Genomic DNA, 70,376 nt, shown 5'->3' with positions numbered 1-70,376 from the left:
GGCATGCCTGTTATTCTAATACTTGGAAGGCTAAGCAAGGAGGATCTGGAGTTCAAAACCAGCGTGGACTACATAGTGAGTTACTGGCCAGGAGGTGCTAAATAGTGACCCTTTCTCAAAGAAATTTAAAGAGAAAAGATATTAAATAAATAAGTAAAAGCTATCACTGGAGTTATCCAGGATATTCAAATCAGCTAGTACAGCTGCTCTGATTGCACCTGTGAACCCTGCTGTTGTGGAGTGACATTGCCAGTCATCTGCAGAGGTGAACCTTATCACAGGTCAGTTATGCCTTCAGCACATTACATTAGAATTGGGGCTCCTCAGAGCTTGTGTCCTCATCTTGGTCCTCATCTCTTAAGAAACATTAAAGTCAACCCCAAAGAGTTGTGATAGCTTCTCCACAGAGACTCAGTCAGTGCTGCCCTTTTGAATATTAGTTTTGATTAGATTAAAGTTTATGAAATTCAGGCTGGCAATATGGCTGTCAGTAAGGGCACTTGCTGCCAAGCCCGATGACCTGAGTTTGATCCCCAGAACCAAGTATATAAATAAACCTTTTTAAAAAGGTATGGATGGGGCTGGAGTGATGGCTCAGCAGTTAAGAACACTGGCTGCTCTTGTAGAGGACCTGGGTTTGATTCACAGCACCCACATGGTGGCTAACAACCATCCATAACTCCAGTGCCAGGAGATCTGATGCCCTCTTCTGACCTCCCCAGGCGTTATATGACACAGGTGCGCCTGCCTACATGCAAGCAATACACTCATACACATAAAAAATAAAAATAACGAAAAAAAAATTTTATTATTTTTTGAGACATGGTCTCCCTGTAGGCCGCGCTGGCCTGGAACTATGAGAGCCCACCTGCCTCTGCCTCCCGAGTGCTGGGATTAAAGGCATACATCACCACACCTGACCATAAAATAGTCTTTAAATTAAAAAAGGTATGGAACTTAAGGTCATCTGCTTGATCAAATCAAAGCATTATTTGCCTTTATTTTTTTTAGAACTTAATAGCTCTAGAAATAAATTTGTACATACCTGTACCTCATTTTAATTAAGAATATTGCAAGCTAAGGGGCTGGAAAAATGGCTCAGGGGTTAAGAACACTGGCTGTTCTTGCAGAAGGCCCGGATTTGAATCCCAGCACCCACATGGCAGCTAACAACTGTCTGTAATTCCAGTTCCAGGGGATCTGATGCCCTGTTCTGACCTCCGAGGGCATTGCATGACACGGGTGCACTTACACGCATGCAGGCAATACACATACACATAAAGTAAAAATAAGTAAAATATTAAAATATTACAAGCTGGTTATGGTGATGCATGCCTGTAAATTCTAGCCTTTGAAAAGGTAAAAGTTTGAAGCCAGGGGCTAGAAAAATGTTCCAATGAGTAAGAGCCCTTCCAGAGGACCTGAGTTCATCTCCCAGCATCCACATCTGGTGACTCACAACTGCTTTCAACTCTTAACTACTGGGGGATCTGATGCCTTTGACTTCCTTCCACAGGCACCTGCATTCACACGCACATGCCCATATGCAGACATACACATATAATTTAAAAAACAAAACTAAATCTTTAAGAAAAATATTAACAGAAAAAAGAATTGAAAGCCAGTTTGGGCTATATAGTAGTAAATTCATGACCAGGTTGGGTATATAGCAAATCAGTTTCAAAAAATGAAACAAGTAGGGACTGGAGAGACAGCTCAGGGGTTAAGAGCACTGACTGCTCTTGCAGAGGTGCTCTTGCAGAGTTCCCAGCACCTGTATGTTATGGCTAACCATTCATAGCTCTAGCTCCAGGGGATCCGACACCTTCTTCTGGCCTCTTTGGGCATTGCACTCACATGTGCACTTACATGCAGGCAAAACAGTCATACACATATAAATAATTTTTTTTTGAAAAACAAAACAAGTAAACAAAAACAAGACCATTAAACTGGGTGTGGTAGTGTACATACTTGTAATGCCAGCAACTCAGAAGGCTAGGCAGGTGGATTGCCACAAGTTGGAGGCCAGCTTGGGTTACTTAGTACCAGGCCACCCAGAGTTACATGGTATAAGAAAACACACTTGAGAAAACAAAGACAGCAATAAAATAATAAACCCCAGACTATTGGGGAATCCACATAATGAAGTATATTAAAAGTAAAAATGTTAGTTCTACTATTTAGACTTAATTTTCCCTCTAACTTAACCTGTAAGAAATTAGTATGTAAACCATAGAATTAAACTTCCCTGAAAAGAAGGAGGCCGAGGCATGCGGGTCTCCATGAGTTTTAAGGACAGTGTGCTCTGCATAGTAAGTTCCAAGCCAGCCAGAGCTACATAGTGAGACCATATTTCCAAAAGAAAGAAAAAAAAGACTGTTCTCTACTATTGTTAATATGTGTCACATTTGTGTTTCACTTAAGGTGTTACATTAAAATAGGCTTCCAGGGAAAGTTATAAATGAGGCTTGACCTGTTGAAAAAGAGAAGTAGCCAGGTGTGGTGGCCCATGCTTTTAATCACAACACTAGGGAAGCAGAGGCAGAGTTCAAGGCCAGTCTGGTCTACATAGTGAATTCCTGGCCAGCTAGGGCTACAGGGAGATCTTGTCTCAAAAAGACACCGCCCCCCCCCCCCCAAAAAAAAAAGGGGGGTGGGAAAAAAGTTTCACGCGGAAAGGACATTTACAGCAAACACAAATGCACCGTATGCACGTGCCACCACGCCTGGCCCACTTTGTTTTTTAAAGTGGGCTCTTAGCTAGGTGTGGTGGCACATGCCTTTAGTCCCAGCACTCAGCAGGCAGAGACAGGCGGATATCTGTGACCTAAAGGTCAGCCTGGTCTACATTAGTGAGTTCTAGACTAGCTGGGGCTACAGGGAGATCCTGTCTCAAAAAAAAAAACCCCCCCCCCCCCCCCAAAAAAAAAAAAGTGGAGTTGGCAAAATGATTCAGCAGGTAAAGGCACTTGTCACCAAGTCTAATGACCTGAGTTCAGTCCCTGGGACCCATATGGTAGAAGGAGAGAACTGACTCTAAAATTTGTCTTCTGACATCCACAAGCACACTGTGACATGTATGTGCATGTGCAACACACAGGAATAAGTAAATAAATAAATGTAATTAGAAAGAAAAAGAGCACTCTAGAGGCAAAGGCAGGTGGATCTCTGTGTAATGGAGGCCAGTTGGGGCTACAGGGAGTCCCTGTCTCAAAGAAAACAGCAACAAAAGAAAAGTAGGAAGCTTCACACAGTGACTACCTTGTCCCGTGTTTTAACCAAGGAAGCTGTGTTTTCAGTGCTGAAGATTGTACCCTAGTAACAGGACTAAGAAATATTTTGGCAATACACCTAACCTAGATTTATTATAATAATACTTCCATATAGTGTGTATCAGTATCTGAAATTGGAAACAAACTGAGTACTAGTTTAGTCTCTAGTTGAAAAAGCTTACTTTGGGTGGTCTGAAAGATTGTATATAATTAAAAAGATGTAGAAACACAACTGAGGCTAAAGACCCCATGGGTCATGTGCAGTAATGCTCCTCTTGGAGTGGTGATAAGTTGGTGAGCTTTGAGTATCAGGGGTGTTTTTACTGAAGCTCTAGCACTTGAGCTAGTTCAAGAAAGGTGATGTTTATTTATAATGCTTTGCAAAAAGGAGAGATGTTTCTTAGACCACCATGCTGGGTTTGTAAGAGGTACTAACCAGTGCCCTAGGAGCCAAGTAATTCTTGAAACAAATTCATATAGATAATGAGTTACTTCCAGTATTTATCCAGTTGTCAGGTTTCCAGGCCCCATGTTACATACCTGTAACCTCAGCACTGGAGAGGCAAAGAAATCAGGAGTTCAAGGTCATTTTGGGTATACAGCATTGCTAGTACAAGACCAGCCTATGCTACATGACACTCTGTCATATACACCCCCATCATATAAAGAATTATATTACTTTAACATTTCAACTTGTAACTGAACCTTAGTATTTTGATTTCTATTGAATCTTAACAAAATTCAGTTTTATTTTCAGCATAGCCTATTTTTGAATTGCTAGACCCATAAACTCCCCAGGTATTATGCTGAAAATGGTTTTCGATCTTATTTTCTTTTTGTTGTTTGCTTTTTTTTATTTTAAGACAGGGTCTCCCTGTAGCACCAGCTGGCCTGGAACTCACTAGGTAGACCAGGCCAGCCTGAATCTCCTAGAAATACACCTGCCTCTGCTTACCCAGTGCTGGGATTAGAGTCGTATGCCACCTCACCTGGCTCCAATCTTGATTTTCCTTTGCTTTTTAAAATTTTATTTTTATTTATATTTTATATGTATGAGTGTGATGCCTGCATGTGTGTAAGCGTACCTGTCATGCAGTACCCGAGGAGGTCAGGAGAAGGTGTCAGAATCCCTGGAACTGGAGTTACAGAAGGTTGTTAGCCAGCATGTGGATGCTGGGAATCAAACCCTGGTTGTCTGCAAGAGCAACTGCTCAGCCATCTCTCTAGCCCCCATCTGATTTTATTAAGAATATATATACTTGCCTGGCCACAGGTTCAGTCTATTGTGCTACTAAAAAAAAAGGTGAGATTCTATTTTGTGTTAATTTCTTTCCCATCACAGTCTGTGCAGGTCAGAAAAGAATGAAAGATGCTCAGGGAGGAGGAAGCTCATCAAAAAAGCAGAAAAGAAGCCATAAAGCTACGGTGGTGAACAACAAAAAGAAGGGGAAAGGCAGTAAGTGTGAAAGCTCCATAAAGATGTAACAGTCATAGTTGGTACATTTTTCCCATTATAAAAAGATCATTTAGTTAAGGGATAATTTTACATTTTGATTTTTTTTTTCCCCTGTGTGCCTTCAAAACAGTCACACAGGCTGGACATGGTGGCACACACTCAGGAGGTTGAGGCAGGGGGATCAGGAGTTCACAGTCACTCTCAGCTATATAGCCAGTTCGAAGTCGGTCTGGGCTACTTGAGACCCTGTATCAAATAACAAAGTCACACAGGAGTTTCCTCATCCTAGGTAAATTCTAGAACTGAGCTGATTAATACTGTTCGTGGTATGAATAGCTGGTGGAATGAGCATCCTTTTAGGTTAATAGCCAGCACTGCAGAGGCAGCAACATTGTCATTACCTTTATGTTCACAGTTTTTACTGTGCTGTGAAACTCTTCAATTAGGTGTTATTTTTGTTAACAGTGAAATTGTTTTGTAGTTCTTTAAGATGCCAGCATAGAACTGAGCAGTCAAAATGGCTTCTGAGGCATTCTTGACTCCAGTGAACCTGAGAGCAGCTGGTACTTTGGCTGAGTGCTCGTCTGAAGACTGGCAACACGGTTCATCGGCCTCCAGTGCACACAGTGCAGTGTACAGTGCTTTGCTTCTCCCAAGGGCTGTGCATTTGATCTTTTTGTAGACAAAGAAGTGGAAAATATGTAAAGAATTTTTTTCTCATGTCCCACACTGATCCCTGCTGCTCTTCCAGGATCTCCTGCCACCTCCACTGCCTGACCTTTGTTAGCAGTGGGCTTGGCTGCACTGCAGTGCACAATAGGGTTACTTGGTCAGCTCCCCGAAGTTCTGCTGAGCCCACTTCCAGGCGGTGAATATGGCATCCTTTGGGGCCCCGGGTGGCTGTGCTCAGCAAAGCCATGACAGGCAGGCTGAGGCAGGCCACTGCAGAGAATGGGGCCAAGCCTTAAGTGGCTTAGCTAAGAATTGCTGGGGTTCTAGAGTAGCAGTAGGAGCCTTGGGGAGGATGTGTGTAAAGGAGTGGTAGAGGTTAATGACCCTTAAACTCCACAGTGGGAGGAGGTACTATGCACCTTTACTCTTTGGAACAGTTTTGACACCTTCAGAACCTGTTTTTTTTTGTTTTTTATTTTGTTTAGATGGTTGCTATTAAAGAAGAATCAATAACTGTATGCCAAATTGGTTATCATTTACTTGGCAAAACTGTTCGACTATTTAAAGTGTGTTTTTCTTACATGTGATGTTTTTGTCTTCAAGATGTTACCATTTAAATGACAGTTCCAGAAAGGATCATCTTCAGAGAGTCAATTCATATTTCCATCTAGAGATAAAGCAGTTGATTGTAGTCTCCCATTAATTATTGGGCTTCTGTCCTGCTGAATCAGGTGCATTAGCCACTCTCTTAGTAAAGTACACCAACTCTAACAGAATCTAACATGATACTTGATATCCAGAAAGAGGAACTGCACATCAAAACAGATCCTATCCCTCTTCATGGCAACTTGTCAGGACCAAGTGTGTCTGTTCCAGGACTGAAGCTTCATTAGGAAAGGCAGACTTCTGAATTCCTGAGTAGGTTACCACAGAGAACATGATTTCTTTTAGGAACAAACTATAGTGCAGAAGTGACTTAAGAAATTTGTTGGGGCTGGAGAGGTGGCTCAATGGTAAGAGCCCTAGCTGTTCTTGCAGAGGACATAGGTTTGAACCCCAGCACCCACATGGTTTGAAACTCCAGTTCCAGGAGATCCGATGCCCTCTTCTGTCCTCCATGGGCACTGCATGACACAGGTGCACTTATACACATGCAGGCAACACACTCATACACAAAAAAGAAAATTCATTATGAAAAGAATTTCATCATACATGTCAGTGGAGTTCTTTCCCAAGAAATTCTTTATTGACTGTGATGATTATGCATCATTGTTTGTGAACAGAGGAACTGTACACCACCTAAAGTATTAAAGGGAAGAGGTTTCTACAGTGAGTCAGTTTAAGAGATGCCATATTGTAACAAAATAAGAAGCCAGTTAGCCAGGGAAGGACAACATCCATTGTGTGTGTTTGGAGGTGGCAAGCAAGCATTTAGATAATTACTGTGGAGTAGAAGACTATTGTGAGCAAGTCTGAAAGAATATGTGCTGGTTTTTGAAGTGGGAAGAGCTCTGCTTTTGCTTTTCCTTAACTGAGATACTTGGGCATTTGCATATGACTTTTCTAGTTTTCTTGGTGTGTGTTTTTTTGTTTGTTTGTTTGTTTCCTTGATTTTTCTCCCCCAGTGCTCGGGGCTGAACAAGCACAAATCCACATTCTGATTTTGTAGGTCTTGTAGGCAGGTTATTTACTGTAGTATAAATTCAAGTAGTGAATTTTCAGTTATTTGCTGAGTTGATGACATTCACTGTTACCTTTTTGTTTGTTAACATCTTTTCTTTTCCTCTCAGCAAACAGTAGTGATAGTGAAGAACTTTCAGCTGGTGAAAGTGTGACTAAGACTCAGCCGGTCAAGTCAATCTCCACTGGAGTAAAGTCCCACAGTTCCAAGTCTCCGGCAAGGACACAGTCTCCAGGAAAGTGTGGCAAGAATGGGGATAAGGACCCTGACCTCAAGGAGCCCAGTAATCGGCTTCCCAAGGTTTACAAGTGGAGTTTTCAGATGTGTAAGTGACATACTTGGCTGATTTAGACAGTAGGCACTTCCATCTTACTGCTGATGCCAGTGCTCTGCAAAAGAACCTCTACTGGGCGTCAGAGACCTGCTGAGCATTGGATTACTATACCTGAGTAGGGTCTTGATTGGAATAGTCAAATTGCTTAAAGAAAAATTCTAAAGTAGAGGCTAGATTCAGCACTAAGGATGTAAGGCTGGGAGTATGCATTGAAACAGTATAGGGACTAGGTCCCAGAGCACAGGAGCCTCAGGCAAGAAGATCCAGAGTTTGAGCTACAAGTGAGACCCTTGTCTCAAAAAATCAAGAAGGATACAGTTTTAACATTTTGGTATCTTTCCATCTCATTTCTGAATGTGAATTTGTTGGCTTTTTAGGTTTTCTTTTATTCTTTTTCTTTTTTTGAGACAGGGTCTCCCTGTAGCCCAGCTGGCCTAGAACTATGTAGACCAGGCTGGCATTGAACTCATAGTGATCAGCTTGCCTTTGCCTCCTGAGTGCTGGGATTAAACCACTACTACTCCAAATGTATTTGGCTTTTTGAGACAGGATCTTGCTATATATCTTCTGCTGTCCTGACGTTCACGGTGGAGCACAGGTCGATCTCAAACTTGAGGCAATCCTCTTGCCTTAGTCTCCTGGGTGGTAGAGTTTCAGGCCTTTACCACCACATCTGGCTCATTTTTAAATGATACACTATGGTGTATGGCTCAGAAATTGAGCATAGCTGGGTATGGTGGCAGATGCCTGTGTCCCAGCACTCAGGAGGCAGCGCCAAGAAGAATGGGGGACCAGGTCAGCCTGGGCTCCATAGAAAGACCCCGTCTCCCCAAAAGAAAAGTCTTAGCATCTATGTATCTATGGGTCATCAGGTCCTTTGATTCTGTACATATTCCATCAACAAGTGCTGCTTTGTGTATTTCTTATGTGCCACATATTATTCTAGCCTAGAGGGAAAAAACCTTAGGAAACAAATATTTAGTTACCTTTGGTTTTGTTGTTTAATTGGTATTACAAATGTGCACTATCACACCCAGACAACTTTGTGTTTTGTGGTTTATCTGTCTTGTCCTTATTTTTCAACCATAATCTGTTTTCTGGTTTCATGAACTTTTTAAAAAAAATACATATTAATAAGGGATTTTCAATTGACAGCGGATCTGGAAAATATGACAAGTGCTGAACGCATTACAGTTCTTCAAGAAAAGCTGCAGGAAATCAGAAAGCATTACCTGTCATTGAAATCTGAAGTAGCTTCTATTGACCGGAGGAGAAAGCGCTTAAAGAAGAGAGAAAGAGAAAGTAAGTGCCTTACACATAAGCTTATTACACTGCTGTCAATGTGGGACTATCCGGACTTCCAAACATTTCTCACTGTCCGTTTTCCTCATGTGGTTCATAGTGCTCAGGGAGCTCACAGGACACCATCAGAGTTTGAAGAAAGTTGAGGGATGCTAAGGCAGTTGCCCAGTGGGTGACTTTGTTTAAAAAAACTATTTCCGGTGCTGGCTGTGGTGGCACCCACCTTTAATCCCAGCACTCAGGAGGCAAAGGCAGGTGAACCTCTATGAGATAGTGAGATCCAAGTCAGCTGGGGCTATAGGAGACCCTGTCTCAAATACAATACACTATTTCTCCTTGACAGATAAATGCACATCTTTAATGGTTATAGTGTCATGTTTCAGTACATTCATACTAGCGTAATGATCACTTCAGGATGTTGAAGCTATCATCTTTGTTACAAGAACATTCAAAATCCTATGTTGTAGGTACTTTGAATTAGGTAGTACAATATTTTTAGTGTAATCACCTTTCTGTGTGATAGCACTCTGAGGTAGTCCTCCCATCTGGTCATGTGATCATTAACTCATCTCTTCCATGCCTCTTTCTGCTTGCCGGGCTTCTGTGACCACGGTTCTGCTTTTTGCTTAGTGTGGTAGTTAGACTTGTAATTTTTGAGGAACCCCATACCGCTTTCCATAGTGGTGGTGTTAGTTGACATTCCTTTCAATGGTGTGTAACAGCTTCTTTTTTTTTTTAATACTAGTTGGGTTTTTTGTCTGTTTTTGTTGTTGCTTTTTTTGTTTTTTTACAAGGCCACCAAGTTCCAGACCAGTTAGGCGTATAGGGAGACCCTGTCTCAAAAAACAGACAAAACCCCAAAAAAGTTAATGTTGGATTAGTAACATTGCTGATGGAAATTGTTAAACTGTATGATCAAACTAATAAAAATAGACATTTAATGATTTATTTGAAGCTGAGTGTGTTGGTACTCACTCAGCACTTGGAAAGTAGAGGAAGGAGGATCAGGAATTGAAGTTCATCCTTGACTATGTAAAGAGTTTGAAATGAACCTGGGCTACATGAGACTCTGTCTCAAAATATAAAAGGATAATGTTCAAAATTTTTATTGTAGTCCTCACCTTTAATACCAGCACTCAGGAGGCAGAGACAGGTCGATCTCTGTGGGATGGAGGCCAGCCTGGCCTACATAGCAAGTTCCAGACCATCTGGGGCTACAGGGAGACTCAGTCACCAAAATACATATAGATATATTACATTGTTAGTAATAGTAAAAGCTCAGAAATTCAGAAGTTACCATTCATAAGTAGAGTGTAATACTATCTAACTTTGGGAAAAAAATAAAAGCTCTGTGTACTTATATGGACCACTCTCATTCTAATGAGAGTTTCAAAAAGGCAGGCATAGCCAAGCATGGTGGCGCATGCCTTTAATCCCAGCACTTGGGAGGCAGAGCCAGGCAGATCTCTGTGAGTTCGAGGCCAGCCTGGTCTGAATAGTGAGTTCCAGGAAAGCTGGGGCTCCAGGGAGACCCTGTCTCAAAAAGACACACACACACACAAAAGGCAGGCATAGTACATATCTTAATAGTTACTTGGGAGGCAGAGGCAGGAAAGGTTTAAGGTCAGATTGATGTGCATAGTTCCTGCTTAGCCAGGGCTGCACATCAAACCAAACAGGCAAGACATCCTCTACTATACTGTGCTTCCATCTGTGTGTGTACATGCATGAATGTGGAGGTCAGAGTACAGCTTCGGGTGTCATTCTCAGGAATGCCCTCTACCTTATTTTTAAGGCAGCATCTCTTAATGACTGAACCTTGCTCATAGGCTAGACCAACACAGCTCAGGCAGGGGTCCCTGATTCCCAGTTCTGGGATTGTATATACATGTTACCAAGCCTATCTTTTTTATTTTGGTTCAGGAGATAGAAGTCAGGTCCTTGCAAGCACTTTATTGATTGAGGTACTGCCCCCCTCCCCAACTTGGGTACTGCTTTATCTAGAAAGATAGATATGTTTATGTTTGTTATAGATAGTTATGTTTACATATTATATATAGATTCAACAGATCAGATTTCTCTAGAACTTGGGTTGCAGATATTTTCTCTACAGAGACAGTGACTATTTAATTCTTTGAGGACCACAGTCTCTAAAAACCGTTCAGGGCTTGTATGAGAGGCTGGGAATCTCCCATAGGCTGTAAATAAATAGGAATGGGTATGTTCCAGTGCAATTATTTTAACTTGTTTTTTTCTGGGGGCAGAGGGGGAGGAAAGACAGAGTCTCATTGGGTATCCCTGGCCTGTAACTGGCTATGTAGATCAGGCTGGCTTCTAACTCAACAGAAATCTGACTGCCTCTGCCTCCTGAGTACTAGAATTAAAGGTGTATACCACTACATATGGCCTATCTAAAGTTTTAAAGAATTATGAACAATTGGGAAAAGTGGAGGGAGAATTTGGGATATCAGGAGAGTTCTGGATAACAGATTTACTTTTTCAACTTAGTCTCATATACAGGACAGAAATTTTTTTGTTTTTTTTCATATTTTGTGTGCATGTGCATGCACATGTGGGCAAACTTGTCACAGTGTGCATGTGGAGGTCAGAGGACAACGTCCAGTTTTTCCCTTCCCAGCTGTGGGTCCCCGGGATCCAACCCCAGTTGGCAGGCTTGCTGGTAGGTACCTTTACCTATCAAACCATCTCATTAGCCTAAATGTTTAACTTGTGCACATACTCCTTTTAAAAAATTCCATTTTTATGCATTAATTTGTAATAATGAAAATTCCCTTGAGAAAAATAACTTATGTGTTACTTGCTTTGTAAACCAAGGAGAAGGGAGGGCAATGCAGCTGCTGAGCTTTCCATCACAGCCTCCCATTCTTTTTAAACTAAATCAAAAAATTACTATTGTGAGAGAATGCAGGCACGTGTGTGTCAGCTGGGTCAGAGGACAGCATCATGGAGTTGCTCTCCGTACACCTTTACGTGGGTTGCGATGATTGAGCTCAGGTTGTCAGACTTGAGAGACAAGCAGTTTTACCACCTGAGCCATAAGAAAACTTCAGCCAGGTGTGGTGGCACACACCTTTAGTCCTAGTACTCAGGAGGCAGGGGCAGGTAGATTTCTGAATTGGTCTGGTCTACATAGTAAGTTCCAGGCCAGTTGGGGCTACAGGGAGACCCTGTCTCAAAAAAGAAGAAAAGAAAACTTGACTGGCACAGAGAGGAATGAATGAGGGAGATTTGTCCTGTTTCTTTAAACCTGTCGTGGGTATTGTTGAAGAACATTAACCTTTGTTCATATTGCATGTGAACATACCACACCTTTTCTCCCTCGCCCTGTTGCTTTGCTTTTCTTCTTTTGACAGGACTGGGGATGGAACCTACAGCCTTGCACAGGGTAGACAAATGCTCTGCCACTGAGCTAAACCCCAGCCCAGTTTCCTCTTTGATGTATGCAGGATGCCTCAAGTTGGTTAATGGCATAGTGATTGTGATACACTAGCTTTTCTTTTCTTTACATTGTGGTTCTGTGAGAATGAACAGCAGGAATTTAGGCCAGAGCACTAGCATTTTGTCCCCTTCCTTTGTTGGTGTACTTTGTTAACTTCACACTCTTCCTTTTCCTTAGGTGCTGCTACATCCTCCTCCTCCTCCTCCTCGTCCTCCTCCCCCTCCTCTAGCTCCATAACAGCTGCTGTTATGTTAACTCTAGCTGAACCATCAATGCCCAGCGCATCACAGAATGGAATGTCAGTTGAGTGCAGGTGACAGCAGGACTTGCTAGAGCACTTTGCACTTAATGGCTGTTGAGAGCCACGTCTTTTTATACTGCACAGTGGCACAAAAAAAAAAAAAAAAATCAGACAAGCACTATTTTATATTTAAAATTGTTTCTTGACAAGCTGACTTGGCACTTAAGTGCACTTTTTTATGAAGAAGAAAAAGTACAATGAACTGCTTTTCCTCAAGCAATAATTGTTTCCAACTTGTCTGGGAATTGCGTGTCTGGTAACTTGAAGGCCTTCCACTGTGGCTAATGGAGGCTTTTCACTGCCTGTAGAGACAATACAGTAAGCAGAGGGAAGGGGGGGGGCAGAACATGTGGAGATGACTTACTGTGTATGTACTCCCTTGTATTTTGTTAAAGCTGGAACATTTGATATTTTTCCATTTATTTATGAAAAAAATATGAACCTATTTTCATTTGTACAAGCTAATTGTTTTTTAAAGCAAGTCACCTTGGGGTGGCTTTAATTATATAAGTCAAGCACATGTAACAAATTCAAAACCTGCAGTTAACAGGATATTAGACATCAGTCCTGATAACCAAATATTAAAGATTCTCTTTAAAAAAGACTGAACATGTTTACAGGTTTGAATTAGGCTAAAAGGTCTTGCAGCGGCTTTTCATGCCCCTTCAAATTAGAATGGAACTACTGTACTTTGCCATTTTTCTATAAATCAGTATTTTTTTTTAATTTTGATATAATACATTGTGTGAAAAAAAGAAAATGGCTAACAAACTGTATTAAATCTTAAACAATGTATAAAGATTGTACTTTAGCCAGTTCAAAGTGTATATTTATTCATAATGAATTATAACAGTTATATTTTTGTGTTTTCTTGTAAATCTTTCTTTTCCCTTAAATACAGATAATTCATTTGTATTGCTTATTTTAATATGAGCTTACAACAAAGACTTCAGGAACAAACTTAGTAGGTTCAAGGTTGTTTATATGAACTGTCTCACAAAGATTTTAAGTATAAATAGCTAATTGGAATGGTAGACCTATAAAATTAAATGCCTTGTATAAAATCCAAGATGAACGCAAAGTTGTCACTTGTATTGACTTTATGTTGTATGATTCCAACCTCTGTTTTGTTTGGCACTTGTATTTAATTCTTCACCTTTGTAAGACATTTGTATATTGCGGATGTGTTCATTGAAGCTATTTAATACCTGACACTGTTAATACATAGTACTTTACTGTACAGACTGTTTTACTGTTTTAATTGTAGTTCTGTGTGCTTTTTTTGAATGGGGCTGGCATGTTTTGTTTTCTGGCAATACATGTGAGAATCTTGAAGCGTTTTGTTGTAGATGCTAATGTGTCAGAATCCTTAATCCTTTACATTCAACTTTTCTAAGAAAAGCATTTCCAGTCTTGTAGTGTGTGCTTACAGTAACTAATTTTGTTGAAAAATGGTTTCAAGTTACTCAAATTTGTACAGGATTGTAAAGATTTGTTGACAGCAAAATGTTGAAGAAAAAGCTTATAGAATAAAATTATAAAGTATATATTAGGATCTGCAGACATGAAGAATTATGTAATATATTGTACAAATGTAAGCAAAGGCTCTGAAATAAAATGCCATAGTTTGTGAATCCTTGATTTTGTTTGTAAAAGGTTAAGTAATTTTAGTTCTATTCTGTATGTGATGGCACAGCATGTACTATAGGGGTTTATACAGATACCCAAAGAGGGAGTGTTAAAAACTGAAGTCTGATAGCCAGGACTGGAGGTGTAGCTCAGTGACACAGGGCATGCTTAGTATGTGCAAAGCCCTGGTTCCAGTCCCCAGGATCTCCTAAGAAAGTTAGCTAGCTAAGTGATGTTTTTAGGCTGTTCTTATATGGCCTTGTGTACTCTATTGCTTGAAAATACTGGTTCTGTTATGAGTTGGAGGCTTGTCTAAAGGAGGAAAAGCCAATGTTAAAACTATTTCTTAAGGGTCTGGTGTAGTGGAGTTCCAGGCCAGTTGGGGCTGCAGGGAAACCTTGTCTCAAAAAGACCAGCAAGATGGCTTACCAGGTTAAGGGTGCTTGTCACCAAGACTGATAACCTTGGTTTGATACCTGGAACCTGCATGGGGATGGAAAGAACAAACTTGTGCAGCTTGTCCCTTGGCCTCTGCCTACACACTCACACACAGATGTTGTGGTGCCTCACATCATCTCAGCACTCAAGACAGGATTGTTGCAAGTTTAAGGCCATCTTGGGGTTACAGAATGAGACCTCAAAAATAAATTTTTTCTTGAGAGGGGATCTTCCTGTGTTGCCCAAACTGGCTTCAAACTCACAGATTCTCAATTCTCCTGCCTTGAGCCTCCAAGTACTGGGAACAGGTCCATACTGCCTCGTGCTCCTCAAGTATTTTTCTTGTATTTGAAACCATTGCTAGCAGTGACTCTTGTCTTTTAATTTGATGGGACTTTTGTGGTTCTCTGAGTGAGTGACTCTTGTCCTGGATACTCATAAACCAGCCAGTGCTCAGTCCTCACTCTCAAGGAATCCTAGTTCTCTTTTTAAGACAGGGTTTTCTTTGATAGCCCCAGCTGGCCTGGAACTATGTAGACCAAGCTGGCCTCGAACTCAGATCTGCCTCTGCCTCCCAAGTGCTAGGATTGAAGGCGTGCACCACCATGCCCGGCATAGAATTAATTCTTTAAGTACTTAAGGGATTTCATTATGCAACCCACCTCCTTCCTTAAATATAAGATCTTAACTATGTAGCCTGGCTTATGTAGACCCAAGTTGACCTGGAACTCACATATACCCACTTGCCTCTGTGTCCTGAGTGTTGGGGATTAAATGCGAACCACCACACTCAGCTCTAGTATGCAAATTTTTTTTTTTTTCTTTTTTTTTGGTCTTTTTGAGACAGGGTCTCCCTTTAGCCCCAGCTGGCCTGGAACTCTGTAGACTAGGCTGGTCTGGAACTCACAGAGGTCTGCCTGCCTCTGCCTCCCAAGTGCTGGGATTAAAGGCATGCACCACCTGGCTAGTACACGAAGCTTTTGAGACCCACTTCTTGTTCCAAGATGTTGACCATGGAGTATAAAGGAGGAAGAAGGCCAAAGGGATGGGTTCACATAGAGAGTCTTGACAACCATCTAAGGATTTGCACTGTGCCAAGACATATAGGTAGTAAGTCTGGTGTGGCTTGTGAGGAAGGGCGGTAGTGGCAGAAACTGGAGTGCTCAGGTGTAAGGGACTCCAGAGTTCATCCTCATCTTACACAGGCAGGAAAACCAGGACTCAGAAAGGGGAGTCACCTTCTGATACTGCACAGTCCTTGTCCTTCCTCTTTGTAGTGGAACACTCCTTTCCCCAGCTGCTGAGAATGCTGGGGCCGCCAGTGCAGCGAGTCTTCTCTAGGAATGGCCTGAAGACTGCTATCATGCCTTAGTTGTACACCCTTCCCCAGTGATAGCCAGTATCCCGTGACTGCTCCAGGCCAGAGTGGAATGGACATGTGAGGCTGACGTATAGTTTAGGAAGCATGGCAGTCCCTCTTCTACTCAGTTTGACTCTTTAACTCCCTGCAGGCATTGAGTCTAAGAGTGTCCTCCCATGCTGCCCTCAAAGCTCTGGCTCAGTCTGCTTCCCTGGGAATGTGGCCATCAAGCTCACTGGAGGTGTCAGGATAGGAAACCTTCACCTAACAGCCTTTCTGCCATACTAGCTGACCTCCCACCCTGATAACTCTTTTGAGCTTCATGATATTCATTTGTGACCTTGGGATATATTAGAACGATCAGAACAGGTTCTTGGGAATACATACCCTGGTGCTCAGCATGGTAATGGGTATGTATATACATCAAACAATTCAAGTGGGCCTCTAGCTTATCCACAGAAGGCCAAGTGCTCTGGTTTCACAAGTGCAAGGAACTGAGCCTAGACTAGAAAAGGTGCCTTCTTGTGCCTTCTGCTTCCCCTCTACCAAGATCCCTTTCCACCTAGAGAACTCTGCCTATAATACTCATGTAAAACATGATTATGGTAAAAATGGCCAGGACTTCCAACCTGTTCATATTCCTATTGCTAATAGTCATTTTCATTTTCTTTTTTATTCTTTGACAATATGGTAAATATATGTGATGTATTTTGATTTTATTTCCCATCCACTCATCTTCCCCTTCTTCCCCCTCTGAACCCCTTCTTCCAACCAAGTCCCTCCCCTTTTCGTCTTTATTTAAAATGTTCTGAATATTTTAAAGTGTGTGTGTGTACAAGCCCACGTATACACGTGTGCATATGCCCTTGGAGATCTATTTTTAAAAAAATTATGTGTATGAGTGAATTACACCCATGCCATGCTATACCGGCGGAGGTCAGAAGAGGGCGTTAGATCCCCTGGAACTGGAATTACTATGTGGGTGCTAGGACTCGAACCCGGGTCCCCTGTAAGATCAACCAGTGCACTTAACCGCTGAGCCATTTTTCCAGTCTTTTTTTAAATGACCCTTTGAGTTTGGGGTTGCTGGGATGCGGATGGGTGTGGAGTTCTTTGCCGGAGCACGAAAAACTTAGCAGTGACTACACCACTGAAGAAAAATGCCGCCCTGCTCCCAGCAGCCACCAACTCACTGCCAATAACCTCAAAAAGCGATTTTCATAAGTGAGAAAGTATCTGATGTGGGACCCGAAGGTTTCAGTTCTGAAGAGGGTTATGGAGTCAGGACGACAAAAGAATAGGGACCCTGAAGGAAGGTAAGCTAGGACGTCAGGGTGGTGGTCCTTTTGATACAGGGTCTCACTGCAGTCCAGGGTGGCCTTCGATGCAGCCCGTGGAAAGCCTGCCTAAGCCCCAAAGGGCTCTAAATGCCAAGTACCCACTGCAAGAGCAGCAGGGCAGAATCTGTCCGGTCGGTGAGAGCTGCGCCCCGGGGGCCGCTGACCTACTGCAGGAAGACTAACGGAGGTCCACGGTCACACCGACTTAGGGAGTCGGAACTCGCTCCGTGGTCTCAGGTCCTGAAAAATCCTTCCACATCCGAACCTACGTGCTCTGTCCTTCACCCTGGCCATACCACACTCCAGCCTAGCTGGTATTTGAGAAAACACCTCTCGGTAGCCCCAGGGTAACCCGGAACTCACAGTGTAGCTCAGGCTGGTCTCGAGCTGCCTGGCTGGCCAGACTTCCGGCACTCCCAGCCTCAGTTTCTCCAACACCCGCAGTTCCCAGGACCTGGAGGCCGCGCAGAGCGGAGCATGCGGACTTCCCCTTCTGCGCAGCCGCGTTAAGGAAGGGGCGTGGTCCTAAGCGGAGGGACGGGCTCCAGAGTGGAAATACCCGGAACCCAGAGGTAGCGGAACTCCGGACCAGCCGCTGCCCGGTAGTGCGGACTCTGTGGTGGTGGTCCCGGAAGTTCTGCCTAAGCATGGCTTCGGGAAGGAAGGCGCGGAAGAGAAAGAAGGATCCCGACGCGGGGTGCGTAGTTGGCGGCGTGGGGGGGGGGGGGCGGGGCGGGGCCTGGGGGGGGCGCGTGGCCTGTGGCTCTGGGGCGCGGGTGGGTCGCGAGCTCCCCAGGGCGAAGGCCCGGCGTGACTGAGCTTGCGGAGTGCTTTTGCAGGGAGACCCCCGACGACGGCGAAGGCCGTTTGGCCGCGGACTACCTGGTGGGACAGGTCGCCGACAGCCTGCCCGGCGCCCGCGCCCTCGGAGGCCGCGCGGCCCCACTGGCATCCCTCTTTGCCGCCGCCCCACGGGCTCCACCCGTGTTCGTGCCTGTGCCCCAGGTGAGTCGCCGGGCTGCGCGGAGTGGCCGTTAGGACAGGCTTCAGAATGGGTGCTGACCTAGGTGTTCGCAGGATGCTGAAGGCACATGTGTGCCCTTAGTCACACCCGTAGCCCAAATGGTTGATTGACAGGATTCCTTGTCGCTCCCGTTCTGGGTAGGGGGAGGATATCCTTGAGCTCCTGGTCCTTTCTTTGAACCGCGAGTGCTGAGATAAGGCTGCCCCAACCATACTTGGTATTTTGAATGTGGGTCTAATTGCCCAGGCTGATCTTTAGTTCACTCAGTAGCCCAGACAGGCCAGGAACTTGTCGTCCTCTGGCCTCTGCCTTCTAATCAGCAGCTGGGATTACAGGCTTGTCCCCCCAGGCCCATCAAATCTGGCTTTAGGACTAATTTCTTGAACTCCGCTTTTCTGTATAACCAGTGTGAGAGAAGATGTCCCACTTTAGAAAAGCACCAAAGTATTGCTTAGTGTCTTAAGTTTTGGAGACGGGATTTGCTAAGGTAGCCCTGAGGGGTCCGAGACTCAATGCTCCTCCTCCCTTGGCATCCTGAATGCTGGGATGATAGTTCAGTCTTAGGGTCAGCATTTTTTTTTTTTTGGTCTTTTTGAGACAGGGTCTCCCTGTAGTCCCAGCTGGCCTGGAGACCAAGAGACCAAGCTGGCCTCGAACTCACAGAGATCTGCCTGCCTCTGCCTCCCCAGTGCTGGGATTAAAGGCGTGTGCCACCACATCTGGCTGGGTCAGCATTTTTACCATTTGAGGTATTAAACATGACTTAAAACTTTTTTGAAAGGAAACATTTAAAAAAAGAAAATCTGGTGATGAAGAAGAAAGCACATCCCAGATTCAAAGACCAGTTTTGCAAGAGCCTGCAAAGAAGATGGAGGTGAAGAACCTCTCTGATGGGGCCAAAAGACTGGCAAACAGGTTGGTACAATCCTCTGTTAGCTTACTAACACACAGATGGTTTTAAAAAATTCTGGGCTTGAACTCACTGTATTACCTAAGCTGTACTTCAACTCTTGATCCTCCTACATCCGTTTCCCAAGTGCCCCGTGACAAAACCTGACTCGTAATTCTTTTGCCTAACTTCAAAAACTTTATTGCCTTTTGTTATTTTTTTCTTTTTATTACATTTATTATTTATTTGTGTGTGGACACACATGTGCCATGGCAACATGTGATCAGAGGACACCTTTCAGGAGTCTGTTCTTGCTTAATACCGTGTGGGTTCTGATAGTAGAACTCAGGTTGTCAGCTTGGAGGCAAGTACCTTTACCTGATGAACCATCCCACTGGACATCTTTTCTAAAGTATATCCTGAGGGCTGCTTATTGCCAGCAGTTGGTCACTACTACATTGACGCTTAGACGCTGTGTGGTGTCTTTGCATCTTCATCTGGCATCTGTTTCTCCTGAGTTAATATGAGTGCCTTCTCTGTGACTGCTCGCATGCTGCTGCTTTTTCCCAGAGTTCTCAGTCGTCCTCTCAGAGGATGCACCCTTTTCTATAGGCTAGTGCTTGTGTCTGCCCTAAGCGCTCTTATTATCTACACCTGTTGATCTTTTGACTATCAGCATCTGCACCTGTACATTCCTTATTCCTTGTCACCTCATGTTAATGTTTCAAATGAAGCTGGGGATGTAGCTCAGTTGATAGAGTGCTACTTGCTCAGCATAGGCAGGGTTCTGGCTTCAATCCCCAGCACTGCCAAAACCTGACATGGTGGCACACACCTGTAATCCCAGTACTTGGGAGATGGAGTCAGGAAGATCTGGAGTCATCCTAGACTACATAGTGGGTTTGGTTTGAGGCCAGCGTGGGCTCCATGAGTACCTATCTCAAAAAAACAAAACAAAACAAGGGTGCTTCAAATAAAAATCCTCATCATGCATTAATGTTGCCTTCACTTTCTAGCGAGTTGCCCAAACCAGTTGCTTGGAAGTCATCCTGTACACCCCTCTCTGCATAGCCCATCTCTGCATAGTCCTGGTGCAGCCATCTTGTTTTAAATAAGAAGACAAAATTTTACTGTATTTCCTAAACCAGTCTGTGATTCCTAGGCTCAAGATTGACCTGCCTCAGCCTCCCAAGTTGCTGAGCCTCTTTTTTCCATTTCTTTTTTCTGTCTAATGATACCCATCTTTGCTCTGCATGGTCTGTTTCTTTCACTTATACATGACATTGTGTAACCATTTCCTTCCTGATTGCCCTTCACTCTGCACAAATGTCTTAGATCTATCTTTCTTTTCTCTCTCTCTCTCTCTCTCTCTCTCTCTCTCTTTGTCCTGGGCATTGAACAAACAAAAACACATGCTAAGCAGGTGTTTTGTCACTAAGCTATTGAGCTATGCCCCCAGTCCCGAGACCTAAATTACTTTTGTAAGTGCAGTCTCTCCTAGTCCAGGCTGACCTCTGACCCCCAAGTTTGGTGCCCACTCTCAGGTGCTGTTAGGTGATGGTGCCTGGTCCGCAATAGGATAAAGTCTAAGCACTTGTTGCATAACAGGTTATTCTCAACCCAGATCTTAACATTCCATGCTGTTGAGTTTCCTTTTCCTCTATGTTACACACTGCAGTGTAGTGAATAAACACTAGACATGGGCCTTCCCAAAAGTAGAGCTTTTGGTCTGATAGAAGAGTTGTAGTTATATTTACTAAGGACTATGCCACAGGCTGTTTCCTCCTTGAAAAGCCTTCCTTGGTCTTTTTCTTATGCTTCTGTGCCAGGTCATGCAGCTGTTGCCATGTTAATGTGATTTTTTGCCTGCCTCTTTACTGAAAAGTTTTTAAAGTTCTTTTGTTTCCCCAGAACCTAGAGCACAGGGGGAACCCAGTAAATGTATGCTGCCCATAGAACACAGGGGGAACCCAGTAAATGTATGCTGCCCATAACTCGTGCTGCCCATTCTCTTTCACCTTGAGATCTCTATCCGGTTCCCTTGTCTGGTGATGTCAGACCTTAAGAATCCATGTGCTCCAATACCTTATGTCGTGTTACCCTTTCATAGTTTACTTTGTAAGCAGTCCTTCAGCTATTATGGAATATTTGTAGAGGGGGACTCTGGCTTTCTCTGCTGACCTGAACCTGTTTTCAGAGGAAGTGTTTGGCTAGCATACAATCCTTTTCAGATTGCTAGGAAATGCTGCCCTGTCTTCATCCTTGAGCAGAGAAAGAAATTAAATTAAGGTAGAGCATAAACAACGTCACCAAGAGTTTTGAGGGAATTGAGGGGTTTTTGGGGGGGGGCGGGTGTCTTTTTTTTTTCCGGGAAACCAGAAGCCATTGGGAAGTGTGTGCGGTCAGGAGTTAGAACTGTTCTTGGGCAAATGCTCTTTTTTTTTAATGACTCTTTGTTCATTTCTTTAAAACCAGGGAAAGTGCTTTAGCAAGTGCTGATTTGGAAGAAGAAATTCTTCAGGAACAAGGACAGAAAAGGAAGAAGTCTAAGTCTAGTGTTAAAGCAGCAGGTGCAGAAGTACTCAATGATGTCGATCTCAGTCTTGATGTGGGTCAAAGAAAGAAAACACAAATCAACCTGGAAGAAGAGAGGTTGAAGAACGAGAGGACTGTATTTGTTGGCAACTTGCCTGTCACATGTAGTAAGAAGGTAAGCAAAAGCTGTTGCCTCAGATGACTATTGAATAAGCAGATAATGTCATCTACCGGCTTCCTTGGCCCCCATCTAAGCACCATGCCATAGAAGAGTCTGGTACTGAGTGGAAGAATGAGCTTCCCAAGTGCCTTCCATTCTGCAGGGCCTCCAAAATCAAAGCATGCTTTTTGCTTTCCCTGTGTATGTAGAGGTCACTATATTGGCAATACTGGGTCTAACATCTTCATCTTGCTCATCCTTTGAAGGATTGATTTATATTCTCCTCCCTTAAAAACAAAACAGTGCAGGGTGTGGTGGTACACGCCTTTAATCTCAGCATTTGGGATGCAGAGGAAGGTGAATCTTTGTGAGTTTGGTCTACATAGTGAGTTCCAGGACAGCTGGGGCTATAAGGAGACCCTGTCTCAAAAAAAAAAAAGACAGAAAAACCCAAAAACAAAACAGTAGCCAACGTGGTGGTGCACTCCTTTGACCCAGCACTTGGAAGATAGAGGCAGGCAGATGTCTGTGAGATGGAGAGAGGTCAGCCTGGCTTACATACTGAATTCCAGGCCAGTTGGGACTTCAGGGAGACCTTGTCTCAAAAACAAAAACAAACAAAAAAATTACCATCCTCCCCCACCCCCACCCCTGCTCAAGCAATATAGAAAACATTGTGGTTTTTCTTTCTGTTACTCCTTTTGTCTCCTAGCATTTGGCTTTTAGGGATGTCATACGCTTTGCTTTTTTCCTTTTAGGATTTTTATTTTCTTTTTTATGCATAGCCTGCATGTGTTAGTGCACCTGTGTTCTGCAGTGCCTTCGGTGGTCACAAGAGGGTGTCAGATCCCCTGGAACTGGAGTTATGGATGGTTGTTAGCCACCATGTGGGTCCTGGGAATGGAACCCAGGTCCTCTGCAAGAGCAGCCAGTGCTCCTAACCCCTGAGCCATCTCTCCAGCCCCTTTTCCTTTTTGTGCTTGAGATAGGAGCTTATTGTACAGCCAGACTGGCCTCTTTGATGGCAGTCCTCCAGCCTCAGCCTCCCAAGGGAAGAAATGAACCCACCATGCCTGTTTTAGGTTTTTCTTTCTTTTTTTTTAACGTGTATGTATGTATTGCCTGTATGTAGGTAAGTGCACCCGTATCGTGCAATGTTCGCAGAGGTCAGAAGAGACTGTCGGATCCCCTGGAACTGGAGTTACGGACAGTTGTTAGCTGCCATGTGGGTGCTGAGATTCGAACCTGGATCTTCTGCAAGAACAGCCAGTGTTCTTAACTGCTGAGCCATCTCTCCAGCCCCTATTTTTTTCGTTTTTATTTGTGATGGAGCTCCCTATGTATCCCAGGCTAGCCTTGAACTCTGAACCATCCTGCTTCAGCCTCTTGGACATACGTTTTACTTTTGGTTATTGATCTTCCTTTGAGATTATAAGGGGCCCAGAGGACGAGTGTGTGGTATTGTGGTACTCTGAAAAACTATTATTCATAAATTAGAATTAGTTGTAGAAATTATTTTGGTGGGGGGGTCTTTTTGAGACAGGGTCTCTGTAGTGCCAGCTATCCTAGAACTCACTGTGTAGACCAAGCAGGCCTTTACTTGAGAGATCCACCTGCTGCTGCAGGGATTAAAGGTGTATACCACCACACCTGACTTAATAGTAGAAATTATTATCCTACCCATAAAAGCATGCATATTCATGTCTTGAGATAGTCATAAGAATTAACATCTAAAACTTGGCCACCGTGATTTCCGTCAAGCTGGTGGTCTGAAGTAGACAGCTGAACAACTCCTAGGAATAGCATCTTTAATATTTACCTCTGGTTTAAGCCAGTGTGAAAAGATCAGCTACTATATGCAAGATACAAGTCTAACCTCAATGTATCAAAGTTGAAATACAGATAGTATGAATACCAATATAGACCTGAGTTGTGTTTTCTTTTTGTTGTTGTTTTTTTGAGTCAGTGTCTCCCTGTAGCTAGTCTGGAACTTACCATGTATACCAACCATGTATACCAGGCTGGCCTTGGTTTCACAGAGATCTAATTGCCTGTATCTCCTGAGTGCTGGGATTCAAGCCGTGTGCCATCATTCCTGGCTGGTGTTTTCTTTCTTATGTAAGTTTCTATAAAACTTTCATTCATCCAACTGAATAGTCACCTATTTTTCCTGAGGCGTTCTTGTTTTTTTTTTTTTGTTTTGAGACAAAATCTCATAGCCCAGGTTGTGCATGAATTCTCAGACTTCTGCCTCCACTTTGTGTCCCAAGTGCTGGAATTACAGGTGCTCACTGCCACACCTGGTTCGGAAATCCTGAAATACTACAATAAAAACCACAGTATAGGGTGATCTGTTTGCATCACTCCTTTTTGTGACTCTGGATATTCTGAATGTTAACTGATGTGTGTGGTTTTTTTGTTTCTTTTTGTTTTGTTTTAGAAGCTGAAGTCGTTTTTTAAAGAGTATGGACAAATAGAATCTGTACGATTTCGTTCTGCGGTAAGTGTTCTGTCCCCCTGAAAACTGTAATCTTAATGTTTGAATCAAGTGTGCTGACCTTGTTACCAGTGAGGTGAAGGAGCCCCTGACTTCCACATCTGAGTCGGCAGGTATGGTCATCAGTGTCTTCAGTGTCTGCTGTGACTCTACTTTTGAGGTGATTTCATGAGTTCCCACAATAAGGCAGTTTCTCTGTCAGTTTAGGCCAGGCCTGGATTTTGGAAGGAGGATGAGAGATTCTTATTTTCTGTGTCAGTGGAGTAGGCAGCAGAGGTGGTGCTTAATAGCATTTCTCCAGCCCTAGGCAGCACCCCTAGATGTGTTCATGCAGGGGGTGGGGGACTGGGTATGACCACACGGGCAGTGGTTATGCTCTGAGCATGGACAGGTGAGTTGTTGTTTTTCTTTGGTTTTTGTTTTGTTTTGTTTTTTGTTTTTTGGGTTTGTTTTTGTTTTTGTTTTTGGTCTTTTCAAAACAGGGCCTCCCTTTAGCCTTAGCACCTCACTATGTAGACCAGGCTGGCCTTGAACTCAGAGATCACCTGCCTCTGCCTCCCCAGTGCTGGGGTTAAAGACATGTGCCACCATGCCCGGCTTTTTACTATGTGATAAATTAAGCCTGGTGTTCAGATGAAATATTTTTAATTAATTTATTGTTAAATATTATAGAAGTGATTGGTTGGTATCTGATGTTACTCTCAACTAGATATGCTCCTGTTCCTTGAAGAATGAAATGTGCAATGAATTGTATGTTTTTCCAAAAATATTTTCCTTTTTTTTTTTTTTTTTTTTTTTAATGTGTATGAGTGTTTTGCCTGGTGTATGGAAGTGTAGCTGTGTTGTATGATGCCTGCTGAGACCAAAGGAGGATGTTTGATGTCCTGGAACTTGAGTTATGGATGGGTGTTAGCCACCATGTGGGTGATGGGACTAACTCGGGTCCTGTGCAAGAGCAGACAGTGCTCTCAGCTGCTGAGCTCGCTCTCCAGCTCCCATATCTTTTGTTTTGTTTGAGAATATGCAGTTTTGTTTAAGCAGGATCTTACCGTATGAGCTTGGCTGTCCTGTAAACCAGGCTGTCCTACAAACCGGACTGTCCTGTAAACCAGGCTGTCCTACAACCATGCTATCCTGTAAACCAGGCTGTCCTATAACCAGGCTGTCCTGTAAACCAGGCTATCCTACAACCAGTCTCTCCTGTAAACCAGACTGTCCTGTAAACCAGGCTGTCCTATAGCCAGTCTCTCCTGTAGACCAGGCTGGCCTGTAAACCAGGCTGGCCTGGAGCTCACTAGATCCTGCTTTCTCTGCCACCCAAGTGCTAGAATTCAGGTGTGGGCCACCACACCCAGCAGTGTGTTCTTGAGAACTATTTTCACTGTAATTATTGTGTGTAGGCAGTGCTTCCCTTGTTTCTAATTGTGCTTTCTCACATGACTCTCTGAAGCAGGGCTTCTCAGTCTGAGCATAATCAGTGGTGCAGTGCTTGCCTGGCACAGGTGTCGAGTTTCCAGCTTCTGTATGATTAATGTGTGGGCTAGATGATTCTGTGTTGTCATGGCAGCCTTGTGCACTGCAGGATGTTTAGCATCTCGCCCTCATCACTATGTGCCCACGGTCTCTCCCCATGCAACAAAGACATCCCAAAATGTTGCCAAGTGTCCTAGGGGACAAAACTGACCACTTTAAAGGCAGACATTGCCCAGGATTTTGACAGTCCCTTTCACTTCTGTCCATGTGCTTGTTTTCTACTGTTACCGTTTTCTTCTGCCCTGCTGAGCCCCATTTCCTGCTGTGAAGGCCTTTCTGACATGCTAACAGGTTATGCTGCGTTTGCCTCTTCACCTGCACGCACTCTCCTTCCCTTCTGCTGTGAGGCTGCAGGGTGTGGCATTACTCTTCTTTTTTTTAATATTTTATTTATTATTTTTATTTTATGTATATGAGTCTGGCCTGCATGTAGGTAAGTGCACCCGTGTCATGCAATGTACCTGGACTCTTCTTTGGCCCACCCAGCCTATTTCTTGCTTTCCCTGATGGCTCCTAATCCACTCACTCCTTTCTTTTTCCCTTGGCCTCTGTCCATCTGTTGCCTCATAGAATAGCTGCTGGGGATGCTGTGGTTCCTCCCTTCAGTCTTCTCTAATTGTCGAGCGCCCACTACTGCGAGTCTGGCCCTCCCAAAGCACTGCTTTCTAGAACACTTCCTTGCCCACTTTTCCACTTCCTCCCTCATACGTACACACACACGCACCTTGGACTGATGTTACCTCCTCACCTTAGGGAAGCTTGCTAAATTCTTCCTGTTCCCAGGCTACTGGTGTGTGTGGTGGCCCATGGATTCTTCAGCCTCATCCTTCAGTCCAGCACTCTCCACCCCTTGTTTTTCTGACCCCCGTGGCCCTCCCACTGCAGCTGCTTTGTAGATGCAGTTTGTCTTGCTTCTCCCCTGGTGTGACTCACTCCTTGCCAGTGTCAGTGAAATATGTCCTGACTTCTTTGCCTGGAAGTGTTTCCTACAGGATCAAGAGTTCAAGATCATCCTCAGCTACATAGTGAAGCCCAAGCCCAACCTGGACATGTAGTCTTAAGAAACCTGGACCTGTCTTAAAAAAACAAAGACAGAACTGAAAATGCTGCTAGTTTTGTTTTCACTCACTAGAACATAGAATCTCTTAGAAGCACAAATGAAGTAATTTGTTGTCTTGTTTATCAATTCAGACATTGTAAATTATATGGAACAGTTAGGTTTAATTAATAGATGATGCTTTTTTCCCCCCAATTTACTTAATAAAATTTCCTGACTTTTCAACACCCTGGTCTCCTCTCCTTGGATTCATCTCCATGTTGGAGAACCCTGTGTCTGTACACGGACTATGCTGTTTGAGAGCGATGGCCTCTTCATTTGTGTCAGGCTGTCCATGGGGTTTTATATCATTATCCTCAAGGTCTTTTTGGTGTTTTGTTTGGCTATTTTGAGACAGGCCCTCCTGTAATCTTGACCTTGCTGTGTAGCCGAGTATGACCTTAAACCTCCTCTTATCCTTGTCCCTCCACCTCCCAAGTACTGGGATTACAGGAGTGTGCCACCGCACCTGACTCTCAAGGTCCTTTCTTGCAGCATTATGATAGTCATTTATGATTTGATCATCTCCCTAGAATGTTTTTACTTATAACATGCTGGTTAGAATATTTAGGCTTCTATGAAAATGTAACTTATGTGGCTAGGGGTATGAAGGAGATAGAGCGCATGCTTGGCATGCAGGAGGCTCTGAGTTCAGTCCCCAGCACCAGAAAAGATAAAAATGTTAACTAATTTCAAGAAATAGTTCGAATATTGATTTTTTTTTTTTTTAATCTTTTTGAGACAGGGTCTCCTTATAGCAACCAGGTGGCCTGTAACTCGCTATGTAGATCAGGCTGTCACAGAGATCTGCCTGCCTCTGCCTCCTCCCAAGTGCTGGGATTAGAAGTGTGCACCACAACACCTGGCTCAAATATTGAATTTTTAATTGTTTTTTTTCTTCTTCTTAAAGATGCCAGGAGAGGGAACTCTGTCCAAAAAGTTGGCTGCAATAAAGTAAGTTTATGAATCGATTCTTTTCTTTTACTATGATATGAGGTCTACCTTGATGCATTTAACCACACCTATTGATAGATATTCAGTGGATATTTAGGTTTCTTTCAGTCTTATCATAAGTAACACTGGAGTGAATGAATGACCTTGGGCAGTTTCTTTCTTTTTTTTTTTTTTAAATATAGTTTAATATTTTATGTGTATGCATGTATTGCCTGCATGTAGGTAAGTGCACCCATGTTGTGCAATGCCCGAGGAGGTCAGAAGAGGCTGTCAGATCCCCTGGAACTGTAGTTATGGACAGTTGTTAGCTGCCATGTGGGTGCTGGGATTCGAACCCGGTCTTCTGCAAGAACAGTCAGTGTTCTTAACCGTTGAGCTCTCTCTCCAGTCCTGACCTTGGGCAGTTTTGTACATGTGCTACTTTTTCTGCAGGATGAGCCTGAAGTAGTGAAGCTGTTTTGCATTTATGATGCGGCTGCTGTCCCAGAGTCGGTCCTGTTTCTATTCTCATCATTGTAAACAGTAGAGTTTGTACTTTGAGAGCCGTGTGCTTTCATCTTTTTTGGTCACCAGCAGCTGGTGAAGGTGAGTGAGGATCTGTTGTCAGGAGGTCTCAGAGCACCTTTGATCTGTCATTTGCTCTTGGTTTAGTTGTTTCGATCTGGTTTGGTTGTGGTTTTTCTTAGCTGTTGAATTGTTAGTCTTGATTGATAGCCCTGAAATAAACCTTTTGTGATAGAAGTTACAAACGTTTTTCTATATTTGTCATTTACATTTTATTTTTTGCATATAAGGAATTTTTCCATGTAAAACTTCATGCTTTTTCATACAGCCAAAAAAATTTAAAGCTTTTTTCCTTTATTAAAGTGTGATTTACTTTCAGTAAAGCTGCACATTTGAAATGTCTAACTTTAGGACTTTATGTAGACCAGTGTAGAACTCGTATAGCTCTTCCTGCCTCTACCTTTTGAGTGCTGGGATTGCAGGGGAACACCACCATACCTGATCAACTTCAGGACTGTACCATGTGGGCACTTGTGAAGTCACTGCCACAGTATGTATCCTGAGTACTTGTTTAGCCCAGGCCTCCTGTGCCTTTGCATCCGTCTACCCCTCTGCTTCCTGAGTGCTGGGATTAAAGTTGAATGCCGCCATGCCCAGCTCATGAGTTTTCCAGGGTGTTCTTATTTCTGAGTTTCAGAATATATATTCTGCATGCAAAAGTTTTGCTGTCTTTCAAAGGATCAAAAGGATTTGAAGTTTTACATTTTACTGATAACTCAGTGTAGATTGTTGCAAGTTAGTTAGTGGGCCTGAAGTGTGGTGGGAGTGAGGGCAGCGGGCTCTCTGCTGTCCTGGTCCAGCTTCGGACCCAGTTAGGCCCAGGATTTGTTTGTCAGGAGGCTGTGGTCAGCTCCTTCTTGCTGTGGCAGACTCTGCCTTCCTTTTTTTCTTTTTTTAAACATCAATTTATTTTGAATGTGTCTGTGTGTGGCATGATCAAGCCGAGGCACAATTGTGATAGTTGGCTTTCTCCTGCCACGTGGGACCCAGGTATTGAACTCAGGTTCTCAAGCTTGGCAGCAGGCACCTTCGCCCTCTGAGCCATCTCACTGGCCCAGGTTCTGCCTTTTCCCTTTGATGGGTGTTATGTAGCAGACCATTCTATGCCCTCCCCTTGACAGGAGATTTCCCTTCCTCTTCTAGCCTTAGAGTTTTATCTGTACCACGAGTGACAGGCTTGCTGTCGCTACCCCTGGATCATAGCCTTCATCAGAAGAATCCAGGCAGAGCTAGGTCATTCTCTTCAATCTGTTCACGTAGATGTGCCCTGCCTCTCCTGTGGAAACTGGTAGAGACCAACAGACCATACCCTGTGGACAGTGCCCCCTCCTGCGTCAGTGACCACTGGGGTTCGGCTGAATGTGGAAACTGTGCTGCTCATAGCTCCTTGCAGGGGAGGGGCCTGGCCTTAGTGTCAGGCTGCTTGGTCCCAACTCCAAAACTCCAGCTCTCTGATGGCTTCTACCAAAGTTTTGATGCTGTGGATCGTCTGTTAAAGGCAGGAGAAATGCTCTTTCAGGCTTCTGTGTTGTAGTTCAGGATTCCTCTTGGAGCTGAAACAAGGCTACCTCTTACCAAGCCCAGTGAAGCATAGCTGCCTGGTATTCATTGACAAGGACGTCTTTCACCAGAGAATAACAAAGCCACATTCCATTCCTGTGTCCCTCAGATTGACTGGCTTTGGGTATTGTGTGGAAAGGGTAAGGCACTGGTCCACTAGCCTTAGTTTCTGTTCTGGACCATGCCTTGTTAACCTTATGGTCACCGTCAGATGGTATAGTGTGTAGAGTGCCATGCACTATGCCTGGCTGTGTTTGCAGTTCCCGTATTAATGGTGCTTGTTTGCATGTTGGCATTTTCATGACTTCAGAGCAACAAATTGGTGATCATTACTAAGTCTGTTTTTCTATTAATATTTTTACATCTGAATTACATCTGTATTGTGACCCTTTTGTAAACCTAGTCGGTGAATGGGTTTAGGCCTTTGGCAGTACCAGCCAATTTTTAAAATTGAAAAATTGGGCTGGGAAGATGACTGAGTCACTAAAGTAATTGCCTTGCAAACTTGAGGACCCAAGGTTGATCCCTAGAACCCATGTAAAAAAGCCATGTGTGTTGCCATGCGCTTGTATGCTAGGGAGAAAAGACAGGTAGGTCACTGGGGTTTGATTATCGGCCAGTGTCATCTGTTTGATCGGACCCAGGCCAGTGAGAGACCCTGTCTCAGAGAACTAGGTAGGGCCAGGGAGGTAGCTCAGCAAGTAAAGGTGCCCACCCCCAAGCCTGATGACCCAGAGCCCACATGGTGGAAGGAGACAACTGAGTACTACACAGTGTACTCACTTCCCACCCCTCAACTAAAGAACTCTTTTCTGTTGTGGTTTTGGTTTTAGGATTTTTTTTTTTTTTTTTTTTGACAGTCTCCCTGGCTGGCCTAGAAATCTCTATGACCAGAGACCAGGCTGTAAACCAGGCTGGCTGAGATCTCAAGAGAGCTGACTGCTGTGCCTCCCTGAGTGCTGGGATTAAAGGCCTGTACCACCACACCTGGCTTTTTGTTTTGTTTTGTTCTGAACTAAGTAAATCTTTTAAAATCTTTTATTATTTTTATTTTATGTGTATGAATATATATTGGCTGCATGTATGTGAGTGCACTCGTGTCATGCAAAGCCCACAGAGGTCAGAAGAGGTTGTTGGATCCTATAGAACTGTAGTTAATGACAGTTGTTAACTGCCATATGGGTGCTAGGAACCAAACCTGGGTCCTCTGCAAGAGCAACCAGTGCTCTTAACCACTGAGCCGTCCGTCTCTCCTGTCTCAACTAAATAAATCTTTAAAAAAGAAAAAGCTACAGTAAGGTAGGTGGTACTTGTGGAACAGCTGTGGTTGACCTCTGGCCTACACATACACACATAAAAGTGAAAAGCAGGGGCTGGAGAGATGGCTCATTGGTTGAGTGCACTGGTTGTTGAGGCAGAGAACCCAGGTTCTGTTCCCAGCCCCCACCCACATGGTGGCTAACAGCTGTCCTTAACTCCAGTTCCAGGGGCTCTGATATTCTCTTCTGACTGTTCTGTGGTCATTACACAACACAGGTGTACTTACATACATGTAGGCAATCATAAATATAAAAATAAACCCCAAAAAATTTAAAAGAAAAAAACTGAAAAGTGGTTGTAACATGTCTCCTTGAGAAAGAGCATAATGCCTAGTATGGTTGTGGCAAAGGCTCCACGTCTGAGTCACATCAAATCTTTGGATCCAGTTGTTGGTTTGCAAAAGATAAAGACAAGGGTGCACGTCAAACTGCAGTGCTGTCCACGGCCAGCCAGGTGCAGGCTGTGGAAAATTGTGCAGGTCAAACTGTCAGAGAGATCGAGGGAGAATCTGCAAACTGCAAGACTTAAGTCAAAGAATGGACAAATAAACGTATAATGTGTAGGAACAGATACAGGTAGGGCATATTGTAAGCAGGGAAGCAGGTCAGGTGTACAGGGGATGGTGATTACCATTGGAGGGAAGGAACAGTACAGCTAGCTGGGAAGTGCCACCAGATAGCTCCCAGGTGGGTGACAGCTGTGAGGGCTTTGCTAGTTACTTACTGAGCTGTTTGTGGCTGTGCACATTTCTACATATGTGTTTTATTTTGCAGTGAAATGGAATCACCTTGCTAGCTAGAGTTGCAGCTAAGATATTTCATCTTCTGCTCTGGGGCTGGTATGTGGGGGTGTCCTGTTCTTGCTGTTCCCTCACAGTGATAACTGCCAAGGAAGTGTGGGCTTCCTGTTCCTCCACTGTCTTCAATTTGACATGCTTGTCTTCTTTGTGAATTACTGGACATTTACTGAAAAGTTGAAACTTCCATGTGTCAAGTGTAGAAAACAAACTGCATTTGTTGTAATAAGTTTGAGGTTAGCAGATTTTACATTTTTTTCCTTCCAATTTTTGTAGACGTAAATTTCATCCTGATCAGAAAAGCATCAATGCGTATGTTGTGTTTAAAGAGGAGAGTGCTGCCTCAGAAGCATTGAGAAGGTAATCTTCTCTGAGGTCTGAAGGGCCTTGCTGTCCTATGTTTCCTTAGGGACTTTTTCTTATTCTTTGGTTTCATTAGAGCAAATATTTTCATAATTAGGTGCTCAGTTTCAACAGCCATTTTCTCGTATTTATAATATAGAAATGGAGCCCAGATTGCAGAAGGATTTCGAATTCGGGTTGACTTTGCATCTGAGACCTCCTCTGTAAGTAGAATGTGATTTGTTTAAAGACCTTAACCAGCGAGCCAAGTGTGGTAGCAATCTGTAACCTCAGCACTGGGAAGAGGAAGGGCATGATGTGAAGGATGCATAGGAATTACAGACTAGCCTGGGTGATGGTGGAAACGACATCTCAAAAAAGCCAAAATAAGGTGGGCATAACAACTCAGGCCTTTGATCCTAGCACTGGAGGCAGAGGCAGGCAGATCTCTGTGAAGTCAAGGCCAGCCTGGTCTACATAGTGAGTTCCAGGCCAGCTGGGGCTACAGAGAGACTCTGTCTCAAAAAAGCCACCCCCTCCCCGCCAAAAAAGCCAAAATAAATAAACTAAACCAAAGCAGCAATAAAAGTATCTTAAGAGCCTTGCACAGAGGTGGAACTGATGGTGAGCATGAGCTAAATAAGAGGAATTCCATCTATGTTTCCTGGGGTCACGGTGTTGGTGCTCAGAGAGTCACAGAACTCAGGTCAGCATTAGCTTCAAGAACAGGTCGTTCATCTTCTATTTGGAGGCAGATCAGATGCTTAGGGAAAGGTGAGGGCTCAACTGGTTCTGCATTTTGTTTTATAGACTTAAGTCTAGAAAGTTGTTGCTCATGTTGGGCTGTTGGCTTACACCTGTAATCTCCATGCTGGTGAGGTAGAGACAGGAGGATCACAAGTTCCAGGCCACCCTGGGCTACATAGTTGAGACCCTGTCTTCAAAATCCAAAACCCCAAAGTTATTAGAGGTTAGGCAAACAAGACAGTCTCAGCTCTTGAGTGCTGGAGACACACAGAGAGACAGACTGATTAGTTTATGGTAAATGCCGTCCTAAGCAGACAGGACGATTTGTCTCCTCAGGAATGGGGAACTTGGGAACAAGCCAGCAAGAAAGGACGAGGAGAACAGATGTCAGATCAGTCTTGAAAGATGGGTAGGCATTCCCTAGACAGGAAAATGTTTTCCAAACACAGTGGCACTGTCTGTGCAGTCTAAGCACTAGGGGGTCAGAACTCTGACTTGTTCAGGGCTTGTTGTGGTTAATGAGTAGGTACGTATGAGCTGCTGCTGGATAGACAGGTTAGAGGCCAAACCATGAAAACCCCTGCTTTGCCTTGCTTCCTGCAAAAGAGCCTGAACTTTTTCCAGGAGCAGTTCCAAAAGTTTAAATGCTGAAGCAGTGTAACTAGGTGGCAGGTGACAGTGTACCTTCAGACAGTGAAGCACAGATAGGTGAACTATAGGGTTCACCTACAGAAGTGTGTTTCGGTTGGCATCAAAGTCACTGTTCTAGTTTGCTTTTCTATTGCAGTGATAAGGACCAAAACTAGTTGTGGGGAGGAAGAGGTTTGTTTCTGCTTGCCACTCCACGGTCACAGATACTCACTGAGAGGAGCTCAAGGCAGAAACCTGGAGGCGGGAACTGAAGCAGAGACCATGGGGGAGCTCCGCTCACTGGTTTGCTTCCTGCTGGCTCAGCTGACTTTCTTATATAGCCCAGAACCACTTTCCCAGGGATGGCTTCACCCATAGTAGGCTAGGCCCTCCTGCATCAATTAGCAATCTAGAAAATGCCTCACTGGGGGCTGTGATGGCTCAGTGGTTAAACACACTGACTGCTCTCCCAGAGGAAAGTGCCTCATTGAAATGCCCATAGGCAGATCCACAGAGACAATTCCCCAGCTGAGCTTTCCTCCTCCCTGGTGTCTCTAGTTTGGGTCAGGTTGAAAAAAACTAACCAGCTCAGTCACCTAGCTGAGAAATAACAACAGAGGGGGCTGGAGAGCTGGCTTAGCTAAGAGCACTGGTGCTTTTCCAGAGGACCCAGGCTTGGCTTCAGCACCCACACAGCAGCTAACAACTGTCCATAACTCCAGTCCAGGGGATCTGATGCCCTCTTCTGACATCCACAGGCACTGCACAACACTAGTGCACTTATATATATGCAGGCAGTACACTCATACACAGAAAGGTACTAAATAAACTATTTCTTAAGAAAATGGCGCTGGAGAGATAGCTCAGTGGTAAAGAGCACTGGCTGCTCTTACAGAAGACACAGGTTCAAATCCCAGCACCCACATGGCAGCTAACATCTGTCCCGAAACTTCAGTCCCTGGGGATTCAAAGCCCACTTCTGTCCTCTGCGGGCATTGCATGACATGGGTGCACTTAAATGCATGCAGGCAATACACTCATACACATAAAATAAAATAAAAATAAATTTTTTTTAAAAAAAAAAGAACAGAAATAACAGCCCAGATGGAAGCTCTGACTAGATTAGGAATGTAGCATTGGGTCAACAAGCAGTGACCCTGAGCCACATCCACCTGCCACCTGTTTTTAAGTTACCTGCTTATGGGGGCTGAAGCATGGCCCAGCAGTTACGAGCTCTGGCTGCTTTTGCTCAGGACCCAGGTTTTTGGTTCCCAGCCCCCACATGGCCACAGAACAACTGGAACTTCAGTTCCAGGGGATCTCACGCCCTCTTTTGGCCTCTGCAGGCTTTGCACACATGTGGTACACGATATACATGAAGGAAAACCCTCATTTACATAAAACAAAAAGTAAAAGTTGCCTGTACACAACCGCACATTTGCTTCTGTCTTTGGGCAGTTCTTATGCTGTAACTGGGGAGAAGTTGCAGCCTAGACCACACAACCGTTACAGCCTAAAGTGTTTGCGAATTGGAGCCTTGCAGGCAGAACTTGCCAACCTACAAATAACAGGCAACCCAATCACCACCTGTGTCGGTGCTACTGTGAATGAAGTCTTTCCTCTGCTGCTGTTACTTCTGTCCAGAGAGGAGACATGGGCAGATGTATGGTTAAGCCAGGAGGTGGGGTGAGGAGGTCGGGCGGGGGCAGTGTCCTTTCCATTTTGTAGTCTATTGAGTGATTTTTATTAACCCTTTTTATGTTCCAGCGAGACAAGAGATCAGTATTTGTGGGGAATCTTCCTTACAGTAAGTTTGTTTAAACAAATAAAACACAACTTTTTATTAAATGATGGGAGAACAGGGGACAGTTTAGTGGCAAAGGCCTTGCCTACTTTGCACGGGGCAAGTTCAGTTCCCATCATAGTAATAAAAAAAAAAAAATGGGGGCTGGAGAGATGGTTTAGTGGTTAAGAACACTGGTTGTAGGCCAGGCGTGGTGGCATACACCTTTAATCCCAGCACTCAGGAGGCAGAGGCAGGTGGAGCTCTGTGAGTTCAAAGCCAGCCTGGTCCACGTAGTGACTTCCAGGACAGCTCGGGCTACAGAGACACCGCAGCGCCCACATGGCAGCTAACAACTGTCCATAACTCCAGTTCCAGGGGATCCAACAGCCTCTTTTGTCCTCTGCGGGCATTGCACGACACGGGTGCACTTACCTACATGCCGGCAACACATGCATACACATAAAATAAAAATAATAAATAAAATTTTTTAAAAAATTTAAATGAATTCTGGGTGTGGTTACTAGTGAATATCTTTAATTCTAGCTATTGGGGACTGAGGCAGCAAGACTAACAATTGAAGCCTCTTAGCTGCCTCAAAATTTTTTTTTAAGAATTTGGGATGTAGATCAGTGGCAGAGAAAATGACTGGCATCTCTGAGGCTTGGGTTCAATTCTTTTACCAACAAAAACCACAAACAAGACCTGAGTGTTGAGTTGATGTTTTGCTTATGCCTGACTTTAAGAAGTATGCTTTGGGGACTGGAGAGATGGCTCAGCAGTTAAGAACACTGACTGTTCTTGCAGAAGACCCAGATTCGAATCCCAGCACCAACATGGCAACTAACAGCTGTCAGTAACTCCAGTTCCAGGGGATCCGACAGCCTCCTCTGTCTTCCGCGGGCATTGCATGACATGGGTACACTTACCTACAAGTAGGCAATACACACATACACATAAAATAAACAAATAACTAAAATATTTAGCTGGCCATGGTGGTGCACGCCTTTGATCCCAGCACTTGGGAGGCAGAGGCAGGCGGATCTCTGTGAGTTCAAGGCCAGCCTGGTCTACATAGTGAGTTCCAGGACAGCTGGGGCTACAGGGAGACCCTGTCTCAAAAAAAGACCAAAAAATGAATGAATGAATAAATAAATAAATAAATTATTTTTTAAAAAGAGAAGCATGCTTTGTAATGTTGTGTTTCCATGAGGCTATGCTTAACTCCAAGCATTATCAAACCTTTCCAGCTTTCTGAGGAGAAGCTGCATGTTTACTTCAGTTTTTGATTTGTTTGTAGAAGTTGAAGAATCTGCCCTGGAGAAACACTTTCTGGACTGTGGCAACATTGTGGCAGTGAAGATTGTAAAAGATCCACTTACGGGAGTTGGCAGAGGGTTTGGCTATGTGCTCTTTGAGGTATGGGAGACCAGCAGCTTGTTGCTGTCCTTGAAATGCTGAAATATCTTTTCACTGCTGTGTCATTCAGATGTTGCACTCATCCTCAGGTTCTGACTTAAGAAAGCCAAATTCATAACCTTCACAATAGAGTGCTGTGTGTGCAGCTGTCACAAGCAAAACCTGTGCTAGTTCTTTGTGTCATCTTAAGAATATGAAGGGAACTGGGCATGGTGGTGCACGCCTTTAATCCCAGCACTTGGAAGACAGAGGCAGGCAGATCTCTGTGAGTTCAAGGCCATCCTGCTCTACATAGTTCCAGGCTAGCTGGGGCTACAGGAAGATTATATAGACCAGACTGGCCTCTGCCTCTCAAGTGCTGGGATTAAAGGCCCAATATTCTTACATAATTAAAGAATGAATATACCATACCTACTATCTGATGGTGCTTCAATTTTCCTTTATTCAACAACAACCCATTAATGTATTTCTTTCCATTTTTTCCTGTGCAGTCTTTTTTTTTTTTTTTTTTTTTTATAGTTTAACTTTGAATGTAAATTTTTTTTTTATATTTTGTTGTTGTTGGTCTTTTTGAGTCAGGGTTTCCCTGTAGCCCCAGATGGCCTGGAACTCACAGAGATCTGCCTGCCTCTGCCTCCCAAATGCTGGGATTAAAGGCACATGCCACCATGCCTGGCTATATTTTTTTTTTTATTATGTGTGTGAGTGTATTGCCTGCATTGCACTGTGTCCTGCAATGCGCATAGAGGTCACAAGAGGGCATCAGATCCCCTGGAACAGATGGTTGTTAGCTGCCACATGGTGCTGGGAATTGAATGCAAGTCCTCTCCAAGAGCAGTCAGTACTCTTAACCACTGAGCCATCTCTCCAGCTCCAGTCTCTTTGGAAGCTTGTAGAGTCCTTTAACAAACATCTTAGAATTTTTTTTCTTTTTTTTTTTGGTCTTTTTGAAACAAGGTCTCTGTAGCCCCAGCTGGCCTAGAACTTAGACCAGGCTGGCTTTGACCTCACAGAGATCTTCCTTGCCTCTGCCTCTCAGGTGCTGGGATTAAAGGTGTGCACCATCATGTCTGGCAACATCTTAGACATTTAAAATAGCATTAATGGTTCTGTGTTGGAATAAAAGATGAGGATTTTGGACCCATGTGGAACCTTCCCATGATCCTCTCTTCCCACATCTCAGGGACTGTAGGAAGATTGTCTACCTTCAACTTAAAACAGAACTTTTTAGAAAGTAGGCTTATGAATGGCTTATTACCTTAAAGAAGCCTTGTATGATGAAAAGTGAAGCCTGTGGGTTTCAACCTGATGTGAACATTTGGCAACACAGCTTCAGTCCTTCCAGGGAAGCTTGAGTGGAGCATAAACAGCAGGAGACTCAAGTAGGGCTGACCTGTCAAGTGGGGCAGAGTGAGTTCTGTGGCAAGCTTGAAGAATGATGTACGCCAATACTAGAGTCCAAATGTTACTAGTCTCCTTGCTTGAGTTTCTGCTGGAAATTAATGTTTTGGGGTTTTTTTGTTTTTGTTTGTGTGTGTTTTTTTTTTACTACAGAACACAGATGCTGTTCATCTTGCTTTGAAATTAAATAATTCTGAGCTAATGGGAAGAAAACCGAGAGTCATGCATTCTCTTAATAAAGAAAAGTTAAAACGACAGAACTCAAATCCCACCTTGAAGAAGGCGAGTAAACCTAAGCAGGGACTTCATTTTGCTTCTAGCGATGTAGGAAATTCCAAAAGTGTGTTTATTGGAGAAAAGGCAGTTCTTGTTAAAAAGAAGAAAGGACAGAAGAAGAATGTACGAGCGAAGAAATCAAGAAAGCAGAAGCAGTGAAGAGAAGCGGCCGCTCCTCTGGTGAGCCCCGGACTGAGGTCTGCACTTTCTGTGGATTGTGTATATGAATGTGCAGACATCCCCAGTCATACTCACTTTGTATGGCTTCTTTTAAGGATTGAAGTAGATGTAAAGATAAACAATAAACATCAATACTGGCTGTACTTTGACCAGGTGATTACAGACTTAGTCATGGGCCCTAGGAAGACTTGAGAACTCCTTATAACACACACTTTTTTCACTTTCATTTTTTTCTTTCTGTTACACTTGTAATAAGTAGAGTTCTGGGTTTCTGTATTTTACCATCATCCTAATCATAACTAACCAATAAGAACATTTAGTAAAATGTGATTCTGATTTGTTATACATAATCAGTAAAGAGACTGGTTATTGATGTCTTTGATAAACTAGCTATAAAGCCAGTTTCATATGAAAAATACTGTCCAAGTAAAGTGTGATTCTTAGAGTCAGAATAAAACATCCTTTCCAGCAAGTTTAAAGGCAGTATTTCATAATGAAATTTACTAATTAAATCACAAAATATGAATTTGAACAAAGGGGGAGAATACTCTTATATTCCCTGGGGGGTTGAGACTGGTTATAGCTACTGACATTGATCTGACAAATGAGTCTATGTCCAGGATGGAAAACGGGAGGGAGAGGGTAAACCAGGGTGGCTGACCCAGGCAGTCAGAGCCTATAGTGAGCATGCATCATGTCACCAAGGTGGGTCAGAGGGTGGGTGAGTTTTCAGGAATTGCTCTGAAAATCCTGTCTTTGGGAAATAGCGTGTACAAAACCTAATGGGGGCTGGGCTTGGTAGTGCAGGCCTTTAATCCCAGTACCCAAGAAGCAGACAGGCAGATCTCTGAGTTCAAGGCCAGCCTCGTCTTCTCACCAAGTTCTAGGCCAGCCAAGGCTACACAGTGAGACACTGTCTCAAAATCAACCAAAAATGTCTAATAGGACTTAAAAATATGGCCCTGTCAGGCTGAAGAGATGGCTCAGTGGTTAAGAGCTCTGGCTGTCCTTGCAGAGGATCCGGGTTTGATTCCTAGCACCCACATGGTGACTAACAGCCATCTATAACTCCAGTTCCAGGAGTTCTGATACCCTCTTCTGAACTGCATGGGCATTGTATGACACTGGTGCACTACCTACATGCAAGAATACACTCACAGGCTGGAGAGATGGCTCAGTGGTTAAGAACATTGTTCTTGCAGAAGACCCAGGTTCAAATCCAAGCACCCACATGGTGCTAATAACTGTCCATAACTCCAGTTCCAGGAGTTCTGATACCCTCTTCTGAACTGCATGGGCATTGCATGACACTGGTGCACTACCTACATGCAAGAATACACTCACAGGCTGGAGAGATGGCTTAGCGGTTAAGAGCACTGATTGCTCTTGCAGAGGACCTGAGTTCGATTCCCAGCACCCACATGGCAGCTTACCAACTGTCCTTAACTCCAGTTCCAGGGGAATCTGAAGCCCTCTCTGACCTCCGTGGCAGTGCACTACATGGGTGCACTCATACATGCAGGCAATACACTTATACACATAAAATAAAAATAATAAAATATTTTTTGCCGGGCGTGGTGGCACACAACTTTAATCCCAGCGCTCGGGAGGCAGAGGCAGGCGGATCTCTGTGAGTTCAAGGCCAGCCTGGTCTACATAGTGAGTTCCAGGGCAGCTGGAGCTACAGGGAGACCCTGTCTCAAAAAGACCAAAAAATAAAAAAATAATGAAAATAATAAAATATTTTTTAAAAAATGAAATATTGCTGGGTGTGGTGGTGCACACCTTTAATCCCAGCACTTGGGAGGCAGAGGCAGGTAGATCTCTGTGAGTTCAAGGCTAGCCTGTTCTACATAGTTCCAGGACAGCTGGGGCTACAGGGGGAATGCTGTCTCAAAAAGACCAAAAAAAAAAAAAAAAATCATATATATATGGCTCTGTGGAAGGCATAAAAAGCCATTTCTGGAGATGGAGAGATGGCTCAGCAGTTAAGAACACTTGTTCTTCCAGGGGATCCAGATTTGAATCTCAGCACTCAACATGGTAGCTAACAACCTTCTGTAACTCCAGTTCCAGGGGATCTGACATCCTCTCTCTTCTGGCCTCTGAGAGTCATTGCATGCACCGAATGTAGTGAGGGTACTTACAGGAATGTAGAAAAAACACTCAAGACACGTAAAATAAAAGCAAGATTTTTTTTTAAAAAATCCATTTTCGCCAGGCGTGGTGGCACACGCCTGTAGTCCCAGCATTTGTAGTCCCATTTTCCTATACCCAGAGACTGGGTATTTTATGCTTAATGTCCCTGACAGTATGTAGAACCTTATTTTTCACAATTAAGGTTCAAAAAATGTTACCTAGTCATTCTTGCATATTTGTATAAATTATAGACAGATGCAACATTAGATTGTGCATATGTAATCTGTGTGCATAGTTTTATGGCCTGTAAGTGGGCAGCTTAAAGCAAAGGAGATAAGAATTACATATAAATTTTAACTTTATTATTGTATGTGTGTATATGTGCATATCAGTGTACATGTGGAGGTCAGAGGATAGCTTTGTAAAGTCAGTTCTCTGACTACCTTTATGTGGGTTCTAGATACTGAACTGAGGACTTTAGGCTTGCACGTCTATCTCATTGGCCCCAAATTGTTACTGTAAAATTGAAATGTCTACTTTCATAAGCAGAATATATGTGTTACTATTATAGTTCACAATGTGAAAAAAAACCAATGTGTATTTTGTAAAAACATTTCCCAAGATGCTTTGTGTAATTCTGTTACCTGGAAAAATACTGGTTTTGTAATGTCTGATAAAATAGTTCTAACCACAGACACATATGTGTGTGGTCAACTGGTTAGAAGTTGGCTTTCAGTTATTTTAATAAAAATATTAGATAGTTTTGATTAGTCTTAAGAATTTCTTTTTTTGCTCATGAACATGTTCCCCTGACTTGGCCTCATGCTTCCTGCTGATCCTGGGCTTACAATGTTTAGTTTAAAAATTCTTTAGCGAGGGGTAGGAGAGATGGCTCAGGTTAAAAGGAGTGGCTGCCCTTTTGGAGCTTGGTTCCCAGCACCCACATGGCAGCTAAGAACTGTTTGTAACTGCACTTCCAGGGGATCTGGTGCCCTCTTTGGACTTCTGTGGGTATTGCATGTATAGGTCTACTTACATCCATGTAGACAGAATGTACATATAATTGATTTTTTCTATTTTGGTGTTTTTGAGACAGGGTCTCCCTTGTAGTCCCAGCTAGCCTAGAACTCACAGAGATCCACCTGTCTCTGCTGGGATTAGAGGCATTGCCACCACTCCCACTCATACATATAAAAAAATTTTTTAATTAAAGATTTAATTAAAAATTTATTTTTTAGGAGGCTGGGGAGATGGCTCAGCAGTTAAGAGCACTGTTCTTGCAGAAGACCCGGGTTCAAATCCCAGCACCCACATGCAGCTAACAACTGTCCATAACTCCAGTTCCAGGGGATCTGACAGCCTCTTTTGTCTTCTGTGGGCATTGCACGACACAGGTACACTTACCTACATGCAGGCAATACACATATTCACATAAAATAAAAATAAAATATACGTATATGGGTTTTTGTTTGTTTGTTTTATGTTTTAATTAAAAATACCAGGTTGGAGAGATGGCTCAGCAGTTAAGAACACTGGCTGTTCTTACAGGAGACCTGGGTTCAATTTCCAGCACTCACATGGTGGCTTACAATCACCCAGAGCTCCAGTTCAGGGGAATCCAACACACTCTTCAGACCTCCTTGGGCATTGCACGACACGGGTACACTTACATAAAATATATATGCTGGGTGTGGTGGCCCACTCCTTTAGTCCCAGCACTTGGGAGGCAGAGGCAGGCGGATCTCTGTGAGTTTGAGGCCAGCCTGGTCTCCATAGGGAATCCAGGCCAGCTGGGGCTACAGGGAGACCCTGTCTCAAAAAAAAAAAAAATTATATATATGTGCGTGTGTGTGTGTGTGTGAAAATTTAAGTACCACTGAGGGGCTGGGGCTGTAGCCCAGTGGTAGAGATCTGACCTAGTATGCATCCTTGATTTAATCCACAGTACCATGAAAAGTTAAAAAGTACTTATGATTCATTTGTTTTTTTCTAGGCTGCTTCCATTTCAGGAGTTTGTGCATGTAGGTATTTTGCCTTTGTATTAATGTGTGGCCTGGTAGACTGTATGTCATAGTATCTATTTCAACATTACCATTCCATTTTCTATATACCTGCTGTTTATCCATAAGTCATAATGTGATGGTCCCCAAAACTAGTTTTCAGAAGTTTGAAGCCTCTTATGCCAACTCTGTGGCCTTGGGCAACTTTTTTCTGTTCTGTGCGCCCAAGGCTCAGGATGAAACCTCAGTAAGAAGTTCACAGGTGCATTTTGGGATGAGGAAGATCAAAATCTGTTTTCAGGGTGTAAGGGAAAAGCTTTTGGTGCTGCTCCGTTGTGCGCACCCCTCATCTGAATCAGTGGTTTTACTTTTCGGTCCATTTTTATGTCCCATTTCCTACCCCTGCCCTGTGCCACTTTAGGTGGTGCACGCATCTCTTTGGGGCTAATTCCTAGTCTCATGTATGGCTCGTGTTCATCATTAAAACAGGACTTTCCTGGACTAGGTTAGGTTCTCCAGTTACATGTTCCTGTACCATCTTTAATAACTTCAGGCACCAACTACTTAGACCAGGGTCCATATTTGAAGGGCTCACACAGTGCTCTACAAGACTGCCTTCCCCTCAGACACCAACCACAGGTTTGTGGTGGGTTGGTCTCACTGTTACTAAGGAGCCAGCTGGGAATCTTTTGCTCAGATGGAGATCAAATAGGCAAGGAATAGCTTTAGAGTTGATATTCTTGGGACCTTGAGTGCTGAAGACTTATGAGCTGGGCTAACAGACCCAAAGGCTTATAGCTCCTAGTCCCGAGATTTAAGCAACTTAGGATTCCAGTCCTTATAGACCAGAGACACAGCTCTTGGTGCTTAGAGGCTTACTGTTGCGGTGGGGGGGAAAAAAAAAAAAAAGATTAATTTAGGCCAACAACATCGTCTTAAGCACCCAATTGAAAAGCATAATCAAAATGACTAGCATTTTTAACATTTTATTATTCTTTTTATATGTATGAATGTATTGTCTGGATGTATGTAAGTGCACCCCTGTCTTGTAGGGGCTGCAAGAGAGTGTCAAATTCCCCTGGAACTGGAGTTACCTGTTAGCTGTCATGTAGGTTCTGGGGATTGAACTCTGATCCCCTATAAGAGCCAGTGCTTTGAACTCCACCCCAAGGCTTTTTTAAGAGTCTAAAGGATGTCAGGCGTGATGATGCATGCCCTTTATCCCAGCAGAGGCAGGCAAATCTCTGAGTTCAAGGCCAGTGTGGTCTACTTAGGCCAGCTGGGGCTATAGGGAGACCCTGTCTCAAAAGGATCAAAAACAAAATGAGTCCAAGAGATTATACCTCCCAGATATTGGACTTAAGTGTAAGCCACCAAAACAGTGCCCATTTTAAAGATCTAAAATCAAGGGCTGGAGAGATGACTCAGCAGTTAAAAACACCGGCTACTCTTGCAGAGGATCTGGGTTCCATTCCCAGCATTCCACATGGTGCCTAACTCCAGTTCCAGGGGCTCCAATGCCTTCTTTTGACCTCTGAGGGCATTGCACAACAGTGGTGCAATACATGCAGGCAATATACTCATACACATAAAACAAAATAAAAATATTTTAAGGGCTGAAAAGCCAGGCGCACACCTTTAATCCCAGCATTCGGGAGGCCAAAGCAGGCGGATCTCCATGAGTTCAAAGTTAGCTTTTGAGACTCTTGGTAGGCCCAGTGCATGAATCCACACTGAAGAACACTGGGGGATATATATATATATACACACATATATATATGTATATATGTATATATATGACTGGACAGATGGCTCAGCAGTTAAGATCACTGGCTGTTCTTTCAGAGGACCTGGGTTCCATTCCCAGCATCCACATGGTGCCTAACAACCATCCGTAACTCCAAGGAGAATTCAACACTCTAATCTGAACTGGGCAGGCCCTGCACAACACAGGTTCACTTACATACATGGAAGCAATACACTCATATACATAAATTCAAAAATAATAATAAAATGTTTTTATTTTTTACTTTTTGGTCTTTTTGAACTCACAAAGGTCCCCCTGCCTCTACTGCCCAGTGCTGGGACTACAGGCATGTGCCACCAGGCCCAGCTAAAATATTTTTTAAAAATAAGAATTTTTAAAAAGATCTAGAATTAGACTTAGACAAAATAAGAGAGGCCTTGACCTCCAGTAAATAATATGGATGACTTTAGCCAGTCCCTCCCAAGAGAGCTGTTGAAAAGGCCCAGAGCTTTACTGGCTCTGCTTTTCAACATAGGACATAAGATGTCATAGGCAGAGGCCCAAATTTGCAAACAACAGGTAGAATTGGATTTATCATCTCTGAAGGACATCTGAGCCTTTGGGCATGAGAGTACGCAGGCTATCTGCTCAATACCTCAACTCAAGACCAAGGAGGTGGTCCTGAAGTTCCTCTGTGCAGCCAGATTCTTCCAGATTTGGCTACCAGGCTATTCAAAACAAAACAAAACAAACAGAAACATCAAGTGGCTGGACAAGGCCACAGCAGGCCCCAGGAAGGACCCTCTAATCTGGGAACCAAAACAAGAGGAGACCTTCAAGGAGGTGAAGAGGCTCCTGACACGAGCCCAGTACTAGGCCTACCTGATGTGATCTGGGACTTCTTTGTGTGTGAGAACAATCACAGAGAACTGGGAGTCCTCACCCAGGTGGTTGGGCCCTGGCAATGCCCAGCTGCATACCTGTCCAAGTGGCTGGACTCAGTAATGCCGTATCTCTGGGCCCTGGAGGCTACCAAGGTCTTGGGGAAGCTGATAAACTTACCTTGGGACAAACCCTAAATGTAAAAGTTCTTCATGCATCACTACCCTGATAATCAAAGACACCGAGGGCTGACCAATGCCAGAATGACTCACTACCAAGGGTTACTTTGTAAAAACCCACAAATTTACCTCGAGATTGTAAGGGCACTCAACCTAGTCACTTTCTTGCCCACAGAGACAGGGCCCCCTGCCCATGACCATGAAATGATAGTCAAAGTTTTTATTCAAGTCAGCTGGACTTGTCTGAGGTTCCCCTTCAAAACCCAGAGCTGGAGCTATTTACTAATGAAAACGGCTATGACCACAAGGGACAGCAAAGCAAGGGTATGCAGCAGCCACCACTGACAAGGACATCACAGCAAGAGTGGTCAACACAGCATGAATTGTGGGCACTATTTCAGGTATGGAGGCAGGTGGAGGGCAGGTGGGTCAATATCTATCCTGACTTGAAGTATGCCTTTGCTGACTTGTGTGTTCATGGGACTAAACACAAGGCTCAGAGAGGACTTTAAGACAGCAGGAAAAAAAGAAAATCAAAGGAGAAATTCTCCAATTATTAAAAGCAGTCTGGAAGGCCTCACAAGTTGCAGTGATTCACTGAAAAGGGCATTAGAAAGGAAATGACCCTCTCAGCAGTGGAAACCAGCTGGCTGCTCTGGCAGCCAGGGAGGATGCCAACCTGAGAAGTGCAGCAACGAGCCCTGCATCAGTCCCAATGATTCTCTTAGCACCAGCTATGGCCATCTCCAAAGTACACTACAGAAGAGGACCAGCAGACTAAAGGTGAATAAGGGCCCGAAGACTGATGATAACTCCCAGACCATAGACTCTGTTCCTGCAAAAAGTAGTAACCCAGTTGGCAACACAGCATCATGAACTAACCCACCTGGGAAAGACAGCCATGGGAAGTCTGTCTGCTAAACCAGTATTACTCTGTACCAAAGTGCTGGGGTCTCTCCCTCTCTTCGTGGGTCGTTGGCCACCGGTCCATGAGGGCAGGGGGAGCAGAAGCGACGAACAGAGTCAGGACGGCCAGTGAGCACTGACGGAAGAAAGCCCTTCCGGGGAGGCAGGTTCCATGATGCAGTGAAACAGAAACAGCTGTAGATGCAGTGATTCAGTGAAAACAGCTCCAGGCTCAGTGAAACAGCTGCGTTTATTCAGTGGGAGAACTAGAGAAATTATAGGGTGGAGGCAGTAGCCAAAGCCTCAGCTGATAGGTGCTCATAGTATGCTTTATTTACATGTGGCAGTGGGCTCCTATCCGACTATCAGGCAATGTCTGATTATCATATGGAAAAAACCTGGGGGTAGTTTTTACTCTAGGTAACTATGCCAAAGGTCATGTTCCAAATAAGGTCAGGCATCCATGCTTGGTGGCACTTTCCAGGTAAGCCAGGAAGAGAGCAGGAGGCCTCCAGCTGAAAAGGGGAGTCCTTCCATATAGCGCCGAGCCCCTTAGGGCTATCCGGACATAGAGAACTACAACCCTAACAGCAGGGTTTCCCAACACCAAAGCCCCCCCCCCCCCATATGCCTAAATCAGGGCAAGATGTGTAATGTGCACAGAACAATGCTGACCATAACCCAACTTAGGTGTACAGGCCACTGGGACAGTGCCACTGAGGATTTGGAAATAGACTTCACTGAAGTCAGCTGTGCCGTGGGTACAAATACCAGCTAGTCCTGGTCTGCACATACTCTGGATGGACTGAGACATTTCCAGCCTTCCACCAAGTGGGTGGGAGGAACGGTAAAGGCTCTGTTAGGAGAAATCATTCCCAGGTATGGGCTATCACCCTTGATTAGATCAGAAAATGGGCCTTCCTTTGTGAGTGAGATTGTCCAAATTTTAGCTAAGACTCTGGGGATCAAATGAAACTTTCATATGGTTTATGAGCCACAGAGCTCAGGGAAAGTCGAAACACAGGTACCCTGGATTGACTTACTGTGTCTGGCTCTGTTTTGAGCCAAGTGTACCTCAAAACCTTCTGGCTACTCTCCTTTTGAGATCATGTATGGGAAACTACCCTAATAATAGGAAAGTTGAAGAGGGTACCCTCCAACAAATAGATCAAGAAATGTTCAGACATTTCCTGATTTTCAGAAAGACCCTGCAAAAGAGGATTAGACTTACTGACTGCAGGAAAGGAGGGATTATGCCTGTTCTTGCTGAAGAGTGCCATTCATGTTAATCAGTCTAGGATAGTACAGGGTATGATGAACAATGTTTAAGATAAAAGTCAAAGATGGAGAGAAGCCATGGCCACATTCTGGTCACTTGCGTCTTCACTCACCCTGTGGCTTATGCCACTTTTGGGCTTATCATCAATCATTACAGTGGCTCTTCTTTTTGGACCCTGCATCCTCTGAGGGTTCAGTAATGTCATCTCTTCTTGCCTGGATTCAATGAAACTACAAACGGGCCTGAGGTCCAGACCTACATCTCATGCTTCACACCATATGGATGTTGAAAATCGAAATGACCATTTAAGTTGATGCTCTATGTAATAAGCATCAGAAGGATGGAATGATGTTATATTCTCATAACCAAACTGTATCCTTATGTATAATGTCCTTGTAAGCTTAGGCCATTTGAAGTGTCCTCTTGTTTTACATACTAGGTAGATATCTTGAAAATGAAACCCTGTAAAATTTTAGTTTTATTTTTCTCTTTTCTTTTTTTTTTTTTTTTTTTTTTTTTTTTTTTTGGTCTTTATCAACAGCTGGCCTGTAACTCACTAAGGAGACCAGGCTGGCCTTGATCTTATAGAGATTCACCTGTTTCTACCCCGAATGCTGGGATTAAAGGTGTGTGCCAACATGCCCAGCTGCTACTCAGTGATGTTTTATTACTCTGTAATATCTTGAATTTCTATGATGATTTCCACTCACCAAGTCTAACTATGGTACAGATGTGAAATTAAGAAAATGGAAAGTTCTGGTCCAGTCAGCCCAAGAAAAGTATAGACTGAATGTTGACAAACACCTAAACTTCTGTTGGTGATAGTTTTTGTAAACTGCAATGACCATTTGACCAATTCCTAGCCTAATTAATGACAAAGATATAGATCAAAAGATGCATATATTCTGACCCATGCCTGAGATATCTACTTTGTCAGTTATGATGACTAGGTGAACTCAACAAGGGGTTTTTCCTAAGATAACATGGCCTATCATGAAAGGAGTCATAGGGCCCAGACGGCAACCATTAAATGGTGTATAAAGCTCTATATATTCTGACTTATACATTGCTCTGGGCTCAGTAAATCTTAAAGCTTTGGTTGCTAGTTCTGGGACCATATGCATGTGAAAAGAGAATAAGTGCGCCTCCTGATCCTCTCCTGGGTGAATGCTTGGTCTCTTAGCTCTTTGAAGAATTTTTCCATAACCCTGGTTGCCAGTGACTGTTGTGTAGTAATTTGCACTGACATTCCATTCTGTGGTGATATGAAAAGTCAGGATGTTAAAAGGGAGGTAAACATCCCATCCTGCAGGGAAGCTCTTTAAGAAATAACTTCAGGAAGTCCCTGAAATTGAACAGACTCCCTAGTCACTCCCCTCCCTCCCAAAACATATTTAAGTAGTAAGGAATGTGAAGAGACATTCTCACACCAGCCATCTTCCTAGAAGAGGCTCAGACCAACTGAGCTACCCAGAAGAGACATTCTTCAACTTGTTCAGCTGCCTGCAGGTTGTGCAGTGTGGTCTAGCTTTCCTGCTTTACAAGCTTCCACCATGTTGGAGTGGGCTTTTGGTTGATGCAGCTGTTTTTGAGTCACTTCTGCTCCTGTAAGTAACCCTAATAAAATCCAGTGGTTTACCAAGTCGGATTTTGGTGGTAGCCTCTCCTCTCTGGGGTAAGTAAAGTTTATTCAGATCTCCCCAGGAATAGTGTCACACATCAGGGGTCCAGCATTGGTCAGCTACTGAAATCCTCAGCTCTAAGGAACAGACAGTGGCCGCAGCCCCTGCTGGTGGTGAAGCCCCTGGGAGGGCCTCAGACCCTTGTTACCTGTGGTGGGCGATGTTACAACTCTGGGGCCTGGGTGCCAGGATCCTTGTCTATAAGGCATGGCAGCTCCCCAGACCTCGTCCAGGGATGGGGGCAGCAATTTCTCAGTTTCAGCTCTTCACAACTTTCTTCCTCTGGCTTCTGCTCTCTGCTGCCTCAAGTTCTCCCCCTTTGCCTCTGCAGTTTCTGTCCCCTCTTGCTGTTCCTGTCACTAAAGGGAATGGTGGTATGACGTGGTGTTCTGGAGTTTGAAACCATTGGGAAAAGACCACCAGACCCAATTCAAATTTTAATTGGTCACATTTATCAGGGCTATAGCCGTCCGTGGTCCCTAAGTTAGATTCAGGACTCATGGCCCCAAGGGGAGGGTGAAACTAGCTTATGAAGGCAAAAACTGCAAAAACCATAGGAATTTCATCACACATGAGTAATAACGCCAGGTGGTCCTGACTAGGGTCAGGATGGCCCAAGTTAGCAGGTAAGCAAACTACAGAAGCCAGAACAAGCTTGTGTTAGTCCGTCTTTTAACAGATGCATAGACCTTGACAGTAAGGCACTTTCTGATTACTGTTGTTCTTGAGGCTTCTTGGCCAGGCAGAAGCACAGCTGCAGTGTCTGGGAGGTGAGCAAGGTCAGCTGCTCCAAAGAAAGCACTCTTCTAAGGGGAAGCCGCTAAGTTCAGGTGCTTGACCTTCTTGAAGCTGGCTGTTTTTCTAGCCTTTGAAGTTTAACGTGGCTGAAGAAAATGGTGTTTCTTTGGCTGTTAGGGGACTTCATTGGGGGCCATTACAATGGTTGCCACCCTACTGACGTATCTCAAGTTGCTACTTCAACTTATGAAATCACAGTAGCATTAAAAACTGTTGAGAGTTATTGGGCCTAAAGCTACAATACTAGGCACCAACACAGAACATCTGGCTCAAAAATTAAGCTGATGGGTGTCCCATGCATACCTCTAACGGCAGCTGTGAGGTGACCAGAGCTAGGATGATTCCTTGGGTTTGCTGGCTTAAAGCCAAGTGGAGAAAACACCAGCCCCAGCTTCAGGGAGAGGCCCTGCCTCAAGAACTGGATGGAATGATAGACGGTCACCTCACACCCTCTTTTGGTGTCTGCCTATACACTGGTATACACATGTGCACACACAAATCTTTTAAGCAGTAGACCTGGTTCAGTCCCAGCACATCAGTTCAGTTCACAACCATCCATAACTCCAATTCCAGGGGATACAATGTCCTCTTCTGGGTTCCAATGTTACTAGGCACACATGTGGTGCATATGCATACATGGAAGCAAACATTCATACACATTTAAAAAAAAAAAAACTGGCTATAGGGAAAGCAGTGGGGGCATGGCAACTGTTTGCAGGAACCTTAACACAACTCTTCATGCAAATGAGGCTTGTGTTTGCACTAATTACAGGCTGACTTCTGGGTCACTAAGAGGACTGTTCCTCCTCTAGCCTAGTGCAGTCATCTTGAGTTTATGGCTTTTGTCGGCAGTGCATATGCATACATGGAAGCAAACATTCATACACATTTAAAAAAAAAAAACTGGCTATAGGGAAAGCAGTGGGGGCATGGCAACTGTTTGCAGGAACCTTAACACAACTCTTCATGCAAATGAGGCTTGTGTTTGCACTAATTACAGGCTGACTTCTGGGTCACTAAGAGGACTGTTCCTCCTCTAGCCTAGTGCAGTCATCTTGAGTTCATGGCTTGTGCAGGCATGACCAGTTTAAAACAGTCAAGGCTGCAAAACTGCCTTCTGGAGCTGGCTAGGGTACTTCAGTAGGAAGCATGAGGTTACGGTACCAGCCTCATCAAGGTTTCTGAGGGGTGTTTAAAGTAGCTGGGCTTCTCTTGCCTTTTCCTCCCTTCCTTCTTTTCCTCCCTCCCTCCCTTATTATTATTTTTTTTGAGACAGGGTCTTCCTGTAGCCCCAGCTGGTCTGGAACTTGTTATGTAGACCAGGCTAGCCTCCATCTCACAGAAATCTGCCTGTCTGTACGTCCCAAGTGCTGGGATTAAAGGTGTGCACCACCACAACCGGCTAATTTATTTTTAGTTTATGTGTATGAGTGTTTCACGTATGTAAGTGTACCAGTTGTTTGCAATGCCCTTGGAGGTCAGAAGAGGGTGTTAGATCCCTGGAACTGAAGTTATAGATGGTTGTTAGCCCTCATTTGGATACTAGGATTCGAACCTGGTTCCTCTGCAAGAGTAGCCAGTGTTCTTGACCACTCAACCACCTCTCCAGCCCCTCCCCTTTTATTTATTATTTTTTTGTCTTTTTGAGATAGAGTTTCCTTGTAGCCCCAACTGGCCTGGAACTTGCTATGTAGACCAGGCTGGCTTCAAACTCACAAAGATCTGCCTGCTTCTGCTTCCCAAGTGCTGGGGCTAAAGGTGTGCACCACTATGCCCAGCTTCCCTTTATTTTTAATGTGTGTTTTGCCTGCATGTATGTAAGTGCACCTGTGCAGCAGAGGAGTTGAGTTACAAATGGTTAACTGCCATGTGGGTGCTGGGAACCTGGTTCCTTTGCAAGAGCAGCAAGTGCTCTGAACTGCTGAGCCATCTCTCCAGCCCCTGTGCTACTTTATTTCACTCAAAGAAACACCAGGAGTGTATATAACAAAGGTTAAATGAAGGTTCTACACAAAGTATTCTAAGGGTCTCCCTGTAGTCCCAGCTGGCCTAGATTCGCTTTGGAGACCAGACTGGCCTCCAACTCCCAGAGATCGCCAGCCTCTGTCTCCGGAGTGCTGGGATTAAAGGCGTGCACCACCACACCGCGGCTCTAATAGCATTTTAACAGTACTCAATAGTATACAGTCATGCTAAACTGCCCTCAGCTCTGCTCCAGTTTCCCAGGAAGAGGTAGGTCCCTCAGTTTAGACTGACTGCCTATGCATTTGGGGCTTTCCCAATAACTGGTAATTTCGTTTCAACAACTCAAAACTCAGTAGAGTGCTACCCTTATGTTATCATAAGGGTACAACCCCTTCCTTCACAGGTTATATATATTTTTAATGCATATGAGTGTATTGTCTTTGTGTGTGTAAGTGTACCCATGTCGTGCAATGCCTTGGAGGTCAGAAGAAGGCATCAGATCCTCTGGAACAGGAGATGGCTGTTAACCACCATGTGGGTGCTGGGAACTAAACCCGGGTCCTCTGCAAGAGCAGTTAGTGCTCTTAACTGCTGAGCTACGTCTCCAGCCCCAGATTACCTATTTTTAAGGAATAACTCCATTTTTCTCCCTTGTCGCAGAAATGAGGCTCTCCTGTAAAATTATTTTGAAGAGAATCACTAGGTCCAAGTTCAGTCATCACTGAACTTTGTGTGTGCGTGTGACAGGGCTCGCTGTACCTTCTGCAGGCCTGGAACTGGCTATGTAGCCCAGGCTGGCCTCGATCTCACAGTCACAGAGATCGTCTGCCTCTGCCCACCACAACTAACTTTTTAAAGCAAGAAGCCCCGGGCGGGCGGCGCAGGCCTGAAAGCCCACCACTCGGAGGATGAGGCTGGAGGATGCGTGTCTGGGGTTAGGGTGGTCTACAAAGCAAGTTCCAGGCCTGTCTACAAACCCGAAAAATAGGCAAACGCTGCTCCTTCGTCTTTGTCTTTCACAAGTAATGGCGGCGATGGTCCGACTCCGAGTCCACTCTCCCAGGGCCGCGTGCTCCCCAGGGAGGCGGAAGACCCACAAATCCCAACAGGGTTCTGGCCCGTCCCGCCCGCACCGAGACCCCGGCCTCAGTCTTCTGCGCCTGCGCCCTTGGTTTGCGCAGGCAGCGCCGCGGACGCCCCTGGGTCCTCGAGGGCCGGAAGTGCTTGCGCTCGGCCTTTCCCGTCCTGACTGGCGGACGAGGCCGGCGTGCTCCGAGCGGTCGGAGCTAACCGCTGCCCAGTGGGCCGCTGTGGCCGGGCGCACCCCACAGTCGGGAGAAGATGGTGGGCCGGAACAGCGCCATCGCCGCGGGCGTGTGCGGCGCCCTCTTCATCGGGTACTGCATCTACTTCGACCGCAAGAGGCGAAGTGACCCCAACTTCAAGAACAGGCTTCGAGAAAGTGAGTGGTCCCGGGCCCCTAGCGCGCGTTCCCTGGCGGCCTCGCGGAGTGCGGCCCCGGGGTCGGCGTCGCCGCGCTGCGGGGGTTCCGCGTGCGGCCGCGGCCTCCATCTTGGAGGACACTGGCTCCATCTTGCTGGCCCTGGAATGCAGGCCAGCTCGAGGGAGTGTTCGATGGGGCGGGGCTTGCTCTGTACCCCAGGCTTGCCTTGAACCCGCGGCAGTCCTCCCGGGGGCTGGGATGACCGTCGTGTGCCCCCCTCGCCGGCTCCATCCACCCTGTGCGGGCTTTATACGTGCGGACGTGCGGGTACCGTGGAGACCAGGTATTGCTCGGGCTGGTCTCGAACTCGTGGGCCTCCGACCGCTGGACACTCTCAGCCACAGCGGTGCCCCTGATATTTGATGCGTTTAGACCGAACGTCCCCGCGTACACCCGCGCGGGTCCTTCCCTGCATTCTTAAACCCTCTTGGCGGCTTCGCTCAGGTGCCTCCAAGATATGAGTGAATGCTAGAGAGACCGCGGGGAGTCCAAAGGGCTGCGCCTCGCGTGGCTCAGCCTTATTTCATACCTGCGACATCTTTTAGGTGGTTCATCGGAGGGAAATCGTGACACCCCTTAACTAGGGCGCCCTTAAACTTCAAGGTATATGTGTGGGGTCTTCCTTTGCAATAAACGATTTTATGCTTTATCTGGGGTGGTTAGCCATTAGCTTAGTAAAAGTCAGAGAAGTCAAGAGAAGTCGCTGCCCTCTTCAGTACTTCTGAATTAAAAGACACCAAATCTTGCTAGTGTTCCAAACTCACGTGTGGCTGGGCCCTAATGCAAGATGTCCACTCATTTGAAACCATGGGTCCCCAGTAGCCGGTATGATTTTCGTCGGGTAGGAATTCAGAGATTTTGTTTTTGTCCGTGGCTGGGTAGAGTAATGGAAAGAACACTGTTTGGATTCGGCCTACGCTTTTCCAGCCCAGATGGGTCACTCGCCTGCCTGAGCTTGGGCCTTTGCAGTCTTGCTCTCCTTAGCTCTTAGCTGGGCTTGTTGGTTTGAGGAGATGAGGTAACACGTTGAAGTGCCTCCCACAAACTCTAGGCCTGCAGGCCTGCGCCAGAGGAATGCCTTCTTTGGAAAGTCTTGCTGAAAACCATGAGAAAAGAGCTATCATTTTAGAAAAATTCGGATTGTACTTTTCAGAATGACCTTTCCATACAACCTTTTCTTTTTTGCTCTGCAAGGGATTAAATCCAGGGCCCTGTATATGCGAGGCAAGTGTTCTCCCACTGGCCCTTCCCGTTTTCAATCCTATGATTTAAGTGAATATATATTAATATATATAAAATAATAATTATATATACATATATAATTATTATTTTGGTGGGGGGGTCTTTTTGAGGCAGGTTCTCCCTTAGCTCTGGCTGGCCTGGAACTCATGTAGACTCTGGCTGGCTTCCAACTTAGAGATCCGCCTGCTTCGGCCTCCAGGGTGCCGGGATTAAAGGTGTGCACTGGCCCACCCAGCAATTTAAGTGAATTATTAACTGCAACAGTGATCTTAGGCAATAAGAACTCAGAGCCTTAGAGGTCTTCCTTGCAAAGTAATCCAGTTACTTTGCTTTACACTAGAGGGTATTTTGTAAATAATAATTTTTTTTTAATAGAAGGAAGAGTTTTATTTATGCTTTTGCTTCCAGAGGTATAAGTGTCCATCATAGGAGGGAGGCATTGTGACAGAGGCAGTGTTCTAGTTAACTTCTCTATTGCTGTGACAAAACACTCTAACCAATACCAGCTTGGGGTGGCATTGCACAACACGGGTACACTCACATATATGCAGGCAATACACTCATACACATGAAATAAAGATAAATATATTTAAAAAAAGAGTTGGGTAGTTATGGAAGTTAAGTTTCACAGTAATGGAATTCATTGTGTGTTTTGTTATTTTTCAAAAATTCTACTTTAGCAAGTTGTATTTTTCATCCCTCATTACAGAAATTTGCCTTGTCCCTTTCTGCAGTGCCTTTCAACTGAATGCCATGTCTTGACACTTGATGGAGCAAAATAGAATGCTTGAAGACCGGTACTCTCAAGTTGAGTGTTGGAGTAGATGCTCCATCACTTCCTAGTGGCCTTGGTAAATTTTCTCATCTGTAAGATGGGAGTGACAGGAGTACCTGTTTCAGAGTTATTCTGACGATTAAACGAGCCAGTGAATAGCAGACATTTAGGAACAGTGTTTGGCCTGTGTCTTTTATCCTGAAGTAACTCATAAATTCTTTGAGAATATTTCATACTTCTTTGTATCCTCAGTGACACTGAAAGCATTAAGTATTTGATTGCTTGGATAAACTATTCCCTTACTAGCAGTAATCATACCAATAATTATAATAGCAAGCTGACCAGTACGTCCAATTGTTCTAATCTAATATGTAAGATCAGATTTCATATTTGTTCTAATTTTTTAACCCCATATTTTTCTCTTGAAGCCTTTAAAACAGTAGCACCTCCTGTGTTGTGAGGACTAGAGTTGGCAAGGGATCCCAGTGGAGCTAAATGTCATTTGTAGCCAGGCATGGTAGCGCAACACCTTTAGTCCCAGCGCTCGGGAGGCAGAGACAGGCAGATCTCTGTGAGTTTGAGGCCAATCTGGTCTACCTTGTGAGTTTTAGGACAGCTGGGGCTACATGGAGACCCTGTCTCAAAAAAAAAAAAAAAAAAAAAGTCATTTGTAGGGATAGAATAAGAGAGAGGCACACACCACATTAGAGTGAGGCCAACATGTGACTGCTTCTTTAGTCCTGTGTTGAGACTTGGGTTTGTAGCTTTCAGGTTTACAGAGGACTTTTGCTTGGCTTACAGCTTTTTTGTCTGTCCTAATAATCTTGTAGCATTAGGCAGGTCTTGTCTTGGAGAGTTAAACTTTCTTGCTTACAATTACTCAACTAATGCATGAAAAAGAGATCCAGCTGTGCCACCTGGTTACTCTCCAGGCCATTGTAGTGTTTAGTGGTTATTGTTTTCTAGGTCTTTAATATCTAACTGCAGGAATTGTCTCATTCTAAATGTTTATCTGGCAGAACATGAGCCAGGAACTGCTAAAAAAAATACATGTTTTAACTCACAAATCTGCTGTAATCCTTGCAATGACTCAGTGAAATAGATTCTGTTCCTAGACAAGTTTGGATGAGGGCTAGTTTATTGTGACTTGCTAGAAAGTGTAAGAGAGATTGCAGGAACCATAGGGCAGATGGTTCCCATATGCTTACACCCTTTCCCATGGGGTACATCATTACAGAGGAGTTCAAAGTGCATTTCTGATTATTAAAGGATTGATAGTAAAAATTAATTGGTGACTAGATTTTCTACTGCGATTTTTTTTTTTTTTTTTTTAAGGGATTGCTTGATTTGGGAGGGAGGTCGTGAATCAATACTAATAAAATAGCTTACAAAGTTTAGACAGACTCTTTTGACACAGGGTCTCCCTGTAGCCTCAGCTGGCCTGGATCTCGGTAGACCACGTTGGCCTCCAACTCACAGAGATCTGCCTGCCTCTGCTTCCCAAGTTCAGGGATTAAAGGCATGTGCTACCACGCTGGGCACTAGACAGACTTTTTTTTTTTTAATATTTTTATTTTATGTGTATGAGTGTATTGCCTGCATGTATGTGAAAACCCGTGTCGGGCAGTGCCACGGAGGTCAGAAGAGGGCTTTGGATTCCCCTGAAACTGGAGTTAAGGACCGTCCGTAGCCGCCATGTGGGTGTTGGGACTTGAACCTGGGTCCTCTGCAAGAGCAGTCAGTGCTCTTAACCTCTGAGCCCTCTCTCCATCCCTTAGACAGACATTTTTAACTAACCAACAGTAGTTAAGACTTAATGCATTTCTGAGCACTATCCTCTTGCTCTTTTTTTTCTGTTAAATGACTGGAGTTCACAGTACATCCCTGTAATCCTAGCACTTGGGAAATAGAGGCAGGAGGATCCTGAGTTCAAGGCAAAGCTCAGCTATGGAAGGAGTTGCAGACTAGCCTGAGCTATATACATTAGACCTTTTCTCAAAAAACCCCTACAAAAAGCCAAATACTATTTTATTTTTATAAAACCATCTTAGTATTTTCCCACCTCAGAAGGCTGGTTAGTTTTTAATAGTAAAGCTAGATTCTGATCTAGTTCCGTAATAGTGGCTTAATTCTTTAGCCTGGAAAGGGCTTTGTTGAGCATTTGGAGCTGTCTATATCTTGAGACTTGCTAGACTTGGTGATGCAGAAGAAAGGGGAAGGCTTTTATCTGGAAATTCCACATTGCCTGTAGTTCCCTCAATAGGGCTGGGACATGCTGATCCATAAGAGATTCTGAAAGCCAGAGATGTCTTTGTGAATTAATGACTGCTGCAGCAATTAGACATGATAGCCAAGTGAAAATTCTACCTTTTTTTTTTTTTGTAGGAAGAAAGAAGCAGAAACTTGCCAAGGAGAGAGCTGGACTTTCCAAGGTAGTAATAACTTAGTGGTTTGTTTTTTTAATATATGCTTTCTGGTTTACAGGAATATTGTCTAAAAATCTGCTTCATTTTATGTATTTTGAGAAAAACTACTTGCAGCTTTATACTGCTTTTCTACATAAAATTTAGTTTGAGAATAATAATTGTAACTTATAGAATATAAATCTTTCTTTTCATAGGTCCTGTGTTCATAATTAATTTTTAATGACAACATAGGTTTTTATCTACTTGATTACAAAATGTTCCGTGGCAGCTATGTAAATTAATTAGATGCTAATATGCATGTCACTTTCTCTGCCACTGGAATTTTTTCTGGATTTAGAACATGGACTACTGGATTACTAATGTCTCATGGTTCTTCTTAAAGCAAGTTCAGGTAACGAAAATGGAATCACTAAATGGTACATTTTGTTATTTTGAAACAGTTGGCTAATCAGCACAGCTGACTGGATAGTGGAATAAATTGAGAACCACGTGTTCTAATGTGTCCAGACTACTTTCCAAGATATGGGATACAGAAGAACCTTTGAGTATAGGGAAATTTAAGAAATACTTAGGTATGTGGGTGTGGGGGTTTGGAGGACTGTTGTTAAAATTCTAGGGGATAAATAGGCTTGCCCAATTAAGCTCCAGGTCCCAGTAGGAGACCCTGTGTCTGAAAACAAGATGAATGACTTCTGAGGAATGGCAAAGTTTGAAACCCTGGTGTACATGTGCATATCCACACATGAGAGTGCATGCATGTGCGCGCGCACACACACACACACACACACAAGAAATCTAGGTTTTAAAGCTGGATGTAGTGGTGCACACCACCTTTAGTCCCTATACAGTGGGATATTTGTCTTTTTAAGGCCAAGCCAGGGCTACATAGTGAGACCTTGTCTCAAAAAAGAAAGATAAAACTCATTATAATCTGACAGGCCTTGCAGCACAGGCCTGTGCAGGTATCTTGGGGACTGAGAGCCTGGAGGTTTCATGTTCAAGGCCAGCTTGGACAACCTGGTGAGATTTGGCACAGTTCAGTGGTAGAGCAATTAGGATACAAGGGACCCTCAGTTCAATTTGAAGCACCACTAATAAAAAAATAACATGCATACCTATAAATAAATCTTTTAGATGTGTGTAAAAATATATATGAAATGTTGACTCAATAAATGAATGGAAGTTGTTTAAAAACCTATGATGGCAATAAAAATGTTGTCATACATGGTATAGATACTTGTACTCTTCAGTTTTCTTTGATTCAGAGCTTTTTGAGACCTGTCCAAATGTCATTTTTATCAAGTTGACCAATAAATATTTTTTACTTTCATTTATTTTAATGTAGATATTCAGTTCTTGAGTTTGCAGATGTTTAGGAATAAATTTGCCAGGCGTATTGCTTTTTATTTATTTATTTATTTATTTATTTATTTATTTTTTTTTTAAATAACCATTGGGGCTGGAGAGATGGCTCAGCGGTTAAGACCACTGTTTGCTCTTGCAAAAGACCTGGGTTCGAATCCCAGCACCCACCTGGCTGCTAACAACTGTCCGTACCTCCAGTTCCAAGGGATCCGATAGCCTCTTCTGTCTTCACCGGGCGTCGCATGACACGGGTGCACTTACCTACAAGGCAGGCAATACACACATACACATAAAACAAAAATAAATAAAATATTTTTAAAAATTAAAAAAAAAAAATTTAGCCATCAGAGATTTTGTTAGGTTTTTAGTAGTTTTCTGGGTGTTGAATAAGACCCTGGCTTAATTTGTATGTGTTCTTTTTCCAGTTACCTGATCTTAAAGATGCCGAAGCTGTTCAGAAATTCTTTCTTGAAGAAATACAGCTTGGTGAGGAGTTACTAGCACAAGGTAATAGTCATTTCAAGATAAGAACTGATACGATTAATTCTTCAAACTCGTAAAAATTTATGGTGGCAGGGGGTTTGCACAGTTGGCTGTTTTTTAGAAAAAGCATTTTAAACATTTTGAGATGGGTTTTTAGGCACTTCGTTGTAAGGCTGACTCCAGAAAGACATTCCTGCAGGTTGCCATGGACTCCTAGGCATTTAAGTGAGATTCAGCCTACTTGGCTGCATCATTCAGTGTGGAAGATCTGGTAATAATTCAGCAAAACTGGAGGAGAAGTTCATTTTTACAAATGAGATCAATCTCATAAATAGTAACTGAATGAATATGAGCTGAGTTTGCTTAACATTCATCTAATCTTCAGGCCTTTTCTGTGTTTATAGGAAAGAATGGCTAGTAAGTTCAAGAGCACTAATTTACCTAATCAAGGTCACACCCTGATTTTTTTTAGCATCTCATTTCAGGACTGATCAGTTACGTGGTCCAGAATTTAGGCTCTTAATTGCTTCGTGCCTCATTTATTCCATCACCTGGATTGAAAGGTGTTTTTTTTTTTTTTCCTTCTCAAATATCTTTTGAGCCAGGGTCTCAACTGTGTACTCTGGCTCGCTTAGAACTTCCTCTGTAGGCCAGAATAGCCTCGAAGTGAAAGAGATCTGCTTACTTATGGCTCCCAAGTGCTGGGATTAAAGGTGTGTGCTACCTTGCCCAGCTTTTTCTTTTTTTTTTTCCTTTATATATATATATATAATTTTTATTTTATGTGTATGAATGTATTGCCTGCATGTATGTGAGTGTGCCTGTGTAGTGCAATGCCTTGGAGATCAGAAGAGGGTGTTGGATTCCCCTGGAACTGGAGTCAAGGACGGTTCGTAGCTGCCATGTTGGGTGCTGGGAATTGAACCCAGGTCCTCTGCAAGAGCAGTCAGTGCTCTTAACTGCTGCTGAGCCATCTCTCCAGCCCTGCCCAGCTTTTTTTTTAAAATTTTTTTTTTTTTTTTTTTTTCGGTCTCTTTGTTGGTGTTTTTTGACAGGGTCTCTCTAGTCACAGTCCACCTGGAAGTCATAGTGTGAACCAGGGTAGCCTCCATCTGGCAGAGATCCGCTTGGCTTGCTTAATGTCTTAATTAGCTTTTTTTTTTTTTTTTTCTGGTCGTTTTGAGACAGGGTCTCCCTGTAGCCCCAGCTGTCCTGGAACTCGCTCTGTAAACCAGGCTGGCCTCTATCACAAAGATATCTGCCTGCCTCTGCCTCCCAAGTGCTAGGATTAAAGGCATGTGCGACCACATCCGTTTTTTTTTTTTTTTTTTTTTTGAGACAGGGCCCTGTAGCTGGCTTAGAACTTGCTATGTAGACCAGGCTGGCCTTGATCTCACCAAGATCTGCCTACCTCTGCCTCCCAAGTGCTGGGATTAAAGACGTGTGACACCAGCCCAACTATACTCTTTAAAATTTGTTTTTACTATGCATGTGTATGTGTGGATATATGCACATGTCTAGTGGTGTGTGTGCGTGTGTGTATGTGTGTGTGTATAGGTCAGAGGGCAACCCTGTTGAGCCAGTTCTCTCCTATTTTTATGTGGGTCTAGGGATTGAACTCAGGTAGGGAGTCAGGCTTGTGTAGCAAGTGCCTTTACCTGCTGAACCATCTTGCTAGCACCAACTTTACTTTTTTACTTTATTTTGTAAGTATTTTATTATTTGTGTATGAGTGTATTGCTTGCATGTATATAAATACACCCATGTTGTACAATGCCATCAGGTTCCCTTGGAACTGGAGTTACAGACTTGTCAGCTGCCATGTGGGTGCTGGGAATCAAACCCGGGTCCTCTGCAAGAGCAGCCAGTGCTCCTAACCACTGAGCTATCTCTCCAGCCTCTTATTTAATACATATGAGTGTTTTGCCTGCATGTATGCGATTGCCCCACCTGCATGCAATGCTCATGGAGGCCAGAAGAGGGATTTGGATCTCTTAGAGCTGGAGTTAAGGACGGTTGTTGACTGTTGTGTGAGTGCTGGAAACCGAACCTGCATCCTCTGCAAGAGCAGCCCGTGCTCTTAACCACTAAGCCATCTCTCCAGCCTCAACTTTATTTTTTCTCATGTCTCTTTCCTAAGAAATAGCTTCTTGATAGAATTTGTTTGGTCAGTTTCAACAAGAGTCATAAATAGCCTTGTTCCTATAGTCAAATGGCTAGCAAAGAAAAGATATCTTTCATCAAGCTATCTCAAGTGAAGTATCGATATCATTTGGAAAACATTTCCAGGTCCGTCCAAGTCAAAAAGGCCAATAGAGGCCTAAGCTCTGAGGAAAGTGAAGGTATTTTTCTTTGCACCAAAACAGTCCTTCAGTCCAGAGTGGTCCTGCTCTTGGGGTACTGTGATAGTGGGTGATTGAACTTCCTACTGAATGGTTGTATGCTGTATTCTGGGCTTTTGGTGTTAACAGTGGGTTCCTCTGATGCTCTGGCCAGTTACTGAAAGTTACAGTAACTTCAGGTCATTGCTGATGCTGCTTTAGAGGAGATTTAAGGCCCTTGTGTCTGTTGATAAGTAGGAATTGATGAAGTCATCCAACCTTTCAGTCACCTTCAGCTCCACATCACACCATCTCCTTCCAGTGCCCAGCCCTGAGCAGATTGTCCTATGAGTATCAGTACATCCTCTCAACACCCAGGAAAGAAACTGGCCCAGTAGGTCAGAATGATGGCATGGTGATGAGTGACAGTGGCCAAAATAGGCAGTGTCCTGGTTTGTGTAGATGGTCTAACCACAGTCCCTACATTAGCAGCAGAGATTCAGCCATTTCTGACCAGCTTGAGAGGCTAAGAAAGCACTAGATGCCTCACAGTAGACTTTTCCCCAAGGTCCTTCAGTCTTTCACAGTGGTCAGTTGAAACAAGAAATGCATAACATCATTTTCATTTCTGTGGGTGCATCATAGATAACTTCTGCTTTCTTACTTGCCAGTGATTTTGACCAGCATCACTTAAAGATGAAGTTTTGATGATTTCAGATTACATGTAGTGATTTTGTACAATCTCACAGGTGAATATGAGAAAGGTGTAGACCACCTGACGAATGCAATTGCTGTGTGTGGACAGCCTCAGCAGCTGCTGCAAGTACTACAGCAGACTCTTCCACCACCAGTGTTCCAGATGCTTCTGACCAAGCTTCCAACCATCAGTCAGGTAAGGAATTGGAGTGCTTCAAAACGGCTAGTGAATAGACCTGGAACTACATATTCAGGGACAAGTCTGATGAACAGAAGTACTGGAGATGGCTTTCCTAATGTTATGTTGTCCAGATGGCTGGCCATGAGGTCTAATGATTGTGCCTAGAGGCGAATCATACATGTATGTACCTGTGTTAAGAGTAATGCCCTCCCCCCTTTTTTTTTCCCCTTTGGTCTTTTTGAGACAGGGTCTCCCTGGAGCCCAAGCTGTCCTGGAACTCACTATGTAGACCAGGATGGCCTCAAACTCACAGACATCTGCCTGCCTCTGCCTCCCAAGTGCTGGGACTAGAGGCGTGGGCCACCATGCCCAGCCCAGAGTAATGCCTTTTTATATGTGTATTTTTTTCTTTTTTTTTTATTGAGACAGGGTCTCCCTGTAGCCCCAGCTGGTGGCATGGAACTTGAGACCAGGCTGGCCTCGAACTCACAGAGAGCCTCCTGCCTTTGCCTCCCAAATGCTGGGACTAAAGGCGTGCACCACCACGCCCGGCATGAGTAATGCGTTTATATTTGAGTCCCCAAATTCAGGCCATTCGGCTACTTTTTAAATTTTTTAATTTTATTTTATGTGTATGCGTGTACTGCCTGTATGTAGGTAAGTGCACCTGTATCGTGCAGTGCCGGTGGAGGTCAGAAGAGGCTGTTGGATCCCTTGGGATTGGAGTTATGGACGATTGTTAGCTGCCATGTGGGTGCTGGGATTCGAACCTGGGTCTTCTGAGAGAACAACTAGTGTTCTTAACTGCTGAGCCATCTCTCCAGCCCCCTCAGCTACATTTGTTGTTTTTTAAATGTGTACAAGTGTATGAGTGTAAGCGTACCCATGTTGTGTAGTCCTTGTGGAGGTCAGAACCGTTTTAACTCCAGTTCCAGGGGATCTGATGATGCCATCTTCTGGCCTATGTGGGCACTGCACAACACAGTGCACTTAAATACATACATGCAGGTGTTAAAACACTCATACAGAAAAAAATTCGCAACTTATTTTTGGAGGGGGTGGGCACATAGGGCTGGTGATCAAACCCAGAGTCTTGCACATTCTAGCAAGTTCTATCATCGTTACATCCCTAACCCTTTCATACTGATTTTTAACTTGACTGGATTCGAAGAGGTCTTGGGGTAAAATTAAAGTCCCCCTCTCCCCAAAGATTTAAGGAAGAGTTACTTAGGAAACCAAGAACTTGAAGTAAATCTTAAATTTGGATGAATGTGGTTTCAGTCTACCCATACTGGAGTCCTTTGTTTAAGGTTGTATGCTGCTGTTTGAGGAGTAGCTGTCTTAATCGGTTTTGTGTTATAACAGATAATTGATGATGGGAAATGTATAAAGATTATTTGACTTAACAGGGTGGCTGCAAAGTCCAAGTAACATAGTGGCTATGTCACAGCATAGCAGAGAGTTGGAAAAGGAGCTGGTCATGTACAGAGGGGACTCATTTGTGACATTGGTTAGCTCCTCCTACAGGATCTAATAGGTTCCTGCAAGAACTGTCTCGCAGGTGGAAAGTGGCACCCTTCAGATCTCACTAACCAGTATTCCTAGTTTACGTAGGCGTGGAAAGAAGTCCTAAAGACTTTTGGGTTACATATTTGACTTAACGTACAGCATAGGTCACCTGCTTCCTTTATTCATTTGACTTGTATGGTATTGCAAGTTGTGTGATCATTCCTCCCTTCCTATCTTCGGCATCCCTGGTGCCAGGATTACAGGTATGTGTCACTGTGCCCAGCCCATCTTCATTTTCTTAGGTGTAGTAATCCCTGAAGTGTTATATGTTGAAGTCAATGTCAGAATGGGTGAACTTCAGCAAGATTTGGTTCTTTGACTATGAAGAACAATTTAAGCTTAACTTGGAATTATGGTTAAATGCTTAGGAACACTTTTCAAAATTAATTTTTTTTTTTTTTTTTTCCTTTCAGAGAATTGTAAGTGCTCAGAGCTTGGCTGAAGATGATGTGGAATGAACCAGTTAGCAACATGATAAAATCTCTGTTTAAATGATTTTAAAAATTCTTAACTTGGAGGTTGAGCAGCTCTGGGGAATAAGGGCAAATATGCTTTTATGGACTGTCCTACACTGAAATCTACCAAAGTGAATGTTTACTTTGAGTAGATCCATTGTCTGTTTTATTTATTTTTCCCAGTGAAAGTGTATTTTGATAGAGCTTTTCGTTTTATAAATACACTGAGTTACCAAAATATCATGGATTTTGTTTGTTCCTTAAGACATGCAGTTAAAATGTAAATACAGTAGAACATTACTTAGGTTAAAACTCCCAGTGAGCAGTTTCAAAAGATTGGGAAAAGGTGTGGAAGATAGTTGAAGAATGCACATTTTTAAAGACTGGTACATTTTCCTGTAAATTATAAAATTGGATAGAAACTGTGTTTGTGAAAACTGAGCATTAAAATCTTCCAGAGAGCGGCTCTTTCTGTTTACTCGTAAATGTGTGAAGTGTGCTGCTGTTGCTGACTTCACTTCCACCCTGTGTGTCCTTGAAACTTGTCTTAAGTCGGCGGACTTACTGTTCTCTAGGTAGTTAATCATGGTATGTTAAGTACATGTAGCTTCAAGTAGCAACAGGACTTAAAATTGGATCTCACTGGTGAGCTTTGCTTGCCCGTGCCTGCTTACTTTCCCATGTGTAGACACATGCTCCATCTGCTGGTCTCTGAGGTGTCATGTCCGTTTTAACTTGTGATTCAGTTGGTTCTGTTTGGTGCCTTTGGATGCATCTCCAGTTCTGCAGAGTCTTGGAGCAACCAGGCCTTGCACTTTCTTATATTCTGAATTTTGCATGTTTGCCTGACTTAGTATTTCTGGATTAAGCTTTATTTAAGTGAAATAACTACTTTGTCAATTTTCACTGCAATTCTGTAAATTCGCCAGAAACTTAACCTTTAAGGTGATTGGATGATCTGCTTATAAAAGTGTTCCTGTTTTGCTGTTGCCAGTTGTACCTCCTTGATCCCACTGCAGGTTGATTAATGTATCCTGGATAATGAAGTGGAGTGTATTCTTGTGACTGGAGACTTGGCTGAAGCAGGTGGGAGGAGACTCTTACTTAAATGGTGGCCTATTCTCTGATACAAGCTGTTTCTGAATTTAGAATGAAGATCCTTCTCTGTCCTGGCAACTGTTCACCAAGCAGCATTCTTACAGGATAACGTACCTGTGTTCTGCCAGACTTCCAGGTCCTAGACTTTGATTTTTGACCCCTCACCATTATGGTGGGTTTGTTGTGATGGCAGTGTAGTGGGAGGAATTTGGAATGTGTCCTTAACTTTGCCTCTGGAGTAGTGTGGTTAGAGCAGCCTTGGGTAGCTCCCCTCACATCAGAAGTTGGCTTTAGTGTTCTCTGGTGGAATACCAGGCCAGGAGGAACATTATTTGAGGCCTCTTTCCCTTTCAGGCTTGTGGTCATGAATCCTTAAACAGTGCTTTCTTGACAGGCACTCGTGCTTAGCGGGTGGCTCTCAGATATGCTGGTTGAGTCTTATTGGTGGGCTTTCCTATCCTAAACAGTGTGATGACTAGTCAGAGATGGACTACACTTCCAAGAAAGTCCTCTGCAATCCAGACATGGATAGAAGGCCAGAGGGGAGTAGAGGTGGGAACAGCGCTGGTGAGGAAAAGGCCCGAGGTGATGGCTGGGGTGGAGGGTAGAAGGGGAAAAGACTGCCTGGAGGAGAGGGTGGAGATACCATCTTGGCTTTGAGCTGATGAAGCCAAGGCTGTTTTAAATAGGTGTGGAGCTTCAACATTAAGTGCCACTTTGGAACACTAGCTGTATTTGGTTAAAAACAATCAGCTGCGTCCCCTACAAAAACAATTGCTAAACACTCTTCCCACCTGAAGTTATACAGATGGAACTGGGAAGCCTTATGTTGGGTCCGTGATGCTCAGGAGGCGAGATTGAAGAAAACCAGTTTTAAGTGTTGACACGTGTGCCACCTCTGGAGACACATGTTCGGGCATGCTGGTTTGGGCTGCGTTGTTGCGTGCCATTGTTTGTACTTAACCTGGAAGAGTTTAGGGTAGGGTTGCCTTGACCAGCAGTGTAACTCTAGTAGCATAGTGTGAATAAACAGGCAGTCAGGGTGTTCCTTTCCTTTTACCATTGCCCACCTGCCTTCATGACCTTGAATCAACCTGTGGACCAGCGTCGTAATGAGCTGTTGCTAAATAGTGTATGTTATAGACAGTATAACAAATTCTCTTTTTTCTAACATAAAAAATTAAGTTTTGTTTCTGCTTTGCCTCAGCTGTGTAAGTGACTATTAAAGGGCTTGGAGAACGTTGTGGCTTGGTGTATATTTGCAGACCTGAAGGCTGTTGGTTTTGGTGACCACATAGAAAGCATGCCTGTCAGAAGGTCACCAGCAGAGCTATGCAGCCTTCCCACTTCATCCTATTAAAGTCCATTTGCGCCCTTACTCCAGGGTGGAGGGTTAAGAAGCCCTCAATGTCATTAGGTGAGAGAGTCTGTGTAGTAGTGGGGTGGGGTCAGAATCACCTGGAAGGCATGTTAGAAGAGGCGCAGGTATGGGGCAGTGAGGTGGTCGAGGATGCTGATCTGAGGTCACTGAAAGAAGCAGTGGGGTTTGGCAATGTGGAGCCGTGGGTAGGAAAGCCTTCCTAGGAACAGCAGCCATCGGATAACAGGATAGGATCCTTAACTGTGCTAGTCCACAACCTCACTCTAACAGTCTGGAGCATAAAGATTCAATAGTACTTTCTAAATGTGTGGTAGGGAATTTCAGATAGTTCACCAACTGAACGAGTTTGCTCATGAAGTTACACTAATTTTAGTTTCTTTTCCATGTTTAGGGAGATGAGACGTGAATGTAATATTTTTCTCCCTTTTCCAACATGGGGTTTCTGTTGTGTATGTGTGTATGTATTCATACACAGAGTTAACTTCTTTTTGGCTTTGTGAAATCAAACTTTAAGCACAGGAGTACTGATAAGACCCTTGTTTGTTGGCACACAGCTGTAACCCAACTAATTACATGCTGAGGCCTCTAAAAACTAAAGGAGTCGAGCACTTCAGAGCACTTCACTGTAGCAGTGATAAGGCGGTAGGAGCTGGAGGGGAAGTTAACCCTAGAGGCTTGCGCCTCAACTGGCATTTGTGGGAAAAGGTGGCCCTGGCCGTATGCAAATACCACATGCCAGGATGTGATCTGAACATTGTAGAGACTGGATGTGCAGCATTTCTTGCAAACTCTGTTTCATAAGGAAGTTGACTACCCTGAATAGGCCTTTAGTTTCTTGGCAGGTTGCACATCTTTAAGTTCCAAGGCTGAATTCTCTACTCAAATTGACAGTGCCTAGAGGCTGAGACTGTGCGTTCAGTGGCCCCTGGACTTTCACATCTGTAGATGAAAGCCTCCTGTGACAAGGACAGTCTTGTCTTGGCAAAGTGCCTCTGCCAGCGATCCCTGTATCCCCTCCCTAAAGGGCTCTGCACTAGTTCCCAGCTGCAGAAACTCAAGTGTTTTCTTTTTCACAATGTGGCTATCTTTCCTCTGGCCTCCTCCTCCCAAGTGCTGACACTACAGGGATGCATCGCTGTGCCCAGCTCAGATCCTAATTTTTGAATTAGTTTAAGACACATCGCACTTCTGCATGGGAAGAGTAGATTCTCCAAACTGTTCCATCTCTGCTTGTCATGAGAGTCATTGTCAAGGAAGCAGCTAGAAGTAGGGTGGGGTGTGGGAGGGCATACTTGTACTCCCAGTACATAGGAGGATCAGGAGTTTGAGACCAGCCCTGGGCACATGGTTCTAGGCCAAATTTGGGCCCTGTGGGGGTTGGAAGGTTCAGGGTTTGAAGTAGAAGGGTAAATTGATTATGCCTGTTTGACAAGATTAAAGGCATTGGGAGGGAGGTGGGTGTGTTTTGTTTTTATTTTTTACAGTCTCAACATAGCCCAAGCTAGCCTTGAACTCCTAATCCTCCTGTCTTTACCTCCGGAGTACCGGGGTCACAGGTGTGTGCCACCACACTCAGCATGTCGTACCTTTTTATGTGAGGACTTTGAATTGGTGAGATGGGCCAGCAGGTAGAGGCACTTGATGCAGGCTGACCGCCTGAGCTTGATTCTCAGCTCCTATAAGATGGTAGAGGAGAGCCAGCTCCAGAGTTGTCTTCTGACCTCCATGTGTGCACCTCCACATGTGTGCGCACACATACTAAATCCATAATGGAATTTATTTTTATTTTATGTGTATCTGTGTATTGCCTGCATGTAGGTAAGGGCACCTGTGTCGTGCAATGTCTGCAGAGGACAGAAGAGGCCATCGGATCCCCTGGAACTGGAGTTATAGACAGTTGCTAGCTGCCGTGTGGGTGCTGGGATTCGAACCCGGGTCTTCTGCAAGATCGGTGTTCTTAACCGCCGAGCTGTCTCTCCAGCCCTAATAATGGACTTTAAATGTGTGAGGATTATGTTAGAATGCATTTGTAACTTCAGCACCCCTGCTGTTGCAGCCTTTGAGTGCAGCTAATGTCTTGGGAGTGTGGCAGGACCTGTGTGTGGGCTGTGTTGAAGTGAGTGGGAGGCCATATAAGTTGGGTTGGCCTTTAGCAGCTATTTTTTTTTTTTTAATTTTAATATGTGTGTATGTAAGTGTACTGTCCTGCAATGCTATGGAAGTCAGAGAGTGCATTGGATCCCCAGGAACTGTTAGCTGCCATGTGGGTTCTGGGTCCTCTGTGAGAGCAGCCAATTAACTGATGAACTGACTTTCCAACCTCAGCAGCTGTTTCTGAAACATGGACTGAAA

At 44.0% G+C, this 70,376-nt stretch overlaps 3 protein-coding genes, 1 long non-coding RNA gene and 1 other non-coding gene across 12 annotated transcripts in view; all 5 read left to right on the top strand.

Annotated features, from left to right (window-relative positions):
* The window catches only part of Arid4b (AT-rich interaction domain 4B), a 151,600-nt gene extending 137,483 nt beyond the window's left edge, over positions 1 to 14,117 (top strand). For 6 of the 8 annotated variants that reach the window (XM_017801647.2, XM_017801646.2, XM_008847026.2 and 3 more), the window contains 4 exons: positions 4,615 to 4,728; positions 7,191 to 7,406; positions 8,571 to 8,717; positions 12,355 to 14,112. In XM_017801647.2, the coding sequence (XP_017657136.1) occupies positions 4,615 to 4,728; positions 7,191 to 7,406; positions 8,571 to 8,717; positions 12,355 to 12,494 (617 nt within the window). In that variant the 3' untranslated portion in view covers positions 12,495 to 14,112. Of the gene's footprint in view, positions 1 to 4,614; positions 4,729 to 7,190; positions 7,407 to 8,570; positions 8,718 to 12,354 lie in introns of all 8 variants that reach the window. The other 2 variants (XM_017801648.2, XM_008847027.2) reach the window with 1 other exon arrangement.
* Positions 14,118 to 17,602: 3,485 nt separating this feature from the next.
* Positions 17,603 to 40,039, top strand: Rbm34 (RNA binding motif protein 34). The gene is made up of 11 exons (XM_008847022.3): positions 17,603 to 17,942; positions 18,085 to 18,250; positions 19,051 to 19,184; positions 21,634 to 21,868; positions 24,294 to 24,353; positions 27,890 to 27,933; positions 32,450 to 32,533; positions 32,676 to 32,739; positions 35,660 to 35,699; positions 36,976 to 37,094; positions 38,649 to 40,039. Exons 1-11 carry the CDS (start codon positions 17,893 to 17,895, stop codon positions 38,928 to 38,930), a joined length of 1,278 nt encoding a protein of 425 aa, XP_008845244.1. The 5' UTR covers positions 17,603 to 17,892; the 3' UTR covers positions 38,931 to 40,039.
* A 13,701-nt stretch (positions 40,040 to 53,740) lies between these two features.
* Tomm20 (translocase of outer mitochondrial membrane 20) lies at positions 53,741 to 66,031 on the top strand. Its single transcript, XM_008847020.2, has 5 exons — positions 53,741 to 53,990; positions 58,435 to 58,481; positions 60,266 to 60,347; positions 63,394 to 63,536; positions 65,504 to 66,031. Exons 1-5 carry the CDS (start codon positions 53,870 to 53,872, stop codon positions 65,546 to 65,548), a joined length of 438 nt encoding a protein of 145 aa, XP_008845242.1. The 5' UTR covers positions 53,741 to 53,869; the 3' UTR covers positions 65,549 to 66,031.
* Positions 54,022 to 56,126, top strand: LOC115072671. The gene is made up of 2 exons (XR_003851700.1): positions 54,022 to 54,635; positions 56,009 to 56,126. It is a non-coding gene; the product is annotated as an uncharacterized LOC115072671 (long non-coding RNA).
* On the top strand, positions 54,442 to 54,572 carry LOC115072675. Its single transcript, XR_003851705.1, has one exon. It is a non-coding gene; the product is annotated as a small nucleolar RNA SNORA14 (small nucleolar RNA).
* Positions 66,032 to 70,376: the final 4,345 nt, after the last annotated feature.

This window comes from Nannospalax galili, unplaced genomic scaffold, assembly GCF_000622305.1.
Source record: "Nannospalax galili isolate Female #2095 unplaced genomic scaffold, S.galili_v1.0 scaffold1463, whole genome shotgun sequence".
NCBI classification, from domain to species: domain Eukaryota; kingdom Metazoa; phylum Chordata; class Mammalia; order Rodentia; family Spalacidae; genus Nannospalax; species Nannospalax galili.
The sequence above is the reverse complement of the archived record's forward strand: the minus strand, read 5'-3'. Positions and strand labels throughout refer to the sequence as shown.

Bases quoted from the DNA above. Each gene is read 5' to 3' on its own strand.
- Tomm20 (XM_008847020.2), top strand. From the start codon at position 53,870: ATGGTGGGCCGGAACAGCGCCATCGCCGCGGGCGTGTGCGGCGCCCTC. The intron at 53,991-58,434 runs GTGAGTGGTCCC...TTTTTTTTGTAG, and splicing joins CAAGAACAGGCTTCGAGAAA to GAAGAAAGAAGCAGAAACTT. The intron at 60,348-63,393 runs GTAATAGTCATT...ACAATCTCACAG, and splicing joins TGAGGAGTTACTAGCACAAG to GTGAATATGAGAAAGGTGTA.
- Rbm34 (XM_008847022.3), top strand. From the start codon at position 17,893: ATGGCTTCGGGAAGGAAGGCGCGGAAGAGAAAGAAGGATCCCGACGCG. The intron at 17,943-18,084 runs GTGCGTAGTTGG...GTGCTTTTGCAG, and splicing joins AAGAAGGATCCCGACGCGGG to GGAGACCCCCGACGACGGCG. The intron at 21,869-24,293 runs GTAAGCAAAAGC...GTTTTGTTTTAG, and splicing joins CTGTCACATGTAGTAAGAAG to AAGCTGAAGTCGTTTTTTAA.